The sequence below is a fragment of the Perca fluviatilis genome, chromosome 15, assembly GCF_010015445.1.
Source record: "Perca fluviatilis chromosome 15, GENO_Pfluv_1.0, whole genome shotgun sequence".
NCBI classification, from domain to species: Eukaryota; Metazoa; Chordata; class Actinopteri; order Perciformes; family Percidae; genus Perca; species Perca fluviatilis.
The window spans coordinates 35,331,325-35,403,413 of NC_053126.1; the positions used below are offsets into that span (position 1 = coordinate 35,331,325).

A 72,089-nucleotide genomic window follows, 5' to 3' on the forward strand; every position below is an offset into this window, starting at 1 on the left:
AGTTACATGACACTAACACAAAAGACATTTCATCCAAAGCTTCCAGTCCAATGTCCACACACACAACATACTCTACTTAAACTAAACATTTCATGCATAAAACTAAACATTTAATGTATAAACAAACATAAAACTAAACATTTCATACATAAGAGAAGACATTTTATACATGAGAAAACATTTCTGATACAAAAAGGAGGGCTGGGAATGAGATTGGCTAAATGTAAAAAATATATTCACTGCAACAAAACATGGACAAGTGCTCATAAAGACTCTCAGGTAAATGTTAAGCAGACGATGAATCTTGACTAAAGATCACACCTGCCAAAACAAAGACAATAAAATAAAGTATCTACAAGCGGCGATTCCAGGGTTCAACCCCTTTCTCGGCCAACAGAAGGTTGTAGTTCTAGTAGTTTATGTAATTGTGTAGTTTCTAGTCTTCATGACTACTCCAAGCTGTTTTAAATATAACAGGCACCGTTCACACCCATTAATACATTGTGGCCTAGGCTGCCATATGAGGAGCCATCTGCCCGTATAGACCATTTCGTGCTGGCCACCACGCAAAAAAACGACAAAAACGTCCCTGTGAACACGTATCAATAGATTAAAAATAACGTGACCATTACACAAACTGCCGTGAGACCGTGTTGTGTACAACATATATTGTTTATCTTTTCTATCTTTACTTGAATACATTTCTTATGTTTTATATTATCCTTGTTATATGTGTCCTTATTGCACCGGGGGTCAGAAAAAAACATATTTTCAATTGCTCTGTATGTCTGGTACATGCTGAAGAATTGACAATACAGTTGACTTGACTTGAAAAGAGAGCCAATCAAGTCTGGACAAACAGACAATGAGTCCTGTTTCTATGTGAGGAAAAAAAGACACAGATGATTAGCTTTTGTAAAAGTAATTTTTATTTTCCAAGTACAGTAGATAAAAACTACAAGAAAAATTACAATACACCCGATGCCAGATGCAACCAAGAAAGCTATTTCTTAATGTATATCATTCATTTCCCACCCGTTGCTTTTATTGTTCTGTTAAATTATGCATCTCTTGTCGCTTTCATGGCACAGAATAGTAGGTATGATCAGTTAATAGAGCTGGATCTCCTAAATCCATCTCTTTTGCTTGCTGTCTAAATTTTAACAATAACCTTTATAACCCTATTTTTAGCTAATGTATTATAAAAACATTGTGTTAGTTCTACATGAAGCTTCACCATGCGATTGTCCTGACCTTATGATATTCTTATTCTTTATTTTATAAAGGACAACATACATTAATGAACATTTCTGTAAGTGTGCCAGTGTTAGCCAGCCGGCTAATTTGCAGCTGTAGTCCTTTGGCCAGATGACCAGTGTTTTATTAAAAATATGCTCTGTTTGCAAAGCAAGAACACATTGAATACGCTAACTTGCAAATACCAGCGTTAAAAATAAGTGGACATGAACTGACAAAATGGTTTTAGAATCAGTTTATTTTCCCAGTGACTTCCACCTCACACAGTGTCAGGTACTCTTGTCCTCCAGGAATCATGATGTTTAAAAAACAGCCTTCCATTCCATTACACACAAAGGTTTGGGAGGTCCCAGCTGCCATAGACGAGATAACATGAACTTTGAATGTGACTTTTAGTCATGTATTGGTCACGTCACAGTTAATCACCAGTTGGAGCAGTGTATAGTTACGAAATGTGATAATGAAGATAGATAGATAGGCACACATGTTACATATGCATATTAAATACTAAAATGTGAATTCATTGGGTAAATATCAATAATTTCTCACCAACTTGGCCGCTGGTCTGTCCTAGACAGTGTTGGGGAAGTTACTTTTAAAAAGTAGTGTTAGCTTGTTACTTGTTACATCTTAAAAAACTAAACCATTACTTTACTTGTTTACCCCCTATGGAATACTTTTAAAAGCAGGCATCTCTGGGAGACTGAAGTTAATTATACAAAAACTATCTTTGACCATAAAGCCAATTTATGGTTTATCAGTGAAGTGTCTGAACTACACTGCAGACTGGATTCTCTACTCACAGAGTGACAGCTGATTCATAATGAATGAGTCCAGGGTGTTTTGAATGCACATCGGCAAGTCATCAGCGTTACACAGTGTTAGTGTATGTAATGTCTGTGTCATAGACTGTATAATACAGTCTATTGTCTGTATTGACTTGTACAGGTCGCGCAGCCACGATGGTCCGTGCATTGTCGTAGACACATGCACAGAGGTGGGTAGAGTAGCCAAAAATTGTACTCAAGTAAAAGTACTGTTACTTCATTATAATATGACTCAAGTAAAAGTAAAAAGTAGTCCAAATAATTACTTGAGTAAGAGTAAAAAAGTACTCAAGTACTGAGTAACTGTTGAGTAACGTCTGGTTTATTTTTTAACACAAGCATTCAATCAGACGGACAAAAATACTAAATAATCATCTTTAGGCAAATTATAGTTCATCCAATCAATAAAATAAAAAAAAAATTAAAAAAAAATCAATTACAAAATAGCTTAAATTAAAATAATCCAGGTAAATTCAAGTACTTAAAAAATAAAATCCATAAAATAATAATACATAAAAATAAATAAGCACAAGTAACACAAATTTCCAAACCTACTTTTTTTACCAGGCTCTGCAGGCAGAACTAGAACAAGGTAATGGAGCTGCTGTTTGGTACTTTTACTAAAGTAACCAAGCTTCCATTATGAGGCCAGAGGCCTGGACTACCAAGCAAGATTTGGGGTTAACAGCTAACTTCAGGTTCAACCCAGGGTTTTCTTTATCACGAAGGTGGATCACTTGATACCGGGTTCAATCGCCGTGGTAACTCATGCTGGACGCCTAACCTGGTCGGGAGCAGGTTATGTTGGAGATCAGAGATCAACCGGTGTAAAAGCACTGCCTACTGACCAATCAATACTCGATTGATAACGGCATCACCGTTCTTATAGAAGATCAGGCGGAGCTCGGTGTGGAGAGAGAGAGAGAGAGAGAGAGAGAGAGAGAGACAGAGAGAGAGACAGAGAGAGAGAGAGAGACAGAGAGAGAGAGAGAGAGAGAGAGAGAGAGAGAGAGAGAGAGAGAGAGAGAGAGAGAGAGAGAGAGAGAGAGACAGAGAGAGAGACAGAGAGACAGAGAGAGAGAGAGAGAGAGAGAGAGAGAGAGAGAGAGAGAAAGAAGAACAGAGAGAGAGAGAGAGAGACAGAGAGAGAGAGAGAGAGAGACGGAGGAAGAGTGCGCTCATAAAAGTTAAAACATTTAGAGACCGACAACGCCGTAAACATTCCCTGATGGGTAGGCTATATTTATGAAATATATAGATTTGAATGGGAGGGAATTACATATTGGCTATTTCTCTGCTTCTTGAGCCAATGCGCACAGCGGTTTGAATTATGTTTTTTATATTTTTTTATTTGCTCTCACGATCGCTTCCACTGGCAGGATAGCAACTGAAATAATAGGCTAATTACGGCAGTTTATGGAAAGGACAAGTGTAATTATGGTCAGATCTTGGTCCTGACTGATGGGGAAGGGATATTGATAAGCGTTGATTTACACATCAGCGTCGCCTATTTTTTGTTGCCAGCTGACGAGACTGCACAACTACGTTTGATTGGTGAACAGTCACGTACGTGGTAGAGCCTTTGGCGGAAGTCTCTCTCTCTCTCTCTCTCTCTCTCTTTCAAAATAAAACATTAAAATGCGAAGCGTACGCGGGAATACAAAGAAAAAATGACGCGTAGAATACCAAAGAGGTAAAAAGAAAAGTAACGAGCTCATTGTAGCCTAATGTAGCGGAGTAAGAGTACAGTTTCTTCTTCACAAATCTACTCAAGTAAAAGTAAAAAGTAGTGATTTAAAACTACTCCTAGAAGTATAACTTTTTCAAAAACTTCCTCAAGTAAATGTAACTCGTTACTACCCACCTCTGCACATGCAGCTTCTTTTCTGGAAATCCTTGCGTGTCCGTGCGACCGACACAAGTCCACAGCGGTCCGCTGCGTGTAGCCTAGTCTATGTATGAGCCCATCTCCACTGCATCCATCTGTGAGGTTGTCAGCTTTATGTCTGCCTGGAAAGCTCTGCTTGTAGGACGGAGGGTGGGGAGTTCTCCGATCTCCATTGCCTTGTATTGTGTGAAAGTGCCTCAATGTCAATTTTGTCTGGTAGCAAACAGAAAAATGCTTAAATGATGCTGTGTGGTGATATTCACTACCAACAAAGCTTTTATGGGGATTTCCTAGCAATTGCCCATGCAAGATTCCACTGGTGAATGATATATATCTATCTGTGAATCGCGTCCTTTAACCCTGTACTTTCTAAGAGGAGCCGATCCTATTTATAATATCTAAAAAGATTCATTTAAAATATGATAAAGCAGTCTCAGGGACAGGAATCAGAGACACATTTGTCTAATCACATAAATAGTGATCAGGTAAAAAAGCTTGCTCACAGAACTTTTTTTTTTAAAGTTTTGTATCTTTCACCGTGGCGATTACGCAATAAACGCTGATGTCACCCGCTTCGAATGTTATCATTGGATTGAATGGGCGTTATCAGTGGTTATCAGCCTCATAGAAATGGGTCAGTAGGGGCCTGCTGCGCCTACTGGTAGGCTCAGAAGGCTGTTATCATCCATTCGCATGGTTAATCACGGATAAATACACGAGAAGACTCCAGATCCAATCCCAGAACAATCCAGGTCGCCGCTAACCGGAAGTCTGCTGGATAACGGCATATGTATACACAGGTAAGACCATTAAAATGAGAGCCTTTAAACTGTGATTATTTAGTCAATAAGCGTCAATAAGCGAAAACAATACAGAAAAAAATGTTTTATGATGGCGTGATATTAGTGTTGACATGAGATAATTGTTGCAATTGCGTTAGCTAACGTTATTGTATTATTAGCCTACATGCGTTACGTTAGCATAAAACGTTACTAATTAGCATGTTTTGTTTTAGCAAATGTCCCCATTAGCTTGACAGTAAGTCGTTTTCCACACTGTTCACAGTGTAAATAGTAGTTTTCCACACTGTTCAGTGTTAATAGTAAGGCATATTGCATGTAGCTGCTCATTAACGTAATCATACGCCTATTGAGTGAAATATTCAAACCCAAAACGTATTTTTATGGTTGCACCAAGGATTGCACCTGTAGCATTGTGGATACATCAAATGGACTCCAGGTGTCCAGAGTTTCATTGTATATGCATATCCATGAATTTAAGCCTGCCATGTTTGTTATAAGATGACTGTCAGTCTATTAGTAATAGATAGACTGTGGTGTCTATGTTGCTTATTTGTAAGTGAGCATTGAGGGAGGCTACCCTTAAAAATTCATTGTTGTCCTGAACATTGAACTTCAAAAATAATACCCAAAAGCATAGGTCTGTCTGTCTCTATGTATGTTTGTATGTCTGTCTGTCTGTCTGTGTAACGTTAATACAAATCTGTCATGTGCAAGTTTCTCTCTGTTTGTGTTTCGGGTTGAAGATGGCCCAGAGAGGTAAGCCTTACAATTGCTAATCTAGGAGCATTAGGCGAGTGTGTATGAGAAAGATAGTATGATATTAAAATACATAATTAACAATGACACTTGTTTATTACTGATTTATTGCTGACCAACTTTTTCTTTATTATTAAACAAGAGAGAACACAAATTAATGAAGAACAAAGGGAAACTTTGAAAACATTTTTTGAGGATGGAATGACACGGGTTGGTTCCCCCCTCATATCAAGAGCTGCATCAGATACTGGTTTGGAAACCAGTGTCATAGAAGTAAGGTTTACTTTAATTCCACGCTTACAATCAACATATCAAATAAATACATAATTCTTCTGTACTACTGGTAAAAATCTAAAGTTTTTGTTAACATCCCTTCTCTTCTCTGCTTATCTTCATAGTTGTCAGATTTCTCTACCAACCCTTATAGCTGGCTCAGGTTTGCCTTGGACCAGCTCTTAGTTATGCTGTTATAGTTTTAGACTGCCGGGGCACTTCCTTCTTTTGACACACTGGGCTCCTCTCTCCTCTCTCTATCCATCTGTGTGCATCCATGTCCTAGAAATGCTTGTTACTAACCTAGCTCTGGGGAGCTTATTCCCTGGAGTCCTTATGTTTTCTTACCCAGCAGTTTTCCTTGGATTAGGATGGCAACTAAATCATGGTTGCAGCTGCTGCTGGGGTCCTGCTCAACGCCCTGCTATGCCCTGCAGTGCCCTGTTACGTCCTGCTATACCCTGCTACGTCCTGCTACACCCAGCACCCTGCAGTGCCCTGCTGCCGTCCCGCGACGCCCCGCAGTGCCCTGCTGCGTCCTGCTATGCCCTGCTCGCGTCCTGCTACACCTTGCAGTGCCTTTCAGTGCACTGCTACGCTTATAAACACACACACACACACACACACACACAGTAACTCTTGGGGGTAATTATTGTAATTGTATATAACATCATTCTGCTTTACTGCTGGTAAAAATCTAAAGTTTTGTTAACATCCCTTCTCTTCTCTGCTTATCTTCATAGTTGTCAGATTTCTCTACCAACCCTTATAGCTGGCTCAGGTTTGCCTTGGACCAGCTCTTAGTTATGCTGTTATAGTTTTAGACTGCCGGGGCACTTCCTTCCTTTGACACACTGAGCTCCTCTCTCTTTCCATCTGTGTGCATCCATGTCCTAGAAATGCTTGTTACTAACCTAGCTCTGGGGAGCTTATTCCCTGGAGTCCTTATGTTTTCTCACCCAGCAGTTTTCCTTGGATTAGGTGGGCAACTAAATCATGGTTGCAGCTGCTGCTGGGGTCCTGCTCAACGCCCTGCTATGCCCTGCAGTGCCCTGTTACGTCCTGCTATACCCCGCTACGTCCTGTTACACCCAGCTACAGCCTGCAGTGCCCTGCTACACACTGCTATGCCCTGAAGTGCCCTGCTACACACTGCAATGCCCCGAAAGTGCCCTGCTACGTCCTGCTATGCGCCTGAAGTGCCCTGTTACATCCTGCTACGCCCTGCAGTGCCCTGCCACGTCCGTTATGCCATGCTACGTCCTGCTACACCTTGCAGTGCCTTTCAGTGCCCCGCTACGCTATAAATGGACGGACACACACACACACACACACACACACACACACACACAGTAACTCTTGGGGGTAATTTATTGTAATTGTTGTTGGTAAATTATAGTGTGGTCTAGACCTACTCTATCTGTAAAGTGTTATGAGACAACTGTTATGATTTGATACTATAAATATAATTTAATTGGATTCAGTTTAATTCGTGTAATTCTCTTTTTTGTGTTTTCTCTCTTTCAGAACTGGATTGGTAACTACAAGAGGTCCTTTAAAGCTTGTTCTAAGCCAGGGCGGGCCAAAACAAAAACTTTACACAAGAGAGCTGTCACCGTACAATCTTTTTGTCGGGACATTCTCACAAAACAAAGGTGATGAACAATATTTAATTGATGCTTTTAATTGTTATACTAAATGGACTGTTGTTGTACATAGACGGCCCTGTTTACATCAGGGGTTCACAAGGGTCATTAAACAGATTTTCAAGAAAGTATTTGCCAAGTATTTCACAGACTCAGTGTAAGACTGCTGTGTCTATTGAAAAGAATCATCAGGTGATCTACTGCAAACGTATATATTGTTTTTGCAGCGTTGTTACAGGGTTTTATAAGCCAAGTGAACCAGTGTGTTGGACAGATTGACAGATTTTCTCTGTATGAATTTACTATATAAAGAGATGCTGACTCTATGGTGTTAAGTTTTCTGTTCATCTATTTTTGTTCTCAGGCACAATGAATGACATTAAGGGTAGGTGGTCCACATTGAGGGAAGATGTGAAGAAGCAGTATGTTCAGGAGGCAGCAGCACTGAAGGCACATGGGCAGTCACAGGACCTTAGCCCTGAGATGAGGGATCTTAAAATAAAGGGGCATCTGAAGAACCTGAAGTTAGAGGTTTGGAAAGAAGCTTTCTTTGCTAGGCATTAGTGGTATCATTATAGTATTAGATGTAAGGATGATTGATGGCAATTGTGATGTGAGCAGTACATTGTGACAGACAATTGGAGTGTTTATCTGTAGATTATTTTAGAATTTCAAATGAATTCATCCCAAATAAACATTCCATCTGATTTTTAAACATCCAGGGTATACTAAATCAGGTCCTCCGATGATTCACATACTCAAAACCATATCCATCCAAATGTATGTTATAAGCAATTATTAAACATGAAATGGCAAGCATAAAATAAATAAAATAAAAGAATAAACACTGTAAGACCACAATTAATCTGTAAAACAAAGTAGTTGGGTCAAGTGTTTACAAGGCTATTGGCATCAAATATTCTCACATTAAAAAGATTGTCGAAGGCTTATACCACCCCCTCTCAAACAAAAATTTTTACTGGTTGGGCTAGTCTATTCAGATCAAGGTGGTCAATTGAAACATTAGTAGTCACATACGGCTATGAGTCCATTAGAATTAAAATTAACGTTTGTCCATTTTGTTTATAATCAATTATTTACTATTTTTGTGGTTTGCTTGTTTCTCTAAATATTATAAAGGTGTCCAAGCTTGAGGCTCTGGGTGTGGAGATGGCCATTTTATCTTTTGACACTCAAAAGGGCCAGCTTAGAGGTCTTTGAAACGAGTAAAAGCAAAGCCACTGTGTTCCTTGACTCAACGGACACAGTGAACAATTTGCACTGCATTTCAAAGGTAATATTTGTTGTATGAAAGTCCACAGAAATGGACTCAGCCCCATAATAGTGCAAATATACATAAAACAGTTTTATGGAATTAATTGTTGTTTGCTTTTCACATCTGCAGCCAGCTCCTCAGCCAGCTCCTCAGCCGCGCACCCTACTAAAGAGCCCATCAGTGTGCTTTTTGAAAAGTTACAAGATCTTTTCAACCAAAGATATAGTAAGCATACGTTCAAACACTTTTTATTATCAAATTAATAAATTATGTATCTAATGTACCCATCAACCATAAGATTATGACACTTTAGCAAAACTAGCTTTCAACAGGAGGGAAGTCAGAATTATCCAACTGTGTAACATGTGCATGCATATGTGTGCACATGTCTTTCAGAGGAGGCCGGAGGGCTAGGAGGCGTCCCCTACCTATCCATTTTAAATAACGATGATGTAACAATCAAAGTTGCTGGGCTGCCCATTGGACTTGACCTCAAGAAGCCCTCCCTTCTACGGAAGAAACCAATTAGAGGCCATTTTGGCAGCTGCTGACCAAATTTCATTTGGAAATAAGTAAGTGATATTAACAGTGGCTGTTGTCTTTCTTCACTTGTGTTCCTGCAGACCATTTGGCTCTATGCAAAGTTGGGAAAATAAGTTAACTAAAGAATAACACAGGCCTTCATGTGAGTCTTTGTATAGTGCTGGGCCATTGCAGACATCCAGAACAGCTTTATTGCATTTCGTCTTTGACAGTTTGTAATGATTGTTACAATATTCCTCAGTTGGAGTTTTCATCATTATGGGGGTTCAAGTCCCAGTACGGACCAAAGTACAGATTGTGGATTGGTAGATCTAGAGATGCCAGTTCCTGGGCACTGCCAGCAAGGCACCGATACCTTCTCATTTTGCTCATTAAACTATTAACTATAAACTATTAAACTAATCTTCATTGATAGTGCTATGTGATTATTTGTTCTCCAGTAATGCGGGAAGACCAATTATTTGTTATGCTCATATTACACATGTTTTCCTTTTTCCTAAACATATCAATTAGATACAACACAATGCAACCCCACTGACATGGCGAGGGAATGTCCGGTACACATGGACGCAGAAGGTACGCTGAGTTGTTTTATTACCTCCTGGGCACTGCCAAGGTGATCTTTAGCAAGGCAACCGAACCCTCCCAACTGCTGGAGATCAATAAAAATATGAATTAAAAATGTAATTAAATTTAAATGAATATTTAACATTAAACTTAAGAAGCACATGTCACTACATATGTAACTTTTGTAATTCAACCTCATTACACAGCATATTTGACCACTGTCCACATGTCTGATGCAAATTATATGATGAAATTTTCACCTTTGTGTCATGGTTGAATGTCCTTAAATCAACAGACACAGCAGTTTGCATCCAAAAGAAGTCAGTGGAACAGATCTTTGAGGCTATGTGTGGAAATGGTATTTCTTGCAATCTTAATACATTTTGAAAAACAATTGCTACAAATCATTTACTTGTTTGAAAATTACAATATATAGATACAATATTTATCCAAGTGACATTAAACAGCTTCTATAAGCTTGGTATCCTGATCATTTCACACTTTAAATTGGCTGTTGAGATTTAGATTTAGATGTTTACTATAACCATTGACAGTATACATTTTAATTAAGAATCAAAATTTGCATCTAGAAAGATGTTATTGTGTTTTCTTTTATGTTCTTTAGGTGCACAGCAGATGGAAGGAGAGTCCTCAAGCCACTAATGTAGCCATTGTGATGACTGAAGATGAAGGTATCTGTCAAACTGTGGTTATATATATTTAACCAGGATGTCCAATTGATACTAATAATGCCTTTTTCAAGCAGCAAAGATAAAAGACAGTTTTTTCAAAAGGTTACAATACTGCAATATGTAATCACAATTATGTTATTACAGGTGAAAACTGGTTGAACCTAAAATGCATTTGAAAAAAGAAGTTGAAACAACTGAAAATAAAATATAAGAACAAAGGTTCTGACATGAAAATTGGGGATATTTCCATGTACAACTAAAAGGCCAGGGCCTCATTTATAAAACCTGTTATGCAAGAAAAGTTGGTGAAGCACGCGGGTGAAATTTGTCGCGTCAACATTCCTTGCAATAGTCGGGATTTATAAAGAATTTCCATGCGTAAAAAGTTGTTCCCAGTTTTCCGCTTACCCTGCTTTTGACCACATGTGATTGTGCGTATTAATGCTCCCAAAGTTTTGTAGACAGTGTTTTAGTGAACTCCGATGGTATGCCCGTTTTCCCAACCCTAACCCACAGTTATGGTTTTCCTGAACCCAACAATCCGTTCTTGCTAAAGCGGGCCCCAGAGCCGGTCACAGAGGCCAGGGGCTCCGGGTGAGGCGAGGGATCCTCCACACAGCTGCTCTCCCCTGCCTCTCCGGGAAATGTGCTGTGTGTGTTGTGGTGTCTGTGTGTGTGTCTCTGTGTGTGTCTATATGTGTCACTGCGTCTTAATGTGGTCGTGTCTGATTGTAGGTGTCTGTGTGTGGGAATGTTGTCTTTCTGCCCTACTATTCCGCAAAGGTTACCAAATTGTTACATTTCAAGCACTTTCACCTGTTTTGCGCCAATAATGATCAAAATCTTGTTTCTATTTTTTTACCTTTTAATAGTTGAATTTCCTTTCTCACAAAAAACGAAAATTATCATATGATCATAAATGTGATCTCACAGGGGTAAATGGCAAATATGAACCATAAATGATGTATATATCATTGGTAATTGAGCTAAATCTGTTAAGTATTAAGTTTGTGTAACAAAAATATGAACACCACACAAGGGTTAAAGCTTCCAAACAGGATTTAGTTTGGATGTTCTACCTGTTAGGAGCAACACTCGATCTCACAATCACTGAATCGGTTTTTCCCATTTTTCCGTTTAAGTGATTGGTGATCAAGGGCTCCTTTCAAGGCTGGAATATTCATTGATTGATTATCATGGACCTTATTAGGACAATTTTTGCAAACAAAATCTTTCAGAATAGAATCTATGCACAGTTTTATAAATGAGGCCCCAGGCCTGTTATCTATGGAGAAAAAACGACAGTTTTGTGTTTTCTGACCATGGTAACTATTGATAAACTGAGGTGCAGGTCACCTGATAAAATGTGTCACTAAATAATTACTTAAATTATCTCCCTGATTTAACATTTTTCAGAAATTATTTTTTCATTTCCCACCCCCTCAGCCCCCTCTGATTGTCAAACCAGCTCAATTTAAATGTCAACTGGGCTCACAGTCTTTTCTGACTTATTTTATTGTTATTTAACTTTGCTTGGTGTTTAACCGTTAAAAAATCTGGGAGATTTTCATTTGGCAAAAGTTGTAAATGAAATGGCTGCCTTAGAGACATTGTTTTATATATGTTAATGTTTTCAACTAACTGGTTTCACTTCCAAAATATTTCTGTATGTTTTTCTTCGGTAGATGGAGGCAATTTATTGCTGTGTCTGCCATCCATTTGTGACGGCAGAAGAAGAATGCTACAAAAAGTGGGTTCATTGGTCTCCAGTGCTCAGTGTGTCAATCATTGGTCCCACACTGCCTGTGGTTTTAAAGAGAAGCATGTGCCTTCATTGCCAGGGTCAACACACCATGCAAACACCCTGATTTCCTAGCAGTCTATATCTAGGTCCATTGCCACGAAACTTCCACGGATGTCCCTCATTTTCAGCTGATGTCCGTCCCCTTCCTGTTTCTTTGTGTTGGCAGTTTTTGTGTTCTCTGCAGGAGTAAATCAGACAGCTAGTTAGACTATCTGTCCAATCTGGGGTTTTCTGTTGTAATATTTATTCATCTATACGCATTACACAAGTTTGAGGTTTTGTGTTGATGGCCCCCACTGCATCCGTACAAACACACACACTCCGTTTAAAAAGAACCCTGGAGTGTTTGGTCGGAAAGTCCAGCTTGAGTGAATTGAAAAAATCAGTGAAAGCTCATTTGAACTCTGGTGCATGTCTGTACGGATTGTATATGTGTATACGGATTTGGCCGGCAGCCTTGAGTTTGACACGTGATTTAAAGCCTGTTAACATTTATTAGGTGCCTGTTCATCATTTTCATTAAAATAGACTCCTTGTGAATCTTGCCTCTACATGCCTTTGGATTACACTTATATATTTTAATTTACCCTAGTTAAGATTCTTTGTACTTTATTGTTGTTTATTGGTTCCATCAATGTGGTCCCTTTCAAACCGTACAATGTGGGGAACATTTAAAGTTATATTGTAATGAATTGAGTATACCTGTTGGAAATAAAAGGTATCCTATTTCTCAGTTTCATTATTGGCTTACCTATTCAATACCCAGGGTCACTGTATGATTTGATGTTTTACATAACTTAAACTTATTTTCCACAGTCCTACTACACCCAGACTGTTAGAATGTCCTTGTTTATTGTCACTAGTAGGTATTTTTTTGCAAAATTGATATTGAAAAGAGGGTTTATGTCAAAGGGATTAGTAAACTTATGAAAACGTGGGCATACAGTTGGAAGACTACACTTTATTTCCTAATTTAAAAATAAATTAAAAAATAATGGTTGGATTTTCAAATGTGCAGCATGACATTAAGTATCAAAAGAAAATATGAAAAGTACAACAATTGATACATCAACAAGATAGAAGAAGAAAAGCTACAAGCAAAGAAAGGAAAAAAAACATAAGATAAAAAGATACAGAAGCGTAAATACGGCTACACAACACAACCCAACAGCTAGCACAAGACAACCATTGTTTTCATTGGGTTTGCTATGGACGCTGCTTTAGCTGAGGCTGAAACCATTGACATATGGCTTGGAAACCAGCTAGCTTGCATCATGGCTTGCATGGCGTACTTCCACTCACAAGTATTCTTTACTGTCACGTGTTAAGCTTTTCTTTCTAACGTTTTAGAGAAAATATGAAAGTGTCCGTGACAACTCAACAATATGACGGGTTTATGTTAAGGATATCCGTTTTAATTATTATCCATTGATTCTGAGAAGTACATTTTATTACGCGTCAGTTTGGATAGCGGAAGGCTAGGGCGCGTTCGAATCATGGTTAGAGCTGTCCCGCGGATGGGCTCCATTCCATTTCAAATTGCCGCGGTTGGCCCGCCAATCCACATCAAATGCCACTAGACTATATCTCTATTAAGAAAAAACGTTTAATAGCCTGTGATTGTAAAAATTTTATTTATGTCATTTGATTGTATACTTCAAAGAATATGTCGCTGGGGATATGTTACTATTAAATCAGCGTTCTTGAAACATAAACAATTTCTACATAGGCCTACCATCTGGTTGGATTTTTACAGTACTAGGCTAAATAGGCTATGCTATAGATTTGCCAAACATAGCTGTAGCATTTAGTTGCTCACAGTGACGGGTGTTGGAAGGAGAAAAATGTTAAGAGAAAAACTAAATATTTGCCTTTGTAAAGCTCAAAATAAAATTTCAATGGAGGAATAAATAGCCTACAGAGAATACAACAGGGCCTAGGGCTACAGTATGTGTCCTCTTGGTTTTGAATAACACTAATAATACACGTTTGATTTACAACCCTAATAGCAGCATTAACATAATAGCCTATGCATGCCATGTGTGTCCCAAACAGAAATAACTCTGTGTGTGTGTGTGTGTGTTGTTTGTGTGTGTGTTAAATATGTTTACACAGTCAGAAACAAAAAACAAACAAAAGCTTCATTTTATATATTAAGCCTTGAAAGTGCTCTCTGAAACTACACCTGAGATGGCTTGTGTCTGTGAAATGAGAAAATTAAAACTTTGTTGTAGAGTTGAACCAAATACATTGTTGGAAAGGTCTTGTCCTGAGAGTAACATATGTTAGTATAAAGATTCTTCATGGCTCCTGCTTTGAATGACCACCCTTTGAAATGTCACTCTGGTGCATGTTTAAATGCTTGTAATTCAGTAACAAAGGGGTTAGAGACATGGGACCAAGTGTTATAAAAGCTTGGCCTCATCTATCAAGTCATTATAGTCAACAACTGGGGTGGGCCAATACTCTTAAAATGTAATTTAACCAACTCTTAACCAATTTAATACCATTCATATTTGAAATATGATTACATAGTGCTTTACCATACACCTAAACCCCTCAATCTACTTTCCATCTCAATATTTTCTACAAGCAACCTCCAATTCTAAGAAAACGGTAATGTTTTAAAACCACAACTCCCTGTAGCCACGTCATGGAGTTGATACAAATCAGCACTACAGCTGTAGTTCTTCTGGTTTGGTAAATTAGGGTTGTAAACTAGGGTTCTGGAAAGATATATCTACTGAATATATCAAATATCTAGTAAAGTCTAATCTAGTAATTACACGGTATCTAGATGTTCTATGTTAAGAAAAATGTATATGTTGGTTATTTCAGATATATAGCTAGAGCTTCAACATTGACTACCCACTTTTGAATGGCTTCGTTCGAAGTGTTTTTTCCCCATTCGAAAAATAGCTCATATAAAAGAGTTTTAAGCCCGTAACCAAGACAACCAGCTACTGTGATGAATAGTGAGTATAAACCATTTGATTCTGGTACAAAAAAAACATTTTGAAAACGGCAAGAAAAAGGCATATATATCTATGGAAAAGGCAAAGGTAGTCAGCTCGTATTTTTATATGGGTAAACGCTTCATGGTAACAGCGTAGATTGACAATCAGAGATCGCTGGTTGTTACGCTGCAGGGCATTGTGGGTAGTGTTGTTTTGTCAATTACTCAAAACCTTCTTGCCACCAAAGACTGAAAAACTTTTATTTAAGTGTCCCTTCTTTTTAGAAAAAAACATAACTGTACAGATATATTGTGGTATTAAGTGTTAAGTGTAAGGTCATTCAAAACACCAAAGCCGGCTATTATACATTGAGTACAACAACGCTTTTAAAAAGCTACTTAGGATGTTAAGCTTCTACAAAAAAGGTTTATTTATTGTCCAAAAACAGCTTGTTTAAATTTTTTTTTGTTCACATTGGTAGGACAGTTCAGAGCTTAAGAAAAACAAACATTGGACTTTTGCAGTTAGACTAATCTACCAATCAGCAACACAGCATCAATTAGATCCAGATCAGTTACAATGAAAACACACAGAACCCAAACTGTCAGTTTGTTGAATCTTTGGTTAGCGCTTGAATTAAGGAGACATTTTGAATGATAAATAGCAAAGCATACAAGCTTGCCTTCCTAAACCATTCCTATTAAAACCAGGAAGCAGCAAACCAGCCCTAGTCATGAGTGCGCGCTTACAGTGCTAGTTGCTGTCATTATCATCATCATCATCATCATCATCATCATCATCATCATATACCAGTGTCTATATGCTTGACATGGGGAGGTCCTGAGACAGGTAGGGGTTTCTGGGACGCACATAACTACAATGTTGCAGGAACAAATGCCTGGTACATGCCAGTGAAACATCACAGTGGCATGATGTAGCTTTCTTTCCAGCTGTTTGAGACGCTTGGATTAGAGCAGCTTTTGCACCAGGCTGCTCTTTGTGTCATTGATGGCAGAGCACAGAAAGGCATGCTGACTTGATGGAGGTGTTCAGTTACAGTTCTCATTTTTAAAGCATGTGCTTTCCTCAGCTGCTCCGTGGTCCTCATCATGTAAGGCATCAATTCCACATTCTTCAGACTCCTTGAAACATCATCTTCTTCAAGTAATCTAGTAGAAGACATATACAAGGAAACAGTGCTATCTCATGTTAGCAGGTGGTTGATGACAAATGGACTGCTGTGGTAGCTGTGGTTACTAAGCTGTTGTCAGATGGTTACTAGAGTGATTGCAGTGTAAGGTTACTAGGGTTTAGGTAACTAGGACTTACAGTTTCTATCAGAGCAGTAGTAGAGCTAAGAGGGATCGATGCTCTCCTGAAAATCAATTGTTGCAGGGAAGATGCCCATCTGCGGTGGCCACTTATTACTGTTGTATTCCCTTTGATTGCTTGTCTTCAGTCTCTTGTTGGAGTTGGCTACCTGAATTGCTTGACAGTCTAATGGCAATGCCCTGCCCATCTGAAACAAAGTTAGAAAAACACACATAATGCAAAGAAATGAATTCATTAGTTTGTATTATGGTCCCTTGAAAGTTAAATTCTAAATCTTAAAATCTACTTATTGTAATCTTACTTATCCTAGAGCTGGGCAATATATCAATATTATATTGTCTTAGATTTTGATATTCTGTAATATCATAAAATGGCATAAGTGTTCTTTTCCTGATTTTTAAGGCTATATTAAGCAGTAAAGCGGATGTCATTTCTCTCTGAACTTCTTACTCATGACTGTTGTAACTGTTCTATTATTTGCCTCTACCCACTTTATTCAAGCATATATATATCCACATTACGCTGATTATTTTATCATATATTATATTTTATCATTTATCTAAAATCTCATTGTGTAAATATATTCTGTGAAAGCACCAATAGTTAACACTACACTATCGTTGTGGTATCGAGATATCTGGGTATTTGGTCAAACATCTCATAGATTTTGATTTTCTCCATATTGCCCAGTCTCTAACTTCTTATCCACACAGCACTTTTTACCTGATATTTTCTTTTCAGATGGAGGAGGACTGCCCCCTCCCCTTGATTCAGTTCCTTGCTCCTTGCATTTGCTGGCCTCTTTGAGGTCACTCTGTCAACATCTTTAAGGGTAGACTGGAAGTCTAAATCAGATTCTTTCCATCTTCTCCTAATGCTGTGTTTTGTTTCAATGTTCAGCAGAGAGTGCCTCACTTCTACAATGGTCATCAAGTAAATATTATTAAATGTTATTTAGACACTTGATCAGAGAACAGCAACAGAGCCAGATACAGCCTACTTCACTCTGTTCCCATCCTCCATGTACAACTCACTCTAGTTCCAGATCTATATACATTACAAGAAGTACAGCACAAGAATTCAGTAGTTACCTACCAGGCCATCATTACTGTGGTACTAATCTGACCAAACACTGTAGAAGTTATAAGCGAAGGCCTCCTATGGTACTGCAGCATTATAGCAACTCTTCATTTATAACAGTAACCCTCAACAGGCCTTCAGAGTCAATGACCCAAAATTGTTGGGTCTTAAAATGAATCCAACATAGCTATGAGTTGAGCTGCTTATAGGGTGGGCCTATAGGTAAATAATAAAAAAGCTGAAGAGCTTCTCTAAAAATATGCTGTCATTAAGTCCTCACTCCATAGCTATGTAATTCACACCTTAGGCTTCCATGTTGAAGCTAACATCAGTAGGTTACTTAAAGATGGGTGTAATTACTATATAGTCTTACATCAACACATACTGGAAGTCTTACTTGAACTTGTAAAAACTTCGAATCAGATTGGTGGATGTAGTCCCTTTCCATCTACAGACAGTGTCTGGAGAATAGATAAAGACATTACGGACTGCTACTCGTTACTTCTTTACCCCTCACAGTTTACATGGATTGTATTTCATTACTGTACATGGAAAGGTTCAGTGCCTTTAAAAGTATTCGCTCTCTTGAACTTTCTAATCTTTTCCACATTTCAGGGCCTCCAAAAACATAAAGATATAAACTGTAATTTATTGTGAAGAATCAACAAATCAAGTGGGGACAATAATCATGAAGTGGAACGAATTCTATTGATACTTCAAACCTTTTAAACAAAATAAAAACTGAAATATTGGGCGGTAAAATTATTCAGCCCCCTTAAGTTAATACTTTTAGAAGCGCCATTCCTTTTGCTGCGATTACAGCTGTAAGTCAGCTTGGGGTATGTCTCTATCTGTCTTTGCACATAACGAGACTCCTGCGTAAACAGCTCCTCGAAAGCTCATGAGGTTGGATGGCAGGGCCGCTTGTGGAACAGCAGTTTTCAGTCTCTTTCCCAGAATTCCTCATTGATTCAGGTCTGACTTTGACTCTTGGCCATTCTAAACACCTGGATATGTTTGTCGGGGCTGGCACCCTCGAACGAGTAGGAGGACATGAGACAGTCGGCCTGCTGCGGAAGGACATCAGGGCCAGAGGGCTGGCGGTGCGTCAACGTGGACAATGTCCATGATGACCTGGCGTAGCCACAACGTATCTCTGTCCATGCTGAGGGCCTGTTAGAGACAGTGAATCCACCAAATTAGATAAAGAAACAGCTATTGTAAATGCGCAGCGTTTATCTGCACTAGTTATGTAATTCATACTGTGTGACTCAGCACACTGCACTGCATGGTAGTGATTTGGGTGTTCATTAGCTATAGGCATAGCTCGGGATGACCATTGAAGGAGTCTGTTGGTCACTTTCGGTCCACCCTTTCACAACTTTGCATGATTTGTATGATCTCTGACCTCTCATCCAGTGCCACCAGCAGTTCAAAGCTTTCGCAGCCGAGCATGTTCTGCATCTGGATGAAATGGTCCAACATTTGGTACAGACATTCATGGTTCCCAAAATCATGTATCCACCTACTGACTTCCTACTCTGACTTTTCATCTACACTAGCACTGGGTCAAAATCTGAAATATTGTCCACCAACTTACCTTTTATGACCAAATACTTACAAAACTACTACTTTGCACTTTTATTATTGTCACAGTAGGCACAGTACAAGGATGACTCATAGCTCAAAAATAGGGCCAGAATAAAACGTGAGATCTTGTGACCCTTGAAAGAAGAAGATGACAATTAGAATTGTGAAACAAATTATAAGGTGAAATGGTGTTACCACAAGGAGGGAGAAAGTAGAAAAAGGAACTCTAAAATGCTATGTAAAAATCTATGTAAAGTGAAAAGAGTAGCATTCTTATATTCTCTCTATAGAACACAAATATAAACCATTTCCTGATGATGATACTAGTTAAACATTGATTCATTCGTAGTGAGTGATATTTCAAGATATCTCAAGTTTTTAAAGGGGTGATAGAATGATTATATAGGGTATTTCACACTGTTTCTTATGGTCTCCTAATGGGGTATGTAACATTGGTTGGGCTGAAAATGGCCTGGTTGATATTTTACTGGCCCTTATGCATCCCTGTGTTTTGGCCCTATTTGTAACAAGAGCTTTTCTTCCAAATATGGTATGGTCATGAATATTTAGATGAGCTGCGCACTGATTAGTTGAGCGAATCCCCCATACACACACATTAGAGACGCGCGCTGATTGGTTGAGCGAATCCCCCATACACACACATTAGAGACGCGCGCTGATTGGTTGAGCAAATCCCCCATACACACACATTAGAGAAGCGACAGAATCTCATATTCCAAACACTGCAATGTTTCATTACCAAATTCACTTCTGAGACTTTTTTATGCGAGAAATCAACTATATAAAGCTCAAATATGGGCCGTTTTACGAAAATTGATGGTTAATTGCAAATTTGGTAAGACGTGTCGGACTTTAGGAGCTCCACACAGTCTGACGAGAAAGCGGCAGCCTGCTGGGCTCCATACCCAGCACAAAGTCACCCTTTGTGGATACTGCACTACGGGGCTCCATGGCCGGCTGCCGGCATAACTAGAATATATTTAGGGCCTGAGCGCCGACAGCGGCGAAGGCCCTATTGAAACTGAAGGAATTATTATTGTTTCTTTCTTTCTATTATTTTCCAGTTAAATGAATTGCCTTTTGAGGGGCTTAACATATTCAAAAACTCACCAAACTTGTCGGTCGCATCAAGTCTGATGAAAATGTACGTATTTTAAGGGTTTTGGGAATAGGCGCACAAAAATGGCTCGCTAGCGCCCCCTAGAAAGTTTTAGAAAATTGAGCCCCTGCAGTGCGTTTAACATAGACTCACGAAACTTGGTACACATATGTAACATGTCAAGATGTACAAAAAACTTCATTAGAGCCATACCCTAAACCCAACAGGAAGTCCGCCATTTTGATTTCAAAGTTCGAAATTAGTGTGATTTTGGCCATTTCCACATGTCGTACTTTAACGAACTCCTCCTAGAGATTTCATCCGATCAACTTCAAACTCGGTCTGTGCCATCTTAAGATGTTAAAGATGAAAAGTTGTTAAAAAAAAGAAAAACTTTTCGTCATAGGGACGTGGCCCGTGGCCGGGCGGCCATTTTGTGCGTTTTGCCGCGAAACAGGAAGTGGGTGTAACTTCGAGGTGTACGTTGTCCGATTACCTCGAAACTTTTCAGGATTCATAAGAGTCCAACCCTGAGGACAAATAAAGGCCGATATTTACTTAAAGTCATAGCACCCCCCTAGTGGCAACAGGAAGTAGGCCTAAAAGTCAAGGTGCTATACTTTAACGAACTTCTCCTAGAGGTTTCATCCGATGGACTTCAAACTTGGTCTGCACCATCCCAACACCTTAACGATGAAAACTTATTAAAAAAAACTTTTCGATCGGACGGTGGGCGTGGCGTGGCGGCCATTTTGAGTGTTTAGCGATGAACAAAGAAGTTGTTGTAACTTGAGTGTACGTTGTTGTATCTGCCCAAAATTTCTCACAATTGACAAGGGTCCAGTCCTGAGGACACCTACAGGCCAAAATTGACTTTTGGTCATAGCGCCCCCCACTGGCAACATGAAATCTGCCTTATATGACAAACATCATCCGATTTGCATGAAACTCATGTGTGGTCTACGTGTGATACTGAGCCGGCCCCTATAATATGACCACGCCCACTTACTCAGGCCACGCCCCCTTTCATAACATTTGAACCGTTTAAGGTAGAGTCTTGTTTGAGGTGTCATTGAACTCAGCAGAGAGTTCCTTCTTTATTGGTGATGGTTTGGCCCGCCCCCTATGTTCAAGCCACGCCCCTTTCATAACATTTGAACCGTTTAAGGTATACCCTTGTGTGACATATCATTGAACTCAGCAGAGACTTCCTTCTTCATTGGTGATGGTTTGGCCCGCCCCCTATGTTCAAGCCACGCCCCCTTTTATTACTAATGGCCCGATTGATGTAAACACTTGTGTGAGGTATCATTGAACTCAGCAGAGACTTCCTTCTTCATTGGTGATGGTTTGGCCCGCCCCCTATGTTTAAGCCACGCCCCCTTTCATACATGCTGACCCATTTAAGGTAGAGTCTTGTGTGAGGTATCATTCATCTCAGCAGAGGCTTCATTTTTAATTGATTGTTGGACCCGCCCTCTATGCTTTAGCCACGCCCCCTTTCACAGCTAATGAACCGTATGACGTAGAGTCTTGTGTGAGGTATCGTTGAACTCGGCGGGGAGTTCCCTTTTCATTGGTGACGGTTTTTGGCGTCTGAGTGCCGCGCAAATGCACGGTCGCAAGGAGCGGCGTCCGCCGGTAACCCCGACGCGCGCAGAGGCGCGAGGGCCCGTACATCGCTGCTCGCAGCTTTAATTACAGTTTGAATTTCGTTACGGCACTTATATCACAGCTATCCTAAATTCTTAAAAGCTTACAGTTGTGTCCGTTTTCAATGTAAGGCATTTTTATGAACGTCAGGCGTTTTGTTAAGAGGAGCAGCTAGCTAGCTATATGTCCCATTCAATACAATGGGAAAAGATTGCTGCTAGCTAGCTACACTTTCGGCATAACTATAGTAGCTATATTTACAGTTAGAATTTCGTCACAGCACTTATATCACAGCTATCCCAAGGTCTTATAAAGCTAACAATGGTGTCCGATTTCAATTTTATATTTTTTTGTGAATTTCAGAGGAATTCTAAGAGTAGGCTAGCTAGCTCTCATTGATAGAGCTAACTCCATCCAGCCGCAGGCTCTATCAATGAGATTCGTGGACAAGTGGCGTTTATTTCACCGATCGTTTGTTTAAATAACTAAACACATTATAAGATTAACTGGAACCTGTTGTAAGAGATTGCTGGCATAACAAGCTTGCTGACCGCGCTCTCACTCACACACACGGGGCATTTAGCAGGAAGAGGGGAACTGCAGGCCCTGGAGCTCTGTCAGAGCAGCGGCGTTTGGTAGTCCATTAACCCAGAAAACGGACTTTGCGCGGGTATAAAGTGCCGTGGGCTGCCAGCGTGACGGAGCTCAATCTACCTCACAGCAGGCTGGGGTCTGTGAAAGAAGGCAGGCCAGGCGGCGAGGCAGCAACACAGGCAGCACCGGCCGCTGAACTCCGACACACAGTCGGACAAAATTTGTAATTAGACATCAATTTTCATAAAACGGCCCATATTTGACCTCTACATAGTTGATTTCTCGCATAAAAAAGTCTCAGAAGTGAATTGAATGGTAAAATAGCAGATGAACAATGTATACAATTTCTGAGATCTGCCCGACCTAGAGTCAGAAGACTAACTGATCTCAGGTCCATTGTGTAGCCTATGCAAACGTTGGGGCGTGACAAAGAGAAAGACTAGAGCCAAATGAGGAGGAGCCGCCAAGTTGACGTCAACTAGGTGGCTCGTTGAGATTTGCCCTTTTTCAGAGGCAGTTTCAAATTGTGAGATTTGCAGAAGAAAGAGGTGTCAATGTGATTTAGAGGTTCTATGTATGTCCTAGTTACCCACTAAACTGTCATTATTCAACTATGACAAGGTAAAATCGGGTTTGCATTCTATCACCCCTTTAAAACTGAGTTTATAGGGATCTGGTCTTACGGTCGTCCCTCCAGCTTGCAGACGTGCTGCAGGAATGGTGTCCAGTCCAGCCTGCAGCCTCCCTCGTCCTGGAGCCAGCTCCTCAGCTCCTGCCTGTTGACCTCCAGGAAATCTGTGAGGAGCACCTTGTTGAAAACCTCACAGCCACTCATCACCTGGTACAATGTGGAACCCGAACCTATGTCCACCAGCAGCTCACCACTCACATCGCCTGGAAAGGTAAGAAAGAAGTACAGTACGACTCTGAGAAAGAGCTAATTGAGAGTTCTTTACCAAAATGCCTTGATGAATATGCAGATTTTATTTAGTTGTATGCAGGGGCGATTCTAGGATCTGACCTTTGGGGGTGCTCAGCCCCTAATGAAAAGTTGATAGCAGTTAAGCTAGGGGGGATCGGGGGCATGCCCCCATGAGATTTTTTTTTTTTTAAACCCTTGAATCATGACTTCTGGTGAGTTTTGGGGAAAGAAATAGGCAGATTGAGACATGCAATTATGACAAACTATCAACAGATTCAAGGCATCTGCTGTGAAAAAAGATGGAAACTACAAAGCATGTTTATTGCAGCACACATACCCAGGGGCGTCGGACTGGGGGGAAAAGGGGGACTGAGTGCCCAGGGCCCTCATGTGAGGAGGGCCCAAAAATATGCTAGAATTCATAGCTTTGGCTACAGGGAGGGGCCCATAGAAAATGCCTTTCTACAGGGCCCAGAATTTGGAGCTACGCCCCTGCACATACCTTGAATGATAAAATAAGCCTTAACATATTTTTAGACAGGATTATTCATGTTTTTATCTGCTGTTAATTTTCAACTTTTTCATTTAATCTAATAACGCCTCTGAACCAGATGGGGAAAACACAACATCTCTTTTTCTTAAGAGCCTAGTCCTCCATTAAATGCATATGTAAATATAATGTGAATGGAATGTTTTAAGTGTTTTTGCCCGTATAATATATGTCCACTTTCTCACCTGGTTCTTCCAGGTCCCTATCTTTGTCCACTCTCTCTCCATCCTTCTCTCTCTCTCTCATCCTCCTCTCTCCCTCTATCTCCCTCCCTCCATCATATCACTGACAATCATATACAAAACATTTTGTAATCCACTAGAAAATAATCTTCAAATAAAAGAGAAAACAAAACACAGTAGTCCTACTATATATATATATATATATATATATATATATATATATATATATGTCTTATAGGCTACCTAGCCATTTTCTCACCTTGTTCATCTTGCTCTCTCTGCCCTTCTCCCTCTCTATTCTCCTCACTCCTTTGTGCTGTCAACCAGAAGGCAAATGTAATCAACTAATCAACAGAGAATGTATCGTGTAGGCTACCAAAGGTTATAAATTCACCTATTTATAACATAAGTGAATATGGGGTTGCTGTTCAGTGCAGTGGGATAATGTTAAAGGCTTATCTTATACTTTCTCACCTGAACTTGGCTGTTTTCTTTAAACAAAGAAACGTATATCCATCTATGGGGAAACTGTGAGTCAGGGTTTGTTGTTCCAGGTTTTCAGTTCTGATATGAATGAGTCTGATGATCCGTCAGGTCGAATTATTTATTTTTCATTGGGATTGACAGTTAAAAATAAGAAAGTGTCTGGTATGGAGGTAGGGTGCTCAAGCTGTTACGGCAGGCTATTAATAGCACACTTTAAAAACTCATTATAGGCTACTCCTAAGCTACACATGCCTACAGTTAGCAATTTTGTCTAACTTTGCACAACAAAATTGGACTCTGTGGTGAATAAGCTAGGCTAATTCAGATATAATTGCCATAATTGTGATCAGGGATCACAGATTGGTTCCACAAATACTAGGCCTACACCTGTAGCCTACTTAACGTGTTCATTTGATTAGATTTAATTTTCACTCCATTAGCCATACCTTTTCAGTGGTTGAAAGTAGCCATACTCTGACGACCGAATTCCCCAAAGTTATCTGCGCAGACTAAACAGTAGGCTGACTGAGGCGCCCTCGTTCAGGGAATCACAGATAGGCTGTTGACTTTAGGCTACAACTGAGCTGAACCTGTCGTCATTTATCCTATTCCATCGCTAAAATCAGGTTTGCAAAAGTAATAAGGTTTGAGCCCGGGGCGGTGTTGAATGACCGGGCGAGACCCCCTCCGAGTGCCCCCCCCATATTCGAAATAGTACAAATCCTTCATCACACAAATGTGAAAACACACTAAACAGAATGTAATTATTACACTATAGCACTAAGAACAGAAAACCCAAACTAAAACTAAAACCTGACCTTTCTGGACTTCCTTGATGCAAAATCATCAATGATGTCATCATATGAAATCTGCTCCCCTATTGAGTGATTGATATTGATGACGGCGAGGCCAGTGAGGCGTTCCTGGGACATGGTGACCTCAGGTATGACTTGATCAACTTTAGTTTGGAAAAGCTCGGACTGGGACCAAAAATCACACCTGACATTTTGGCCCAGACCGGCCCACCACATAAGATCACAGACAGACAGACAGACAGACAGATTGATAGATAGATAGATATTTAGCTAGATGGATGGATGGATAGATAGATAGATAGATAGATAGATAGATAGATTTTCATTGATCCCAAAAAAATGGGAAATACCAGTGTTGCAGCAGCACAATATCAGACACACAGCACACACAGAATATAAATGAAATAATAGGATACAATATACATGAAATAATAATAGGATAGAATATAAGAACAAATAATTTAAAATATATACACGTTGGAAATAAAACTGTACAACTGTTTAACTAGTATTGATAAAGCTGTACCCGTCCTTGCGCTCCCCTGAATATGTATACCAACTCCTACTCCTAAAACTACTAACGCCATGTATAGAATCAGTGAGAGTTGACATATTAAATACTTCAACAAAGTGCCATTTACTAATAAACTAAAACTGTATACTCCTAATGAATCATAAAACAAGCTATATATATATATAGCTTGTTTTATGATTATCATTTCAAGAGGCCCTATGCTTTAATTTGAAGAGGTCTATCATGAGTTTTTGTCTGCCAATGCAGATAGAAAAGCTACAATTCTCGTTAAGAACGTTTGCATGATGTGCAACGTTTATATAGGCTACTAATGCAATCATACAGTAAAGCATGCCTACTTTTTTATTGTTGTAGTGTTATCATCAACAGTTAGTCCACCACTCAGTTTTATCAAGGGGTTAAGTGTTTTAAGGGGAGTTGTGCTTACCGCAGGTTGTAGCCTCCCTCCCTCATCTCTGTCCCTCTCCTCCTGAGTCTCCTCCCCACTGTGCATATGCCACTGCTGCCGACACCACTATCATCGGCCACGGGAGCTGATGAAGGTCCCTGCTACTGCCGAAAACATGTCTTTTCGCTTTTTTTCTTTTATTTGAGCCGCTTGGGTAACTTTGTTTCATTTTGGCGTTTAGACCATTGACATAAAAGAAAGGTTTAGACTCGTCTTGGTCTTGCTCCGTCTCTGTGTACTTCCCATTTCTCCTGTCACCGTGTGTTTATCTTTCGCGCTGCGGCGCACTGTTACGGACTAGTCCATTTCATTGTGAAAGTGGGGGGTGTTGACGGTCAGGGTCCGGGCCCTAAAGTATAATCCGTTTTTCGTTTTAAACCAAAAACAAAAAAACAAAAAAACGGGTCGATGTTTCGTTTTTGGTTTCAAACCAAAAATGGAAAAACAAAACTATGAGCTCCGTTTTCTCGTTTTTCCAATGTCCATACAAATTAAAAATTAACTGGAAAACTGCTCGTTTTTCAACTGTTGTTTTTTTGTTATTCATTTTTCCGTTTTAACCCAAGAGCGAGAATATGGGCTCATTTTTATAATTTGCATAATCATTGAAAATCTGATGGAACACAGGTCTCGTTTATAATGTTATTTTGGTCTTACGTGTTAAGTCAAAAGTTGACTAAACCCATGCGCTCTGGACAGGAAGTAACATTTACGTGTCAAAATAAAAGCATGAGAGCTGTAATAACTGCCAGAAGAACGAGGCACTTTATGAATACATTGTTTGCCTGTAGCTTGTCAGATTAGGCTAAAGTTAGCTATTTAGGGTTATATAAAGTATTTCATTATTTAATAATAATTTTAAAATCACATGAAATCTACATTCATCTATTATTAGCCTGTGTGGCAGTTATTGACTAGTTACTCTAATCTTACACCAGCCAGTAAAAAGGCATCTAACACTTGTGTTGTCTTCGTGTTAAATGTGTCATGTTTTCAAAGTTTCCTATAAGAAATATGGGTTTCTTTCAACCAAATTAACCAAAAAAATAAAATGCATTGTTCCCTTCCATGCTCTTCGCAAGTAAATTAATATTCACAAATGTCATACAATTTGGGGTGTTTTATTCAATTTTATAGCAGTTATGGTCTTCCTGGGCGAATTTTAACCTGGTAGTGCAATAGGGCACTATTGAGCTTTACAGAAGATAAACACATAGGACACATACATATTTACAAGTATGTGCATGCACGCACACACACACACACACACACACACCACACACACACACACACACACACACACACACACACACACACACACACACACACACACACACACACCTACTTACCAAGAGCCTGGGTCTGTCCAAGGTTTCTTCCTAAAAAGGGAGTTTTTCCTCACCACTGTCACTTTTACGCATTTATGCATGCTCTTGAGGGGAATCACTGGAATTGTTAGGTTATTATAAATTATACATGTGGTCTAGACCTACTCTATCTGTAAAGTGTCCTGAGATAACTCCTGTTATGATTTGATTCTATAAATTAAATGGAATTGAATATACCAGTCTGTTATAATCCAAAACAACTAATCGTATTTTATTTTTATTTATTTATTTTATTTATTTATTTATTCGGGACAATGCACATTAATGAACAATCTAACATTTCTGTAAAGACTGTAAATGAGCCAGGTTATAGCATAAATGCTAATTTTCACCTGTAGTCCCGAGGCAGGAAAACAACAACATGCAGATAATACATAGGTGAGAATATGACAATATACAATATCAAACAAGGAACACATTAGCACACATTCAGACAGATTACATTACATCAATAAAATTTGTCAAAGTGAGTATATCCTCATTTTACTTAGAAATTAGGTATAATTCATGTAAATGTGGTCTGTTGACCATGAATGCAAAAAAATAAGTGTAAAATTAATGATTACTTCATGCTTTATGAAATGGTCAATTTTGTTATGCCAATAACATTTATAATGACCCAATTTATAAGACAACACAAGGGCTAAACCACTTGACCACTTAAATGAAAAGGCTTCTTTTTATTGCAACTCTGCAGAATATTCATGTGACATGGTTGACCAATTTAACTGCCATTACAGTTTTTTACAATCACTTTGGCACTAGTTTCAGAACCTTGATGTCATTTTTCAAAACTCTGGACACAAAACTCACAACCAATGATCAAAATAGACATTTTTCAAAACACTAACACTTTTTTCAGTTGCTTGGATACAATACACATAAACCTAAGATCATTTGTTCATTTAACAAAGATCAGCTGTTCAATATGACACAACTTAACATCAAAGTACTACTATTTCAAAAAGCAATACACACATTACATTTCAGATGATTGTCTATTCATTTCATTACAATCATCTAACTATCAATTGATACAACTGCTCAAAATGATAAGTAACTGTTGCATTACTCTTAATGCATAGTTGTACGGAAACAGACAAACAATATTCCATGTTTAGATCATGAAAGTTTCAAGATAACGAGATTCATTGTCATCAATTAGCGTGGAGCATGTACCAATTAGACTACATGATTTGTGGATGTAATATTTCATCATCCCTCTTTACTGTAATGTACTACTGTTTATCAGAAACTGTTTCTATGGTCTCATGTACTACTACTGTAATGTACTACTGTTTATCAGACACCGTTTCTATGGTCTCATGTACTACTACTGTAATGTACTACTGTTTATCAGACACTGTTTCTATGGTCTCATGTACTACTACTGTAATGTACTACTGTTTATCAGACACCGTTTCTATGGTCTCATGTACTACTACTGTAATGTACTACTGTTTATCAGATACCGTTTCTATGGTCTCATGTACTACTACTGTAATGTACTACTGTTTATCAGACACCGTTTCTATGGTCTCATGTACTACTACTGTAATGTACTACTGTTTATCAGATACCGTTTCTATGGTCTCATGTAGTACTACTGTAATGTACTACTGTTTATCAGATACCGTTTCTATGGTCTCATGTACCAACTTTACCGTAATTGACAGTACTGCACTGTATGGATGCAGGCCCTTGGAATTGCAGGTCCAATTCTGCCAACTCGTTATTGATGATTGAGATATATAATTTATATATACTTTATATATAAAGTGCTGTAGGTGTATATATATAATTTATATATACTTTATATATAAAGTACTGTATGTGTGTATATATATATATATATATATATATATATATATATATATATATATATATATATATATACATACAGTGCCTTGCGAAAGTATTCGGCCCCCTTGAACTTTTCGACCTTTTGCCACATTTCAGGCCTCAAACATAAAGATATAAAACTGTAATTTTTTGTGAAGAATCAACAACAAGTGGGACACAATCATGAAGTGGAACGAAATGTATTGGATATTTCAAACCTTTTAAACAAATAAAAAACTGAAATATTGGGCGTGCAAAATTATTCAGCCCCCTTAAGTTAATACTTTGTAGCGCCACCTTTTGCTGTGATTACAGCTGTAAGTCGCTTGGGGTATGTCTCTATCAGTTTTGCACATCGAGAGACTGACATTTTTGCCCATTCCTCCTTGCAAAACAGCTCGAGCTCCGTGAGGTTGGATGGAGAGCGTTTGTGAACAGCAGTTTTCAGTTCTTTCCACAGATTCTCGATTGGATTCAGGTCTGGACTTTGACTTGGCCATTCTAACACCTGGATATGTTTATTTGTGAACCATTCCATTGTAGATTTTGCTTTAGGTTTTGGATCAATGTCTTGTTGGAAGACAAATCTCCGTCCCAGTCTCAGGTCTTTTGCAGACTCCATCAGGTTTTCTTCCAGAATGGTCCTGTATTTGGCTTCATCCATCTTCCCATCAATTTTAACCATTTTCCCTGTCCCTGCTGAAGAAAAGCAGGCCCAAACCATGATGCTGCCACCACCATGTTTGACAGTGGGGATGGTGTGTTCAGGGTGATGAGCTGTGTTGCTTTTACGCCAAACATAACGTTTTGCATTGTTGCCAAAAAGTTCGATTTTGGTTTCATCTGACCACAGCACCTTCTTCCACATGTTTGGTTTGTCTCCCAGGTGGCTTTTGGCAAACTTTAAACAACACTTTTTATGGATATCTTTAAGAAATGGCTTTCTTCTTGCCACTCTTCCATAAAGGCCAGATTTGTGCAGTATACGACTGATTGTTGTCCTATGGACAGAGTCTCCCACCTCAGCTGTAGATCTCTGCAGTTCATCCAGAGTGATCATGGGCCTCTTGGCTGCATCTCTGATCAGTCTTCTCATTGTATGAGCTGAAAGTTTAGAGGGACGGCCGGGTCTTCGTAGATTTGTAGTGGTCTGATACTCCTTCCATTTCAATATTATCGCTTGCACAGTGCTCCTTGGGATGTTTAAAGCTTGGGAAATCTTTTTGTATCCAAATCCGGCCTTTAAACTTCTCCACAACAGTATCTCGGACCTGCCTGGTGTGTTCCTTGTTCTTCATGATGCTCTCTGCGCTTACACGGACCTCTGAGACTATCACAGAGCAGGTGCATTTATACGGAGACTTGATTACACACAGCTGGATTCTATTTATCATCATTAGTCATTTAGGTCAACATTGGATCATTCAGAGATCCTCACTGAACTTCGGAGAGAGTTTGCTGCACTGAAAGTAAAGGGGCTGAATAATTTTGCACGCCCACTTTTTCAGTTTTTATTTATTAAAAAAGTTTGAAATATCCAATGAATTTCGTTCCACTTTATATATGGGACCCACTTGTTGTTGATTCTTCACAAAAAATTACAGTTTTATATCTTTATGTTTGAGGCCTGAAATGTGGCAAAAGGTCGAAACGTTCAAGGGGGCCGAATACTTTCGCAAGGCACTGTATATATATATATATATATATATACACATATACTGTTATATATACTGTTCAGTGGCCAGCAGATTAGACTGGGGTTGTACTGGGCAGCTTCCAGGTATGAAAGTGGAACTGTGTGAATGTGATCAGGTCGTAGTTGCAAATGAGAATTTGAGAATCAAAAAATGAGAATCAACTTACCTGGATACTGTAAGTAAGGGTAAATACAGTATATATATATATATATATATATATATATATATATATATATATATATATATATATATATATACTCGTACCACATTGGTCTGTAGTATTCTCTCTACTACTGCAGTACTTTTACAGGGATGTATTTATATGTAGTACCATAATGAAACATGTATCACCTATTTTGTACTACAATATTTAATGATTCTACGAACAAAGAGCGAGTGAAACTATGGGTAGCTTGTGTGTGGGTGATCGAAAGTAACCTTTCAATGGTATTTAACAATCAGTTCGTTTTATGAACCAATGATTGTGCAAGCGCAAGATGTCTTTAAAGATATGAATGCACAATGCAATGTTTTGAACATTGGACAGCTTGTGTTACAGTGATGATCGTTTTGAGTTTTGTGTCTAGAGTTTTGAAAAATGACATCATGGTTCTGAAATTAGTAGCAAAGTGATTGTAAAAAACTGTAATTAGCTAGGAAATAGGAAAGAAAAGACTGTAGTGTAAACGTCAAATGCAGTGTTCCTCAACTTGCTTGTACTGTAAAAACAAACAAAGGAGTGATTAGGCTACTGTATTCTACATCTTCATCAACTCTGTCTTGTGGATTTGGCCGCAGGTTCTCATCTACATCAAAATGGATGTTTTCATTAGCCAAACATCTTGGAAAAAACCTAAACAATGTGGTACAAGTGTATATATATATATATATATATATATATATATATATATATATATATATATATATATATAGACACAGCACTTTACAGTATATATAAAGTATATATCTCAATCATCAGTAACGAGTTCCAAGGGCTTGCATCCATACAGTGCAGTACTGTCAATATTGTAAATAGTCTGAAAAAGTGGTAGCCTATGTGAGACCATAGAAACAGTGTCTGATACAGTAAACAATAGTACATTACAGTAAAGAAGGATGATGAAATATTACATCCACAGATCATGTAGTCTAATTGGTTCACGCTCCAAGCTAACTGGTGACAGTGAATCTCGTTATCTTGAAACTTTCATGATCTTGTCTGTTTCCATACACTGTGCATTAAGAGTATGCAACAGTTACTTATCATTTTGAGCAGTTGTATCAATTGATAGTTAGATGATTGTAATGAAATGAATAGACAATCATCTGGAATGTCATGTGTGAATTGCTCTTTGAAATAGTAGTACTTTGATGTTAAGTTATGTCTTATTGAACAGCTGATCTTTGTTAAATGAACAAATGATCTTAGGTTTATGTGTATTGTATCCAAGCAACTGAAAAAAGTGTTAGTGTTTTGAAAAATGTCTATTTTGATCATTGGTTGTGAGTTTTGTGTCCAGAGTTTTGAAAAATGACATCAAGGTTCTGAAACTAGTGCCAAAGTGATTGTAAAAAACTGTAATGGCAGTTAAATTGGTCAACCATGTCACATGAATATTCTGCAGAGTTGCAATAAAAAGAAGCCTTTTCATTTAAGTGGTCAAGTGGTTTAGCCCTTGTGTTGTCTTATAAATTGGGTCATTATAAATGTTATTGGCATAACAAAATTTACCATTTCATAAAGCATGAAGTAATCATTAATTTTACACTTATTTTTTTGCATTCATGGTCAACAGACCTCATTTACATGAATTATACCTAATTTCTAAGTAAAATGAGGATATACGATTAGTTGTTTTGGATTATAACAGACTGGTATATTCAATTCCATTTAATTTATAGAATCAAATCATAACAGGAGTTATCTTAGGACACTTTACAGATAGAGTAGGTCTAGACCACATGTATAATTTATAATAACCCAACAATTTATAATAACCTAACAATTCCAGTGATTCCCCTCAAGAGCATGCATAAATGCGTAAAAGTGACAGTGGTGAGGAAAAACTCCCTTTTTAGGAAGAAACCTTGGACAGACCCAGGCTCTTGGTAAGTGTGTGTGTGTGTGTGTGTGTGTGTGTGTGTGTGTGTGTGTGTGTGTGTGCGTGCACATACTTGTAAATATGTATGTGTCCTATGTGTTTATCTTCTGTAAAGCTCAATAGTGCCCTATTGCACTACCAGGTTAAAATTCGCCCAGGAAGACCATAACTGCTATAAAATTGAATAAAACACCCCCAAATTGGGTGACATTTGTGAATATTAATTTACTTGCAAAGAGCATGGAAGGGAACAATGCATTTTATTTTTTGGTTAATTTGGTTGAAAGAAACCCATATTTCTTATAGGAAACTTTGAAAACATGACACATTTAACACGAAGACAACACAAGTGTTAGATGCCTTTTTACTGGCTGGTGTAAGATTAGAGTAACTAGTCAATAACTGCCACACAGGCTAATAATAGATGAATGTAGATTTCATGTGATTTTAAAATTATTATTAAATAATGAAATACTTCATATAACCCTAAATAGCTAACTTTAGCCTAATCTGACAAGCTACAGGCAAACAATGTATTCATAAAAAGCCTCGTTCTTCTGGCAGTTATTACAGCTCTCATGCTTTTATTTTGACACGTAAATGTTACTTCCTGTCCAGAGCGCATGGGTTTTAGTCAACTTTTGACTTAACACGTAAGACCAAAATAACATTATAAACGAGACCTGTGTTCCATCAGATTTTCAATGATTATGCAAATTATAAAAATGAGCCCATATTCTCGCTCTTGGGTTAAAACGGAAAAATGAATAACAAAAAAACGAGCAGTTTTCCAGTTAATTTTTAATTTGTATGGACATTGGAAAAACGAGAAAACGGAGCTCATAGTTTTGTTTTTCCATTTTTGGTTTGAAACCAAAAACGAAACATCGACCCGTTTTTTTGTTTTTTCGTTTTTGGTTTAAAACGAAAAACGGATTATACTTTAGGGCCCCGACCGGCCCGGACCGTTGACCTCTCTCAGCAAGCAGGGCGCCTGCAGCTGCTGGGGGCGCTGATCTGCCAATTCCCCACACAGTGAAATTATAGAAAACAGAAAACGCTTCGCGGCGCAGAGGATTATTTATATATATTTTTTAAGTTGAGTGGCTGCCCGGTTCGCCCGTGCCAAAAACCGCCACTAGTTTGAGTACTAAACGATTTCACATTATCACAATACCCAGTTGGCATTTTAACGTCTAGTCACTGTTGAATCAACGTCAGGTTCCAGTGTTGGATAACCATTGGATTTTGTTTTGATTTTGCAAATCTAATCAACGTTGAAATAGCAACATCATTCCAACGTCACGTTTCTCAACATAGGTGAATTTGCCAACGTTGAATCAACATTGATTTTAGTTTAGATTTTGCAAATCCAATCAACGTTGAAATTTCAACGTCACTATAAAGTCCTGCTTTTCAACATAGTTTATTTTGTTAAACTGTTTTCACTAAAGTATTGATGTGCTCAACAGTAACACCAAACACCTTGAAATAGATACATAAACACTAGGAAGAAGCCAATTGGTCAAAGCAAGACCAGGAAGAAGATTAATAAAGACATTTCACTGACGTAAGAAACATGATTTATTACATAGCTGCAAGTGTGCCAACATTTCACGCAAGATAATTTTACACGTGTCGAACTTTAACCTTTAGAAAAATGGCCCAAACATTGGGCAACATTGAACACTGCTGGTTAAATCTTCCCTTCTTGTTACTTCTTTCTGCCACTGCCACCCGTCCTCTCTGGTGCATATATCAAGTATTTGGCCATGTATTTGTCTACTTTTGTTGTAGTTTTATCATATGAGCTCAAGACAGCATCTGATGAGGGGAAAACAAAAAACAGATCAGTATTAGCAAACGCTAACCTCTCAAATTAAAATATTACAACTTTTGTGGCATTGCCAATGTTCCAAGTATATAAATTAGTATTTATCAACGTGCAAGGTCATTGATAATCATGTGCTTTGGGGCGAGCAACAAAAGGCAGTTGGTAGTAACCAGTGCTGCCGGTAGAGAAGTTAGTCTAGAGCCCAGAATGGAGTATTATATATAATATTAGAGCATGCTCTGTAGAGTCCTCCAACTAAAATGATTTTTCTTATGAATTATTATTCAGCTTACTTTATTCAATTATTTAAAACATTTTCCCAAAACTTATATGTTAAAGCAAACTCACCACAGATTATCTTGTAGAGATGAGTCTTCATGAAGGCAACCTTCCCACTTCTTCCTCTGAGGCTCATTATGGCCATCATTTTATTTGTCATAGTTCTGCCATGGTAAAACAGATTTATATTAGAATATTATATTGCAATCAAGTTCATTATGAAAATTTTGCAGAGAGTGAGTAAGTGGGTGTGTGGGGGGAGTGCATGACAGTATATGACAGGGAACATAATCACTATAAACTAATACAAAAAAGGAACATAAAGTTAGTTACGCAGCCAATGACTTCTTGACATGACAAGCAGGCACATGATGAGGACGAGGAGTTTGTAGTGGTCACCAAGGTGAACAAGCCAACTGTCATAATGAAACTTTGCCAGCACTTTACAAGATTAATTATTTAACCCTTTTGTTGTCTTTGTTTTTTTATAGCACTTGTTGTCCTCCGGGGTGCATTAGCTACTACTAGCATAACACACACACCCAGGGCCTGAAATTAACACCCGACCACCAGCATTTTCACTACTCGCAACAATCCCTGCAGTCCCACGTGCAGCCACTGACCAAGCGGGAGTGAGAACGGGTCAAATTCATTTCCTTGTTTCTGTTATGAAGACGAGACGTGTGTGTGACTCAAACATCTCACATTTACCAACAAAACGTACAGCGAAAGACCGTGCAAAACATTTCAGACCATCCTGCCAACATGTAGACATTTTCAATCAATGTACGCTCTAATGATTTTTCACTGTAAAGTCACTGTTTCAATCCTGTCGGCTCTCTGCAGCGGGCGGGTCTGCTGCTCCGTTCTCCCCGCGACTGACACACACACACACACACACACACACACACACACACACACACACACACACACACACACACACACACACACACACACACAATTAATTAACTAACAATGTCAAGATCAACAAGCCACTGCCAGTGACAGATATGTTCATATTTGATTCATTCAATAAATTATTATTTTTTGTCTTAAATCCACCAGCCATTTTCATATTATACCAACATTTGCAGCATCCTGAGCTTTTTTGGTTCCTAGGAAATCTCAGCCAGAGTAATTAATCAATAGTAATAATTATTATTCACCCCAAAAGTTTCCTTTTTATTTTTAAAAGAACTTTACAAAACAAATGTAAACTTTTTGCAACTTTCACTGTCTATGTGAATCCCTATGCAGTATTATCAAAGCCCCCCCTACTACAATGTCCATGAGTAGGCTACCATGAATAGGACAGGATCATAGAGACACAGCTACCATGAATAGGACAGGACAGGATCATAGAGACACAGCGAGTCCTGTTTTTCACCTTTATGAGACAAAAAACAACAACAACTGGCTGGTAAAAAGTCACTGTGGCAGGCTGGTGGTCAAAAAGGTTAACTTCAGGCCCTGCCCACACCTCAGAAGTGCAGTAAGTTACTTTCAGATTTAAATAGATGGTTGGGTTAGGTATGGGGACAACTCACCGTTGAAGGAGACTTTCAGGTCATGTTCTTCCAAATCTCTGGAAAAGAGAAGGAAGAAGAATGTGAAATCTCAACCTTATTTTTAAAGTTTGTGGATGGAAAGTGTGTCAATGTGCCACGTCGCACACACACACTCCCTAGCATACAACGGCGGTTTGCGCACACACACACACACACACACACACACACACACACACACACACACACACACACACACACACACACACACACACACACACACACACAGTTGGCGGTTAGCTAGCACACAACGGCGGTTCGTGGTTAAACTAGCTAGTCTGCCCATACACACAATATTAATTAACACAATATGTATTAATATATGGGCCAGAGTCAGACACACTCAAAATTTATTTAGGAATTTTCTAGTTATAAAATGTCACTTCAAAAACTTTGCTTACCGTTTGAGCTGTTACCCCCAAATTCAATCCGAACCGGTCCAGGTTAAGCTAGCCTGACGATGACGACACAGACCCACTTTGCGCATGCGCAAGCGGGTGTTGTCTGGAACCGTCAGAGCCAATAGAATTCAGTTCTAGTCACCCTCTTTGTCTGACGGACAAACGCCGTCCTCCAATCAAGCCCTTTTATTGAACGACATTCCAAAATGATCAATCGGACTGGAGTTGCTCTCAAAGTACGCTGGGAGATGTAGAAAGCGCTTTTATCACGACCAAAGAAGAAATTCTTTGTCACGACTCAACAAACGTTTAATTTCAGAGTTGGTCTTTCACCGTTGTATCATTATTTATGTATCAACACTTTTTCAACAGTTAATTGATCAGCATTGTTTAGATGTTGGAACAACGTTATTTTTCTACTGATATATTTCAACAAAATGTTTAAAAGTCATGGTCGTAAAAATAATGTTGATTTGACGTAAAACTCAAACATTGTTGATATTTCTATGTTGAATCCGAAGTGAGTTAACAACACCACTTCAACTATTTGGTGTTCAACGTTGTTTTGACGTTGAATTAATGTTTTTTCCTAAACTGACATTATTTCAACAATATTTAAACGTTTAATGTCAGTCGAATGCCAGCTGGGTAAGGACTTTATTTTCAGGGGTGCTGAGATGATTTTTAGGGGTGCTGAAGCACCCCTAAAAATAGCCTAGTGCCGCCTATGGTTGTATGCATTTAAAGTTAAATAAAAAATATTTTAAAAATCCTTCCTTATTTAATAAATAGAATAAAGGTATATTCACCAACTTTTGCTTGTTTTCAGAAAAAAGAGTGAGAATAAAGGAGAAGAAACAAAGTGTTTGACTCCAAAAATGCCCAACATCTGAAACATTTTCCTCTGACAGAAATCAAATGATTAGTGTTGAATTAAACATACACATATGTTTTTATTGCAACCAATGACCTGTTTGAATAAACACCAGCAACATAAGAGATTATCATCATAATCAGGCAATATGTTTAAGTCAATTTAAAGCTTTTTATTAAGCATAAACTGTTTTTGAAATTAAGTTTACATGACCCACCACCCTGTCTCCTTACCTTCAGTAAAAGCTCTATGCAGGCATGCCAGTGTCCAAGGGTCAAGGCTGTCCTTTCTTTCCAAATCAGCCTGTTGTGGAGAGTAGTTATTCTGCAGATACGTTGCAGGATCAAATCCCTGGTAGAAGGCTGCCATGGCCGCCACTCCATTCTCTCCTTCCTTTTCTTCCATCCTCCGGTTGTCTCTGGTACTCTACCTTACACCTCTGTTTATTGGTCAACCTTCAGGTGCACTGTCAACCACCTTACATACCTATGTATATCTAGGTGTGTCTGTGTCATTTTGTGTCTGTGCTTTTGTGCTTTGGAAAAAGCAGTCCATCTGGTATAGCAATACCAAAGATGCCTGTGTGTTTATCACTGATAGCTTTTATTTTCATTTTCATTTTTCATTTATTACCCCCTTAACACTCCTGTAAAATTAGCCAAAAATGCCTATCCAATCCAGTTAGAATAACTGTTAAGTGCTATTGGCTTTGAGTAATAAAAGTTTGAATATACTATTTTAAATATTTTTTTTATGTCCGTCTGCATTATCTTTTATAGAAAAATGCCTGTAGATGACTATTGCTGGGACCAATTAGTCTGAAAACACAATGGGGCTATAGCAAGACGTCTTACATAGTCCCATTTGAAATTCCATATCAATATCTCATAAAATTAATATTTTACACCCGTTTTTTGTATGGGTATATGTCTAGGCATATACGAAAATGGACATTTTGGTGACCATAAAAGGACCCTTGGTAATGATGGTCACAAACCTAGACTATAAAGACTGCTACCAGTGAACATTTGACATTACAGTCATCATTCAGGGCTCTAATGAAAGGTTACATTAAGAGCTATCCCATCTCATATCCAGAATCACTGTCAGTATTTCTGACACGGAGTAACAGAAGCATAAACACAATAAATTGCAGTTTTGTAACTTTGTGTGTAAAAAAAGTCAAAACAAGTGGTAAGGTGGAAAAGTAGTGTATAAAAGGTAACAAAATATTTACAGCTATTATCTAAATACACATATTTACAATTATGTATGTACAGGTTATCTGCTACATGCGACAAAGCACAAAGAACGTTTGAAGACACAAAAAGGACCTTTTGGTAAAAAATGTCAAATAAGTGCTATGGTAAAAAAGTAGTGCAAAAAAAGCATTACTATATAACACATCTAAATCGACATATATTTACAGGTTATTGGCAACATGCCAGACATTGTAAAAATCGCAAGTGACAAAGCACAAAGGACATTTGAAGACCCATAAAGGAACTGTTGGTAAAAATGTTCAACAAAGTAAAACAAGTGCTATGCTGAAAAAGTATTCTGGGTACTACTATATAACTTTTTACATAACCTGCATACACATATATATCTATAAATTGCAGGAACCCAGCAAACCAAATCCATACTTCACTGTTAACCGTCAAGCCACTAAATAAACCTGTATGGAAAATGAGCACCTCTGCTGATGTGTTAAATTTGTTAACGATCATATGACATGAGACAACACCATCTCTTCCACTCTCTCTGCGCTCATAAACAAAAAAGTCCCATGTATAACTGTTCCTGGAGTCTGCCAGAACAAAGAGTTTATAACCCCAGCGAACAGGCTTGTTTTTCATAAACTGTTTCAGACCAGTGCAGGCTTTTGAGGCAACCATTCACTAATCAATGGCGATTTCCTGGCCAGGGTGATAGTTTCTTCTGCAGGAGTCCCTCATCTCCTCGTAGAGCGGCTTTATCTTACCCAGATGGTCGTAGGCTCCCTTGCCTCTCCTTTCATCATTAGCAGCATCCCCCACGGAGCTGCTGAGGTGAAGGGACTGGGAGATCCTGAGGAACTTTTTACCAGTCATTACCCATCTCGGGAACGGAAAGCTATAAAGATGACCCCCACGCCAGTAATCAGTGAAAGAAAAGCATTTGCCTATACCCATGTAAACAATTAAAGACATGAATGCAAACATGTCCTGCAATGTCAGATCAATCCACGGGATAGAGGGTGTTGAATGGTGTGTTGAGCCACAGTTGTTGGTGTTTTGAAGTATTGTCTTCAAAACAGAGTTGGTAAAAAAAAAAGAGTTGAAACAACTGCAGAGCTGTGTACGTAGCAGTACGTATGAGCTGGGGTCCTGGGACATTTCTGGGTCTGAAGGTGGGCAGTGGTGGCCACTTGCTCACTGGTACAGATGTAGCTGGCTCCCAATCCATATCTACATCACATTTCCTATAATGTGAAAATAAAGAAATAACAGTAATTACAAATAATGTTGTGAATCCGAAGCCACCGAAAAATATTAACAAATGTGTAGATATTACCATAGATCTTTACATAAATACAATAACAGCTGCAAACTTGTAATGCAGTATTTACTCAAACGTTTTCTTCTGCAACACTTCTTGCAGTAAATGTGGTGCAACATAAATGTGTAACATTAGCTGTGGAGCTCTCAGCGAGCAGCGTAGAGAGCAGGGTTGCCTTTAGATGAGAGACAACTTTGTCTGGCTCATTTAGTGTAACGTTAGCATGATAGCTTGGTGAAATTAGCAAGCTACGGTTAGCTTAGCGAACTATCCATTCTCTAAATTAGTAAACATTGAAATCATCTAAACACTCTTCAACAGTCAAAGTGAAGCAGACGGTGAGCTCCAGGTCACAGCCTGTCTAAATATACAGTAATGTTATATACGTAAAATACTCACTTGTAGAGAGTAATGTCTCCTCCCTCTAGGAACATGTCCTCTGCCACGGAGTCGATGCAAGACATTTCCTCCTCTGACTTGTCGCTTTCACGTGGCCGAGTACATTCCTCCACTGCTTCTTGGAGGGTATATCCCATATCTTCTTGACTTGCTAATTTTCGCCATTCTCAACTTCTCGTTCGTTTTGGTTTAGGATGCGGAAAGTAGTGGGGCGTGTTTTTGTCATAGGTTTTTGCCGGTGTTTGCACTACACAGATAGCCAATTCCTTTGTTTAGGATTGTAACTACCCGCGAAAGCATCAGTTCCCCATATTAAAAAGTTCATTGGCTATACAAAACGTCAGTCATCGGCACAACCGGTTGCAATTGGCACAAAATAAAAGGGCGGGCACCTTCTTTCACCACAGGCACTCGTTGCCTATTCTAGGCTGTAGACGAGACCAGAAAGGTCCTATTGGTTCAATTGAGGTGTCAATCGAAAGGTCAGAGTGCAGGGGCCATTTTGATAGCAGATACCGGTGTTATGTGCCTTCTGGTTTTTCCACCTACTGGATTCCGAGCCTGTCCAGATGCCGTGTAAACCTATCAACCTACCCACGTCAACAGATTTGCTACATATTCATAAACATTTTACTGGCCTTTGCATGTTGCAACTCAAATAAAAACTATACTGAACTGAAAATCTGAGCCCTACATTACTATAACATTGTACAGCGGGAAAAATGTGTCTGAAAAGTAATTAGGATGATCCTTGTCGCGCTGGATTCGAACCTCCCTCAGCAAAAACAAAAATATAAGAGTCTGTTTCACCATCCACTACACTATCACATTTATCACACCAGCTTCCAGGACATGACTTTGTTTTTTCTTTTCCTTCAGTAGGCCATGAATCACTGTTTATCTGAGTACTCCGAAACAACAGGTTACCTTGATTTAGGCTTAAAAACATAACTATATCATGGACTCCAACCTTCTGCTACACCTCTGAGCTATACGTGTACAAGGATTTGTCATAAATTATAGCAGGCAGCACACGGATTCTGAAACAATGGGTCTAAAACAACTGGTTACCCTGGGCTGGAAACGTGATCTCGAAGCTCTCAAAAGCTACAATAACAAGTTCCTTGGATTTACGAAAAGAAGCAATATTTCTATTGACATGGCTCACATGCCTACATCTAAGTTTCCAAAGTTATACAACGCCATTATGACAGAAGACAAAATATTTAACCCAATAAAGGATTTGCTGCTTTTCATTTTATGACATTAAACCTTACCATGTTCGCCAAAATTACCACACACCGTATTCCAACCTAATTTATCTTGCAATCACGTAACACACGGAGCTTGTTCTGAATTGGTTCGAAACAACTTGCAACGGTTGAAAACAACGTTCACCTTTCATCTTACACCAATTTCAAAACTGATCTTCTGATATCCGGGTGCATAGGTGACATAGAGCCTATAGGCTACAACGAAAACAATTCAAAGGTTGGGCGGAAACTATTTTCAGATTTCTTAAACAGAACTTTGTATTGTAGGGGTTTCAAATACTTAGTTATCTTCCGTCGTAAACATAACATTGTAGGCTATTGGAAACGTAGAACCATGTCAATAGAAATATTGCTTCTTTTCATATCCAAGGTAGCCTATTTTAGCTGTTTGAGAGCCTTGAGATCATGTGTTTCCAGCCCAGGGTAACCAGTTGTTTTAGACCCATTGTTTCACAATCCGTGTGCCGCCTGGCAGAATTTATAACAAATCCTTGCACACAGATAGCGCAGATGGTTAGAGTGCACGGTATCGTTACGTTTTTAAGCCTAAATCAAGGTAACCAGTTGTTTCGGATTATTCAGAGAAACAGTGATTCGTGGCCTACTGAGAGAAACAAAGTCATGTTCTGAAACTTTTCGTGATTGAAGTGATAGTGTAGTGGACAGCACAATGGTTTGGCATGCTGTTATTTTTGCTGAGAAAGTTTTGAATCCAGCGTAACACGGATTATCCTAATTACTTTTAAAACACATTTTCCCGCTGTACAATGTTATAGTAGGCTAGGGTCGTAAACATAACGTTGTAGGCTATTGGAAACGTAGATGTAGGAATTTAAGCCATGTCAATTGAAATATCGCTTTGTTTCATAAATCCAAGGAACTTGTTATTGTTGCCTAGCTGTTTGAGAGCTTTGAGTTCACGTTTCCAGCCCAGGGTAACCAGTTGTTTTAGACCCATTGTTTCAGAATCCGTGTGCTGGCTTCTATAATTTATGATGAATCCTTGCACATGGGCAGCGCAGAGATGTAGCAGAAGGTTGGAATGCATGATATAGTTACATTTTTAAGCCTAAATCAAGGTAACCTGTTGTTTCGGAGTACTCAGATTAACAGTGATTCATGGCCTACTGATGGAAAAGAAAAAACAAAGTCATGTCCTCGGTTCGCAGCCGAGTGTGAAGCGGTTGGGATGAGGATCAGCACCTCTAAATCGGAGGCCATGGTTCTCAGCAGGAAACCGATGGAATGCCTTCTCCAGGTAGGGAATGAGTCCTTACCCCAAGTGAAGGAGTTCAAGTACCTTGGGGTTTTGTTCGCGAGTGAGGGGACAATGGAGCGGGAGATTGGTCGGAGATCGGCAGCTGGTGCGGTATTACATTCCATCTATCGCACCGTTGTGACGAAAAGAGAGCTGAGCCAGAAGGCAAAGCTCTCGATCTACCGGTCAGTTTTCGTTCCTACCCCCTATGGTCATGAAGGCTGGGTCATGACCGAGAAAGAACGAGATCCAGGGTACAAGCGGCCGAAATGGGTTTCCTCAGGAGGGTGGCTGGCGTCTCCCTTAGAGATAGGGTGAGAAGCTCAGTCATCCGTGAGGAGCTCGAGGTAGAGCCGCCTGTTCCGCTGCGTAAAAGGAGCCAGTTGAGGTGGTTCGGGCATCTGGTAAGGTTCCCCCTGGGGCCTCCCTAGGGGAGGTGTTCCAGGCGCTGCCAGCTGGGAGGAGGCCTCGGGGAAGACCCAGGACTAGGTGGAGGGATTATATCTCCAACCTGGCCTGGGAACGCCTCGGGATCCCCCAGTCGGAGCTGGTTAATGTTGCTCGGGAAAGGGAAGTTTGGGGTCCCCTGCTGGAGCTGCTCCCCCCGCGACCCGACACCGGATAAGCGGACGAAGATGGATGGATGGATGGATGTCCTGGAAGCTGGTGTGATAAATGTGATAGTGTAGTGGATGGTGAAGTGGACTACGTTTTTATTTTTGCTGAGGGAGGTTCGAATCCAGCGCGACAAGGATCATCCTAATTACTTTTCAGACACATTTTTCCCGCTGTACAATGTTATAGTAATTTAGGGCTCAGATTTTCAGTTCAGTTCAGTATAGTTTTTATTTGAGTTGCAACATGCAAAGGCCAGTAAAATGTTTATGAATATGTAGCGAATCTGTTGATGTGGGTAGGTTGATAGGTTTACACGGCATCTGGACAGGCTCGGAATCCAGTAGGTGGAAAAACATAACACCGGCAAAAAAATATATGCAAACAAGATTTACTCCAGGAAATACAGTAAAATATTAAATAACTGCCGCGAAATTTGAAATTTAAAAACAGCTGTCCGTGGATATATTTTAATGTCATAATATGTTTGGACTAAATAGTTTACAGGATTTGATCGTCTGGACCTTTGTCAATGTAACAAGACCGTTTTTGTCAGAATATTACGGATCTGTGGATTACAATGAGGCTTCAAAGGTGAGTTACCTCAATTTTGTAGTTGTTTGTTACTCAGACAGAGGCGATGATTGTACCTGCTGTTGTTATCGTGTCTTGGAATAGTTATCCATCCATCCATCTCCGTCCGCTTATCCGGTATCGTGTCCCGGGGGTAGCAGCTCCAGAAGGGGACCCCAAACTTCCCTTTCCCGAGCCACATTAACCAGCTCCGACTGGGGGATCCCGAGGCGTTCCCAGGCCAGGTTGGAGATATAATCCCTCCACCTATTCCTGGGTCTTCCCCGAGGCCTCCTCCCAGCTGGACGTGCCTGAAACACCTCCCTAGGGAGGCGCCCAGGGGGCATCCTTACCAGATGCCCGAACCACCTCAACTGGCTCCTTTCGACGCGAAGGAGCAGCGGCTCTACTCTGAGCTCCTCACGGATGACTGAGCTTCTCACCCTATCTCTAAGGGAGTCGCCAGACACCCTCCTGAGGAAACCCATTTCGGCCGCTTGTACCCTGGATCTTGTTCTTTCGGTCATGACCCAGCCTTCATGACCATAGGTGAGGGTAGGAACGAAAAATGACCGGTAGATTGAGAGCTTTGCCTTCTGGCTCAGCTCTCTTTTCGTCACAACGGTGCGATAAATTGAATGTAATACCGCACCCGCTGCGCCGATTCTCCGACCAATCTCTCGCTCCATTGTCCCCTCACTCGCGAACAAGACACCAAGGTACTTGAACTCCTTCACTTGGGCTAAGGACTCATTCCCTACCTGGAGAAGGCACTCCATCGGTTTCCTGTTGAGAACCATGGCCTCCGATTTAGAGGTGCTGATCCTCATCCCAACCGCTTCACACTCGGCTGCGAACCGATCCAGTGAGTGCTGAAGGTCACAGGCCGATGATGCCATCAGGACCACATCATCTGCAAAAAGCAGCGATGAGATCCCCAGCTCACCGAACTGCAACCACTCTCCACCCCGACTACGCCTCGATATCCTGTCCATAAATACTACAAACAGGATTGGTGACAAAGCGCAGCCCTGGCAGAGGCCAACCCTCACCTGAAACGAGTCCGACTTACTGCCGAGAACCCGGACACAGCTCTCGCTTTGGTTGTACAGAGATTGGATGGCCCTGAGAAGGGACCCCCTCACCCCATACTCCCACAGCACCTCCCACAGTATCTCCTGGGGGACCCGGTCATACGCCTTCTCCAGATCCACAAAACACATGTAGACTGGTTGGGTATACTCCCAGGCTCCCTCCAGGATCCTTGCAAGAGTAAAGATCTGGTCCGTTGTTCCACGACCAGGACGGAATCCGCATTGTTCCTCCTCAACCTGAGGTTCGACTATCGACCGAACCCTCCTTTCCAGCACCATGGAGTAGACTTTACCGGGGAGGCTGAGAAGTGTGATACCCCTGTAATTGGCACACACCCTCTGGTCCCCCTTTTTGAAAAGGGGAACCACCACCCCGGTCTGCCACTCCTTGGGCACCGTCCCAGACTTCCACGCAATGTTGAAGAGGCGTGTCAACCAAGACAACCCCTCCACACCCAGAGCCTTAAGCATTTCTGGACGGATCTCATCAATCCCTGGGGCTTTGCCACTGTGGAGTTGTTTAACTACCTCAGCAACTTCCACCAGGGAAATTGACGACAATCCCCCATCATCCTCCATGCCTGCCTCTACCATAGAGGGCATATTAGTCAGATTTAGGAGTTCCTCAACGTGCTCCTTCCACCGCCCTATTACCTCCTCAGTTGAGGTCAACAGCGTCCCATCCTTACTGTACACAGCTTGGATGGTTCCCCGCTTCCCCCTCCTGAGGTGGCGAACGGTTTTCCAGAAGCACCTTGGTGCCGACCGAAAGTCCTTCTCCATGTCTTCTCTGAACTTCTCCCACACCTGCTGCTTTGCCTCTTTCACGGCAGAGGCTGCAGTCCTTCGGGCCCCTCGGTACCTTGCAACTGCCTCCGGAGTCCTCTGGGATAACATATCCCGAAAAGACTCCTTCAGTCGGACAGCTTCCCTGACCACCGGTGTCCACCACGGTGTCCGTGGGTTACCACCCCTTGAGGCACCTAAGACCCTAAGACCACAGCTCCTAGCCGCGGCTTCAGCAATGGAAACTTTGAACATTGTCCACTCGGATTCAATGCCCCCAGCTTCCACAGGGATGCACGAAAAGCTCCGCCGGAGGTGTGAGTTGAAAGTCTGTCGGACAGGGGCCTCCTCCAGACGTTCCCAATTACTCCGACTACCCGTTTGGGCTTACCAGGTCTGTCCAGAGTCTTCCTTCCCCCCCTGACCCAACTCACCACCAGATGGTGATCAGTTGACAGCTCCGCCCCTCTCTTCACCCGAGTGTCCAAAACACACGGCCTCAGATCAGATGAAACGATTATAAAATCGATCATTGATCTTTGGCCTAGGGTGCTCTGGTATAAGTACACTTATGAGCATCCCTACGTTCGAACATGGTGTTCGTTATAGCACAGAAGTCCAACAACAAACAACCACTCTGGTTTAGATCAGGGAGGCCGTTCCTCCCAATCACGCCTCTCCATGTGTCTCCATCATTGCCCACGTGTGCGTTGAAGTCCCCCAGCAGAACTATGGAGTCCCCCACTGGAGCCCCATACAGGACTCCACTCAAGGTCTCCAAGAAGGCCGAATACTCCAAACTCTTGTTTTGTGCATATGCACAAACAACAGTCAGAGTTTTCCCCCCACAACCCGGGGCGTGGTAGGAGGCGACCCTCTCGTCCACCGGGGTAAACTCCAACATAGCGGCGCTCAGCCGGGGGCTTGTGAGTATCCCCACACCCGCCCGGCGCCTCACACCCTGGGCAACTCCGGAGAAGAAAAGAGTCCAACCCCTATCCAGGAGTATGGTTCCAGAACCGAGACTGTGCGTAGAGGTAAGCCCCACAAGATCTAACCGGTAGCGCTCCACCTCCCGCACAAGCTCCGGCTCCTTCCCCCACAGAGAGGTGACATTCCACGTCCCCAGAGCCAGCGTCTGCTGCCCGGGTCTGGTCCGTCGAGGCCCCTGACCTTCACTGCCACCCGTGTGGCAGCGCACCCGACCCCAGCGGTTCCTCCCACAGGTGGTGGGCCCATGGGATGGAGAGGGAGTTGCCACGTTGCTTCTTTGGGCTGTGCCCGACCGGGCTCCGTGGCAAACCCGGCCACCAGGCGCTCGCTGACGAGCCCCCCATCTGGGCCTGGCTCCAGGCGGGGGCCCCGGGCTTCCTCCGGGCAGGGTAACTTCACCTCTTCCTCATTGGCTCATAGGGTTTTTGAACCATTCTTTGTCTGGCTCCTCAACTGAGACCACATTGCCTTGGGAGACCCTACCAGGAGCACACAGCTCCAGACAACACAGCCCTCAGGTTCACAGGGACACACAAACCTCTCCACCACGATAAGGTGATGGTTCCCAGAGAGGTTGGAATAGTTAGCATCAGTGAAATCACAAGAGTTGTAGCTTTCCAAAGATGTGTGGCATGAGTAACTACTTAAACATAGGCATTGTATACATAGCATCACGTGTTAAAAAGACGCCGACGGGCTGTCGGAACGCTAAGGGCTTACACAGGAAAGTTGAAAGTAACATTAAGTTACAATATAAACGGGCCTGACTCAGTTTAAAAACTGGTTTCCAGCTGGTTCCTGTTCTGCAGAAACATAAAACATTGAACACAACTTACAGTACATAAGGACAGAGCCATTTGTACAGGACATCTGCATGGACTAGACAGATACAGACAGCTAAAAACACAATACAGTTTCGGCACATGAAGACAAAATCATTCGTACAGGACATTAGCATGGGCTAGACAGATACAGACAACTGAAAACAACAATATAGACATCGCAAACAAGACTTGGACAATACATTTTCAATTCAATTCAATTTTATCCATAGTATCAAATCATAACAAGAGTTATCTCGAGACACTTTAAAGATAGAGTAGGTCTAAACCACAATATAATTTACAAAGACCCAACAATTCTAGTAATTCCCCCAAGAGCAAGCATTCAACATTCAGTGGCGAGGAAAAACTCCTTTTTAGGAAGAAACCTCGGCAGACCCAGGATCTTGGTAGGCGGTGTCTGATGGTGACGGTTGGGGTTATCAAGAACAGTGGCAATAACAGTCACAATAAAGGTAAAGGAACAGTGACTGCAAATGGTAGTTGTAGTAGTTCATGTCATAGCAGGGCAATGCAGGGCGTTACAGGATGTAGCATGTCACAGCAGGTGGGCCGGGCTAGGTGAACGATGCAACTCCTCACTCCCTAACTATACGTTTTATCGAAGACGAGAGTTTTAAGTTTACTCTTAAATGTGGTGACAGTGTCTGCCTCCCGAACCCAGACTGGGATCTGGTTCCACAGGAGAGGAGCCTGATAGCTAGAGGCTCTGGCTCCCATTCTACTTTTAGAGACTTTAGGAACCGCAAGTAACTCTGCATTCTTGGAGTGAAGTGTTCTCGTGGGACAATAAGGTACTAAGAGGTCTTCTAGGTATGATGGTGCTTGACTATTTAGAGCTTTGTAGGTCAGGAGGAGGATTTTAAATTCAATCCTGGATTTTACAGGAAGCCAATGCAGAGAAGCTAATACAAGAGAAGTATGATCTCTTTTCTTAGTTCTTGTCAGAACACGCACTGCAGCATTCTGGATCAGCTGAAGAGTCTTAATGGTATTATTTGAGCATCCTGATAATAAGGAATTACAATAGTACAGCTTAGAAGTAACAAATGCATGGACTAGTTTTTCAGCATCGTTTTCAGACAGGATGTTCCTAATTTTGGCAATGTTTTGAAAGGTGAAAAAAGGCTGTTCTTAAGGTTTGTTTTAAGCTGGCATTAAAGGATACAATATATCCTGTTTAAAAATAACTCCTTAATTCCTGACAGTAGTGCTGGAGGCCAGGGTAATACCATTCAGAGTAGCTATATCTTTGGATAGTGAGGTTCGGAGGTGTTTAGGCCCAGCACAATAACTTTTTTTTTTGTAGGTCATCCATGATTTTATAAATTTGATGCATGCTTGAAGTTTGGCTAATTGACTGGTTTTGTCTGGGTTAATTGATAGGTATAATTGGGTGTCATCTGCGTAACAATGAAAGTTAATTGAGTATTTCCTAATAAAATTGCCTAGAGGAAGCATATATAAGGTGAATAGAATTTGTCCAAGCACTGAGCCTTGTGGAACGCCATGGCTAACTTTAGCATGCCTGGAGGAATCTTTGTTAACATTAACAAATTGAGATCAATCAGATAAATAGGACCTAAACCAGCTTAGTGCGAGTCCTTTAATTCCAACTAAGTGTTCCAGTCTCTGTAACAGGATGGTATGGTCAATAGTGTCAAATGCAGCACTGAGAACTAGTAAGACAAGTACGGAGACAAGTCCTTTGTCTGAAGCAGTTAGTCGTTAGTAATTTTCACCACTGCCGTCTCTGTGCTATGATGCTTTCTAAATCCTGACTGAAAGTCCTCAAACTATTGCTATGTAGAAAGTCGCATAACTGATTAGCAACTACCTTCTCAAGGATCTTGGAGAGAAAGGGGAGGTTAGATATAGGTCTATAGTTGGCTAAAACCTCGGATCGTGGGTGGTTTTTTTCAGAAAAGGTTTTATCACTGCTACTTTAAATGACTGCGGTACATAACCTGTTACTAAAGACATATTGATCATATCTAGCAATGAAGTGTTAACCATGGGTAACGCTTCTTTAAGTAGCCTAGTTGGGATGGGGTCTAAGAGACAGGTAGATGGCTTAGCTGAAGAGACCTTTACCATTAACTGTTGAAGGTCTATAATATAAAAGCAGTCTAAGTATATGTCAGGTCTTGTCGTTCTTTCTAGCAGTCCTGCATTTAAAGGTGAACCGTTAGAAGTTGAGGGCAAAGGTGATGAATTTTATCTCTAATTGTTATAATTTTTTCATTAAAGAAGCTCATGAAGTCGTCACTACTCAGCGCTATAGGAATAGATGGCTCAACAGAGCTGTGACTATCTGTCAGCCTGGCTACAGTGCTGAAAAGAAACCTTGGGTTGTTCTTATTTTCTTCTATTAGTGATGAGTAATAGTCTGATCTGGCACTCCTGAGGGCTTTTCTATAGGTTTTCAGTCTGTCTTGCCAATCTAAATGAGATTCATCCAGTTTGATGGAACGCCATTTACTTTCAATTTTTCGTGAGATTTGTTTTAATTTGTGAGTTTGTGAGTTATACCAAGGTGCTAGTTTCCTTTGCATCCTCATCTTCTTTTTGAGGGGAGCAACAGAGTTTAAAGTCATTCGTAAGCAGGTCGTAGCACCTGTAGTGGCAAATTTTATTTTAACCATTATTGATTAATGATTATAACCATTTGCTTAAAGATTGTTTTAAACCTCCACAAAAATGCTGTTCCTTCCTCTTGGACTCTTAAAGGCCAGAGAGGGACAGCAGCAGCCATGAACTATTAGCCTAGTGGTTTTTGTTTAAGAAACTCTAGCTTCTCATTTTGTTTAACTTTTTAGCTGACAAAGTAGAGAAGGCCACAAAACCATGTTTCCTTCTGCCTCCTGAGATAAAGGGTTGTTTAGGCTAATGAAAAGAACAGGAGCAGAGGGGAAGGTAAGGATGGGTTGACTTCTAATGATGTCCTATTTTCAACTCTGACCAGGCTAAAAGATAAAGTTAGAGGGGTGGCTTGAGAGAGGGTTTTGACTATATGATGATGTGATGTTTAGATTTTAGTTTAGTAATGCTCAGTCAGTTGTACTGCATGTACCTTTGAATCTGTATTCTCATATTTTGCAAAATATAATAAATGCTCAAAGACCAGACTTTGGTTTAAAATCTCAAACAGTCTTTATTCGTTTTCATTTTTATCATTGATATTTGTTTACTCTGATGCTTCATAGAAAACTTCCACCACACACCGTCTACAAATTTATCAATTTGGGAGGGACTAAAGTTAACATAAAGGTCCTCTGTTATATTAAAGCACGACATTGAGTTAAATGCTGTTGGAATATATTCTTAATTTAGCTATAGCACTGTCAGATAGGCATCTAGTGTAGAAGCTTTTATCTAATTTTGTATAGTCAGGTAGTAAAAATTAAAAAGTTATTAGAAAATGGTCTGAAAGTAAAGGATTCTGCAGAATCTATTGCAGAAATACTATTAAATCTATTGCAGAAATACTATTAAATCTTCAATTTCAATGCCATATGCTAGCAAGGTTGTGGGAATGTGACCATTTCACGAACTGCCGTGAGACCAGGTTGATTAAAAAGAGCAGCAGCAGGTTAAATGGCTGTGGTATCATAACAAGGTCGAGGGTGGTTAAAACAGTGAGTTTTATGCACGCTCTGACTAAAACCTATTGAATCTAGTAGTGAGTTGAAAGCATTGTTTGTAAGGCTATTGCTGTCAACGTCCACATGAATATTAAAATCACCCACAATAAGTACTTTGTCTGATTTAAGGACTACACATGATAAAAACTCTGAGAATTCAGATAAAAATTCAGAATACGGACCTGGAGCTCGGTAAACAACAACAAATATAATTGACTGTAATGATTTCCATGTTGGAGTTTGAATATTAAGAACAAGGCTTTCAAACGAGTTATAATTTAGTTTAGGTTTAGGATTAATTAACAGGCTTGGATCAAAGGCCTGAGCCTCTAGAAATTTGAGTATTAATATGACTGGGAGGAGTCGCTTCATTTAGACTAACATATTCTTCATGGCCCAGCCATGTTTCAGTAAGACAGAATAGATCAATTTGATTATCTTATATCAAATCGTTTACCAATACTGCTTTAGAAGACAGAGATCTAATATTTAATAGTCCACATCTACTTTTCCTATTCTCTTCTATAATTGCAGTCGTTGTAATTCCAATTAGGTTGTTAAGTATGGCTCTTCTTTTGTTTCCCTAACTGATCTGAGTCGTGGGAAAGACACCGTGGTTATTAGACTATGAGTGGGCGACTGCTCTAACGGAAGCACAGAGGAGCGCGTTGCACTGCACCTCTGATTACTAATATCAGACTTGGATTGTCATGGTTTATGACCGATAATAGACTCGGTCAGATTTTTTATATGAGAGTGGCTCCGTCCAAAGAGGAATGAATGCCGTCTCTCATAATCAGACCAGGCTTTCCCCAGAACGCCCTCCAGTTATCTATGTAGCCCACATCATTAGCTGGGCACCACCCTGACAACCAGCGGTGGAAGGATGACATGCGGCTGTTCATGTCATCGCTGATCAGGTTTGGCAGGGGTCCAGAGTGACTTAACGTTCATTTTAATCATCTCCGATTTCCTTAATCGGGTATCATAACTACGTGAAGTATGATCTTACTGTATTTACAGTTATTTTTAGCCAGCAGCTTTAGATAGGATTCTATATCGCCTGCAACTTCATGTCTTCTTTATGCAAAAGTCTTTTCCATCTTGAGTTTCACAACCTCTGTTGTCTCTCTTCTTTACATCCAAGAGCAGAGCTTATTGCATGACCTCCAGACCTTCCTCAGTTTCCAATTGCACCTGACTGCAGTACGCCGATGGGCTAAATGTGGGCAGAGCTAAACGTCTGACTCCACACGGGCGCCACGGACAGAGTGGCACACGTTGTAGAATGTAGAATAACGATTATAATATATATACAATACAGGCCAAAAGTTTGGACACAACTTCTCATTCAATGCGTTTCCTTTATTTTCATGACTATTTACATTGTAGATTCTCACTGAAGGCATCAAAACTATGAATGAACACATATGGAATTATGTACTTAACAAAAAAGTGTGAAATAACTGAAAACGTGTCTTATATTTTAGATTCCTTAAAGTAGCCACACTTTGCTCTGATTACTGCTTTGCACACTCTTCGACATTCTCTTGATGAGCTTCAAGAGGTAGTCACCTGAAATGGTTTTCCAACAGTCTTGAAGGAGTTCCCAGAGATGCTTAGTACTTGTTGGCCCTTTTGCCTTCACTCCGCGGTGCAGCTCACCCCAAACCATCTCGATTGGGTTCAGGTCCGGTGACTGCGGAGGCCAGGTCATCTGGCGCAGCACTCCATCACTCTCCTTCTTGGTCAAATAGCCCTTACACCACCTGGAGGTGTGTTTGGGGTCATTGTCCTGTTGAAAAATAAATGATGGTCCAACTAAACGCAAACCGGATGGGATGGCATGTCGCTGCAGGATGCTGTGGTAGCCATGCTGGTTCAGTATGCCTTCAATTTTGAATAAATCCCCATCAGTGTCACCAGCAAAGCATCCCCACACCATCACACCTCCTCCTCCATGCTTCACGGTGGGAACCAGGCATGTAGAATCCATCCGTTCACCTTGTGCGACGCAGAAAAGGTGAACGGATGGATCACATCAATGGATCACATCAAGATGTGAAAGTGGAGTTTCTACAACCCCATGGTCCAACAGCAAAGTATCAGCCTAAGCTTCTCACAAAGGATTTCTGTTTCTGCCCAGTTGAAGACATCATAGTGAAACTAATGGGAAATCACCAGTCCAATTAAGAACACGAGAGATCTACAGCAAAACTCCTGATGTGATGGACTTCATAGAGCGTGAGCATGTCCGACGCCTGCTGCTCAAGGCATAAGCGCAGGTTAGACAAAAATTAAATCTTAAGTAAGCTATTTGAACCTGATTCTAAGCTACAGATTATGTGTTGCAGTACTGTTGTCAAGGAATGTCAATGTAAGATCACACCCAGTATAAAGTAGGCAGTGCAGGGTAATCACACATCCAACACACCCAAACACACACACACACACACAAGCACACGCACACACACACACACACACACACACACACACACACACACACACACGCGCCACTTTAAAGTAAATGACTACTTACAAAGGGACTACAGGTGGAAATTAGCAATTGTTGCTATAACCTGGCCCAAGACATTCTCTTGTTTAACAAGTTTAATGTTTATTTGTGCATTGTCCCTGTTTCAAATAAATCAATTTCCATTCCAAAGGAGGAAAGGAAGAGGAGAAGAGGTGGATGAGAAAAAGGAGAGCAGGAAGTGGTGTAGGGGAGATAGATGAAAATAGAGGGGGAGGAGGACCCCTGGTTTCCGTTAGTTTTTTTGATAGTTCGAAACGGTGTAATTTATAATAGTTGGAAACTGTGTATGTGCAATATGTTTATTATAGTTTGCTTTCCAGTAAGTTCAATACTCTAATAACAAGGAATTGTTTTAGTAGTAGTGTTTAAAGGGGTGATAGTATGATTATATAGGGTATTTTACACTGCTCCTTAAGGTCTCCTAATGGGGTATGTAACATTGGTTGGGCTGAAAATTGCCCGAATGATATTTTATTAGGCCCTTAACTACCCTGTGAATATGGCTCTATTTGGAACAAGAGCTTTTCTTCCAAATATGGTATGCTCATGAATATTCAGAATGAGCTACGCGCTGATTGGTTTGAGCAAACTACATAGAAACACATGGGAGACTCTCATATTTCAGACACTGCAAAGTTATACATTGTTTATCGGGCTATTTCGTTGTTAAATTCACTTCTGATACTTTTTTAAGCGAGAAATCAACTATATAAAGCTCAAATATGGGCCGTTTTACGAAAATTGATGGCTAACTGCAAATTTGGTAAGACTGTGTCGGAGTTCAGCCGCCGGTGCTGCCTCTTCGCCCGGCCTGCCTTCCTTCACAGACCCCGGCCTGCTATGAGGTACTTGGAGCTCGGTCACGGCTGCAGCCCACAGCAGGGACTACCAACACCGCTGCCCTGACAGAGCTCCAGGGCCTTCAACTCCCCTCTTCCTGCTAGCTAAATGGCCCGTTGTGTGAGAGTGAGAGCGCCGTCAGCGAGCTTGTTACACCAGCAATCTGTTACCACATGTTACACACATGTCACGCCACTTATACAAAATCTAATTAAAGGTCTTATAAAGCTAACAACGGTGTCCGATTTCAAGTTAATGAATATTTGTGAAGACAAAGTGTTTTGTTAGCTGTGACTGTCCCTTCAATCCTAGCTATGTGTAGCTACAAACCACGGATAGTTAGCTTCCTTTTCGCCTTAATTCGATTATATTTAGAGTTTGAATTTCGTCACGCCACTTACACAACATCTAAATATATGTCTTATAAACCTAACAACGGTGTCCGATTTCAATTTAATGAATATTTGTGAAAACTAGGTGTTTCGTTAGCTGCGACTGTCCCTTCAATCTTAGCTATGTGTAGCTACAAACCACGGATAGTTAGCTAGCTTCCTTTTCGCCTTAATTCGATTATATTTACAGTTTGAATTTCGTCACGCCACTTACACAAAATCTAACTATATGTCTTATAAAGCTAACAACGGTGTGTCCGATTTCAAGTTAATGAATATTTGTGAAGACAAAGTGTTTCGTTAGCTGCGACTGTCCCTTCAATCCTAGCTATGTGTAGCTACAAACCACGGATAGTTAGCTTCCTTTTCGCCTTAATTTGATTATATTTACAGTTTGAATTTCGTCACGCCACTTACACAAAATCTAACTATATTTCTTATAAACCTAACAACGGTGTCCGATTTCAATTTAATGAATATTTGTGAAGACTAGGTGTTTCGTTAGCTGTGACTGTCCCTTCAATCCTAGCTACAAATCACGGATAGTTAGCTTCCTTTTCGCCTTAATTTGAGTATATTTACAGTTTGAATTTCGTCACGCCACTTACATAACATCTAACTATATGTCTTATAAACCTAACAACGGTGTCCGATTTCAATTTAATGAATATTTGTGAAAACTAGGTGTTTCGTTAGCTGCGACTGTCCCTTCAATCCTAGCTATGTGTAGCTACAAACCACGGATAGTTAGCTTCCTTTTCGCCTTAATTCGATTATATTTAGAGTTTGAATTTCGTCACGCCACTTACACAACATCTAAATATATGTCTTATAAACCTAACAACGGTGTCCGATTTCAATTTAATGAATATATGTGAAAACTAGGTGTTTCGTTAGCTGCGACTGTCCCTTCAATCTTAGCTATGTGTAGCTACAAACCACGGATAGTTAGCTAGCTTCCTTTTCGCCTTAATTCGATTATATTTACAGTTTGAATTTCGTCACGCCACTTACACAAAATCTAACTATATGTCTTATAAAGCTAACAACGGTGTCCGATTTCAAGTTAATGAATATTTGTGAAGACAAAGTGTTTTGTTAGCTGCGACTGTCCCTTCAATCCTAGCTATGTGTAGCTACAAACCACGGATAGTTAGCTTCCTTTTCGCCTTAATTCGATTATATTTACAGTTTGAATTTCGTCACGCCACTTACACTCATTGATAGAGCTACATCCAGCCGCAGGCTCTATCAATGAGACTCGCGGACAAGCGGCGTTTATTTCCCCAATAGTTTGTTTAAATAACTCAACACATTATAATTACACACATTAAAAGATTAACTGGAACCTGTGGTAACAGATTGCTGGCGTAACAAGCTCGCTGACCGTGCTCTCACTCACACACACCGGCATTTAGCTAGCAGGAAGAGGGGAGCTGCAAGCCCTGGAGCTCTGTCAGAGCACCAGCGTTTAGTAGTCCATTATCCAAAAACCGGTGACTTTGCGCGGGTTTGGAGTGCTGTGGGCTGCCAGTCGTGACGGAGCTCCAAGTACCTCAGAGCAGGCCGGGGTGTGTGAAGGAAGGCAGGTCGGGCGGCGAGGCAGCAACACAGGCAGCACCGGCAGCTGAATTCCGACACACAGTTGGACAAAATTTGCAATTAGCCATCCATTTTCGTAAAGTGGCCCATATTTGAGCCTTACATAGTTGATTTCTCGCATAAAAAAGTTTCAGAAGTGAATTTTGTAATGAAATAGCAGAGATATGCGCGACCTAGATTCTGAAGTCTACCTGATCTCAGGTCAGTTGTGTAGCCTATGTAAATGTTGGGGCGTGACCGTTCTCTTAATACACCCAAGGGCTGACAAAGGTTCCGATTTTTGGGAGGTTGACGTCAACTTCCAGCTTTGTTGGGATTCGCCCGTTTTCAGCGGCAGTTTCAAAAAATGAAATTTTCATAGTAAAGGGGTATCAGTGGAACTTTGAGCTTCTATGTATGTCCTATTTACCCACCGAACTGTCGTTATTCAACTATGACAGGGTAAAATCGGTTTTGCATTCTATCACCACTTTAAAGAGCACATTTGTTTAATAATCAGCAATGCACACATTTTTTGTCAACACCGTCAGTTTTTCGTCAACACCGTCAGATCTTTGTCAACAGCGTCGGATGTATGTTTTTGTTAATTTTTTGGGAAAACTATTCTTCCTTCAGTTTATGTTGTTTTTTTTAATAAAGGAACATCTGATCTATATCTTCTTATGTCTTATTTATTTAAGGAATTTGTTTTTACAATATTGAAATTAAAATCAAAGTTTGAAAATGCAAATATTTAGAAATCTGGGTTTTCAGAATAGTGTGAAATCACAAGTTTATATATTGTTTTTTTTTACATATCAGAGCAACTAAACACTATTACAACATACTTCAGAACTTTAGATTCTTGTTGGATTGGAAGAATTAAAATTGTATACTTTTTAGTGTGTCTGACGGAGTTGACACAAATCCAGTTCTGAAGGGAAACATGTTTATTTGTTAAAAATGTGTTTTTATATAGAGCCTGTTCCTTTACACGGTTAAATAGCTAAGACTGTTCTCTGCAGAAACATACAACTCTGATTGATTTAGTGTGTATTTAAAAAAAAAGTTTTTTAAAACGTGTTTTGTCCCGACTCTCAAGAATCAGTGATATGTGCCTCCCACTTTTTAAGGGACCAAAAGTAATGGGGCAATTGGCTGCTCAGCTGTTCCATGGCCAGGTGTGTGTTATTCCCTCATTATCCCATTTACAAGGAGCAGATAAAAAGTCCAGAGTTCATTTCAAGTGTGCTATTTGCATTTGGAATCTGTTGCTGTCAACTCTCAATATGAGATCCAAAGAGCTGTCACTCAGAGAAGCAAGCCATCATTAGGCTGAAAAAAAAACAAAATAAACCCATCAGAGAGATAGCAAAAACATTAGGTGTGGCTAAATCAACTGTTTGGAACATTCTTAAAAAGAAAGAACGCACCGGTGAGCTCAGCAACACCAAAAGACCCGGAAGACCACGGAAAACAACTGTGGTGGAAGAATTCTTTCCCTGGTGAAGAAAACAACCTTCACAACAGTTGGCCAGATCAAGAACACTCTCTAGGAGGTAAGTGTATGTGTGTCAAAGTCAACAATCAAGAGAAGACTTCACCAGAGTGAATACAGAGGGTTCACCAAAAGATGTAAACCATTGGTGAGCCTCAAAAACAGGAAGGCCAGATTAGTTTGCCAAACAACATCTAAAAAAGCCTTCACAGTTCTGGAACAACATCCTATGGACAGATGAGACCAAGATCAACTTGTACCAGAGTGATGGGAAGAGAAGAGTATGGAGAAGGAAAGGATAGTTATGGCCCATTACTTTTGGTCCCTTAAAAAGTGGGAGGCACATATACAAACTGTTGTAATTCCTACACCGTTCACCTGATTTGGATGTAAATACCCACAAATTAAAGCTGAAAGTCTGCAGTTAAAGCACATTTTGTTTCTTTCATTTCAAATCCATTGTGGTGGTGTATAGAGCCAAAAAGATTAGAATTGTGTTGATGTCCCAATATTTATGGACCTGACCGTATCCTCAGCAGCAGAGGTGACTCTTGGTCTTCCTTTCCTGGGGCGGTCCTCATGTGAGCCAGTTTCGTTGTAGCGCTTGATGGTTTTTGCGACTGCACTTGGGGACACATTCAAAGTTTTTGCAATTTTCCATACTGACTGACCTTCATTTGTTAAAGTAATGATGGCCACTCGTTTCTCTTTACTTAGCTGATTGGTTCTTGCCATAATATGAATTCGAACAGTTGTCCAATAGGGCTGTGTATCAACCTGACTTCTGCACAACACAACTGATGGTCCCAAACCCATTAATTAAGGGAAAAAATTCCACTAATTAACCCTGACAAGGCACACCTGTGAAGTGAATACCATTTCAGGTGACTACCTCATGAAGCTAATTGAGAGAACACGAAGGGTTTGCAGCGCTATCAAAAAAGCAAAGTGTGGCTACTTTAAGGAATCTAAAATATAAGACATGTTTTCAGTTATTTCACACTTTTAAGTACATAATTCCATATGTGTTCATTCATAGTTTTGATGCCTTCAGTGAGAATCTACAATGTAAATAGTCATGAAAATAAAGGAAACTCATTGAATGAGAAGGTGTGTCCAAACTTTTGGCCTGTACTCTATTTTATATATATATATATATATATATATATATAGCGAGAGAGATTAAAATAATTAATGATATTTGAATTATAAAAAAAGGCAAAGAAGAACGGGGTTGGGTTTAGGAAAAGAAGAACTGGTTGGGATTAGGAAAAGAAGAACAGGGTTGGGTTTAGGAAAAAGGGGAAACGAGCCCCGGTCTCTGGGGGACGCTAGACAACAAGAGACGTTTGGGTTTAGGAATAGAACAACGGGGAAAGCAAATGTGACTCACGGGACATTATCCCCACCTCTAAGCCTCTGTAAGTGGCTCTTAACCTGGGTTAACATGCTCTAGGCCCCTCATGCTCCTTCGCAAGCACCAGTTAGGGCCTATATGGCTGGGCGTTGACCTCCAGGGCCCTCAGCCTCAAATCTAAGCCCCAGTAAGTGGCTCTAAGCCTGGGTTAACATGCTCCACTACCCTCATGCTCGGTTGGGTTAAGTAAAAGAAACGTGACTCACAGGAAACAAGCCCCGGTCTCTGGGGGAGGCGAGACAACATCGGACGGTTGGGTTAAGGAAAACAACAACGGGGAAAGCAAACGTCACACGCAGGAAATTATCTCTGGTCTCTGCGGTGAAAGTCCTGTGTCTTGTACTTCTGACATTGAGGTAAGGTTAAAGCACTCCAAACAAGGAATCCATAAACTGAAGTCTAAAATTGCCCTAAGATCCACACTGTTTCGTCACATTAGTCCCTTTCCGACCAGAGGGATTTTTGCAGTTCTTAAAACATAACATTCCTAGAACCCTTTTTTTTTCTTGTGTTCAGACTGGACCAATTTGGGGATTATTAAGTTCCTCTGACTGCAGTTCCTGTAACTCTTTCAGCTCCTACTTGAGGACAGGGTCTTTCCCTTTTCCGCATCTTTTTAATATTGTATTAACTTCACTGTTTAGCATGCCTTCTACTTTTGTAAACAGGTCTTAAGTTTATCTTTCCACTCTAAAGTTTGCTGTGTTGTGTTTTACTTTGATATAAATTAAATTAATAGAAAAGTGGATTACTACAGTTATTCGTACATGCACACAAGAAGGTAGGCCTACCAGCTTGATTAAAACAGCCCGGTCTCATGGCAGCTCGTGAAATGGTGACGTTATTTAATCTATTGATTTGTGTAAAGGGACACGTTTTTCAGTTTTTTATCGTGTTGGTGAGCATGAATTTTAAAGTAATGTATTTGAACGGGAAGCATATTATGTGATAACAGCACGATTATGGTAGCGAGTAGTATTGAAAAGCCGAAAATCCACGTAAGGAGGTAGGTTGGGGTGGTGGATGGGTCAAACAACACAGGACCTTCACCCCAGAGACCGGGGATCGTGTCCTGCGTGTGGTAGTTCCTTTCTGCGGTCTTCTTCTCCTAACCACAACCTTTTCCCTGTCTTTCTTTTCCTAACCACAACGGTCCCGTTGTTGTAGCGCGTCCATTTGTTGTAACGCGTCCCGTTGTTGTAGCGTGTCCCGTTGTTGTAGTGCCTCCCGTCGTTGTCGCCGTTGTTGTCGCCGGCGTGCAGCGTTTAATTTCCCAGAGGTTGCGTCATGTTGTCACCATCTCCCCCAGAGCAGGCTGCAGCAGCCCAGCTGCAGCCCAGTCTCATGGCAATAAAGTTCCAATTTCATGGTAACCACCACGAAATAAAGTAGAAAATCGTTTCCCTGTACACAAATCAATAGATCAAAATAATGTGACCATTTCACGAACTACCGTGAGATCAGGTTGATTTAAAAAAAGCAGCAGCAGGTTAAATGGCTGTGGTATCATAACAAAACATTGTGGTGGTTAGATGGGTGTGCTATAATAACAAAAGCTCTTTTGTGTTCACACAGTCATCTAATCACACCTGTTGACATTTCTTTTTGTGTTATCATCACAAAAGTTCTACACTGGCATTCAGAACACTTTGTCTGAACTCCCTCACCCCTCCTACCAGTTCCTATGGCCACTTGGCCAGTGCGAATGCAAATGGAAAAAACGTTTTTTGGGGGAGAGTAGTTAGTAGAACTGTTTAGAAGTGGACTGTTCCTATAACTACGTTCCTGTAACTACTTGGTAGGAAAGAGGCTAATCTCCATAAGTTCATCAACAGATGCAGGGAGTCCATGGGGGAGAGTCAACCTCTGAGAGCTGCCATCAGTCAAGTGGATCTTAAGGATCACAGGAGTCCCCATCTTCACAGCCGTTTACTCTACACAAACACACACATAAAAAAAATAGACTTCAGACATTCATCTATAAATTTGAGGTTTCATATTCAGTGGTAAAAGACAACTTTTCACCTGTTTAATGCAGTATTTATGTACATTTAGAAAAGTTTAATATAAAATAGAAAAAGAAGAAAAGGAAAAAAAATATAACCAGCCATAATACAGAGGTATGAAAAATTACATTTCATATTTAAAAGACCTATAAGCTGGATTGGCTTGAGCTGTAAGCTTAGATTTTTTAAATCAGACACGCTACATCTGATGCAATAGAACCTGTAACTATTAATGTTGACAAAAAAATAAATTAAAAGTTTGGGTTAGAATTTAGACCTTATGAATTAAAATGTGAACTATCCCTTATACTGCTTATTATTTATAAAATGGCATTTCAGACATGTTTAGGATCTGCGGACACTGTGATATAAGAAATATAGTAGGTTAGAACAACTATTGCATTAGATAGATATGCAGGAAGAATATAAGAAGCTGCACAGTCCTGTAACCATATTTACTAACGTAGACATAAGCAAATAATCATACCCCTCCAACTCCGTTGCTAGCTCATCTTGTATTACTTTACCTGACATCTCCACATTCCCACCGCCTAGCCCTATAACATATAGCAAGCTCAACATTACTGCCAGTCATTTTTCTTATCATTAAAGCTCAGATCTACAATTCAGATATAAACAAAGTCCGCTGCACTATCAAAATTCACAACACGATGGAAATCTCACTTCCGAATTGATAGGTCTTTAAATACAAGAAATGACACTAAACAACAACTTGGTGTTTTAATGTTTCTGATACTGTTAAAGGCTTATTTACGTTTAAGGTTAAATGGCTCCATAGACCACCATTCATTATGTACTTACCTGTGAGCGCCCCCTAATGGAACCAGAGTGGAACTGTTCAGAAGCTGGAAGTATCCCGAGAGTGGAAGTTCTCCCCTTATTAGAAATTTTCTGATTGCCCAGATACATTTTCATGTCAGAATCCTCCCGCATATAACCGACTTATACACACACACCAGCGAACGTGCATTTAATACACACACACACACACACACACACACACACACACACCTTATTACTTGCACTGTCTGCAACTGAATAACCAACAGCTTTACAACACTTGTTACATTGAAGCACCGTTGTCAGGAGCGGGACTGTCGGGGAGGTCAGCGGAGAAACACAATTAGGCTTATACATGTTAAACTAAGTAATAAGCTAGTGGTGGTATCAGCTAGCTAACCTAAGTTATTAGCAAACTCATATATTTATATTTAGAACGTTATGCCCAAACAACTCTACAGACCTTTTTAATTGTTTTTTACTAGAGTATTTTGACAATTTGGTATTAGTAACTTTACTGCAGTAATCTAAATACTTCTTTCTCCTCTGCGGATGTTCTGCCTGTGCAAGAATGCAGGTCTGTTTAAACAGTCACACATCCCAAAACTGGTTCTGTCATGTGTTCACCGCAGCTCAGAAACATTGCAAAACTTAGATCTACATTCACACCTTCATTCTTTCTCTTCGGGCTGAATCCATCGTAATCAGAGAAAGTGTCCACACTCACTTCACCTACATTCTGAAGTGATTGAAAGTAGTGAAAAAATACTGAAATCGTTGATTCCATAGTTTCCCATTGCAACTAATGTTAAAGAGACACTACAGGTGAACAGGGGAAATATTAAAACTAACAAATGACATGAAATCTTAAAGTTTTCTCAACTTTTATGTTTAATTATACAAAATCGTCTTTATCCAGTTTTTCTGTTGCATTAGCGGGAGATTGAACACAACTTTTCTCACAAAATGCTATAGTATCATGTCACAGATGGATGCAAAAAAAAATAAGTTTAAACAAAGACTGAAATAAGTCTCTTCGGCAATAAAAAAGGAAGGCTGGCACTCAGAACTTCCTTTGATTCTAGGGGACTAAAAACCAGAGCTGCAGAGATGAATCGATTAGTTAAATTAACTATTACATTAATCTCCAACTATTTTGATAATCTATTAATCAGTTTGAGTCATTTTTTTATGAGAAAACAGTAAAACTTGTGTGATGTCAGCTTGTTAAATGTGAATATGTTCTAGTTTCTTCTCTCCTCTGGGACAGTAAACTATCTTTGAGTTGTGGACAAAACAAGACATTTGAGGACATCATCTTGCACTGATCCACATTTTTTTAAATTTTCTGACATTTTAGAGAACAAACAACAAATCCATTCATCCAGGAAATAATCCACAGATTAATTGACAGTGAAAATAATAGTTGTGCGTCGGGCTGAACAACATCCCTCAGCTGTGATAACATCTCAACATACCCCTCCTTTCGAGAGCTGTTTCCTAATCGTCTCGCCTGAGGGCAGAGCTGTGAGCTGTGAGCTGTGAGGCGTTTGTGGTCCGACTGGATGTCTGTTCCTCGGGGCTCCGTGTGGACTAACAGGACCGGATCGTCAGGTCCTCTAGGGAAGGAGGAGGAGCCGACAGGTCAGGCTCCATTCCTGCTCCTCCATCCATCAGGGGAGCTCCGACAGCATCAGACTCTTCACACAGAAAGTAACAAAACATGACCTGTTGTTTCTTTTACACAATACATGGAGTTACTGTATGAATGATATTTTATGTGTGTCATGCCACTAAGTGGCCCATCGCACACTGTTACATGACACCAACACAAAAGACATTTCATCCAAAGCTTCCAGTCCAATGTCCACACACACAACATACTCTTCTTCAACTAAACATTTCATACATAAAACTAAACATTTTGTCATTGTTGTATGTTTCTGTTTCCTGTTTTATTTTGGTAGTCTTCTTTTTTTCTGTCTTGTCATGTCTTGTTTTACTTCGTGTATGGTGTTTTCCCCGCCTTTTGTGATTATCTGCTCCACCCTGTCTTTCACCTGTTGCCCTGCCCTTGTGTCACCTGTCCCTTGTTAACCCTTGTTTACTTTTGTATTTAGTCTTTGTGTGTTCCTTGTCTTGTGTCAGATTGTTGTACTGTTGAGGGTCTTCAACGTCTTGTTTGGCCGCCAGAGGAAGTTTCGCCTTCGCCAACAGCCTGCAGAGAGGTTTCGCCTTCGCAGACAGCTTCCTAAGAGTCCTAAACGTCCTCCTCGGCTGCCTGAGGGGCTCTGCCTTCGGCGATCTGCTCGGCCTCCAGATGATCTCCGCCTTTGCCATCCTGCTCGACCTCCTGTTAGTCTTCACGGTCCTGTCCGCCCTCCCAAGTGACTCATCCTTCGCCGTCCTGTTCGGCCTCCTTGGGGGGCTTCACCGTCGATGTCATCACTGGTCTCCAGAGGGTTTTCACTGTTCTGCTCGGCCACCAGAGGGGTGCCACCTTCGCTGCTATTCGCAGCCCTGGAACCCGTCCTTAACTGGCTGCAGCACTTCAGTTCCCAAGCCCCATTGACTCTTTTCCTCCCTACCCCCTTCCGGGGTTGACTTATGTTTGACACAAAAAGGGGGGCCGGGAATGAGATTGGCTAAATGTAAAAAATATATGCACTGCAGCAAAACATGGACAAGTACTTATAAAGACTCTCTGGTAAACGATAAGGAGACGATGAATCTTGACTAAATGTCACAACTGCCAAAACAAGCAGCATTAAACAGATGCCCAATCACAAATGTCAAAGCAGCAAGTTGACCGATTTCTAGATTCACAAAGCTTCACAAAACCACTTCTGATGGTTTAATCCTGTATAGAAAAATTGGTGAAACCAAGGACACACCTGTTTTATCACTACAGGTGCAGCATTTCAATAAGTCCCGTTATAAGTCCCCCCTTCATTGGTTTTAACAAGACTTTGAGTGTACTGTACATTCAGGTCTTGCTGTCAAATGTCTCCATCTATTTTAGGCAGGATTGCTGTGGAAGAATATGAGTTATGGGAAGTTCTCTGCTAAGCCCCACTCTTTATCAAGTTCTCTGATTTATGCGGACATTCTTTTATAAACAATCTTGCTCATTTATAACAGAAATGTGTATGGCTCTATACCAATTTGTATTTTGTGTTGATAGAATCACAATCCACAAAGTTCTATTCATTTTACTGTTTATCACATTATGCAAAAAAACATTGTGGCAGAAGTTGTAGAACACATTGAGCTAGACATGTTTGAGAAATATCAAGTCAATTGGACTCACTGTGTAAGGGACGTGGCCTTTCAAAATGCTGGCCTAAGTTAGAGCGCCACCATCAGTCCAAATGGAATAATTTTATGGGAAGTATTAGCACATTACCATCATGTCTCTAGCTCCTTCCGGCCTGCAGTAACTTGAGAAAAGGCATAATTTTGCATATAATGCTAAATAGGCCACGCCCACATGCATCAATCAATACAACACTTCAGATCTAACTTAATATTAGACCACATGTACCAATTTTGTTGTAATTCTGTCCACCAAGTTTTGCAGTACGTATTTGCGGTATTTTTGGTGCCTCCTATTGGCTGACTTCCACCAATGAGCCTACTTCTCACTTGATTTATTACAATCAGTGAGCTACAGACAGCCCATCCAGACGGATTATTCATTATCGCCGGGTTTTTTAACAACGCACATCTCAAGACTGTTCTCCCCCATTTACATCAACATGTAAACTTTCCTACAAGAGAAAATAACACCCTGGACTTTGTTTACACCTCACACAAAGGTGCATACAAGTACATCAGCCCTTTTGGTCACAGTTTTATTTGAATACATTTCTTATGTTTTATACTTGTTATATGTGTCCTTATTGCACTGTGGGTCAGAGAGAAACATATTTTCAATTGCTCTGTATGTCTGGCACATGCTGCAGAATTACCAATGAAGTTGACTTGACATGAAAAGAGAGCCAATCAAATCTGGACAAATGAGTTTGTCCAGATTTGATTGGCTGAAACGTTTGTACAACCTAAAACAGGTGTAGGACAGGCGTTTCCTATGCCGATTCCTACGCAAAGCTTGGCATTTATCAATTTGAACGTGAGCGTAGGCTGCGATAAAATCTCACGTCTGGTCTGAATTCATGTACGCAAGTTTTCGAGTCAGTGTGGACTTGCGGTGCAGCATATAATCAGTTTAACCGGAGAAGGAGAAGTCATCAGTTGATCACTTATCAGCAATGGCAGATCTGGCTCTTTTAGAAGACCTCTGCACCGGTACAACAGTGCACATGTATGCGCACGGGCCACAGTGGAGCGCCCCATCGGATTGATTAAGGGCAGATGGCCCTTAATCATGCATCAGCGGGGGGGACCCTACTATAAACGGCAGAAAAAGTCTGCAACATTGTTTTAGCCTGTGGGGTTCTGCACAACATCACGCAGGAAAACAGGGTGCCATAAATGTAGTGGTGGAGCCAGATGACCCGATACCCAGAGAGCAGTGTCCAGCACAGCCCCAACTGGGGGCCATACCAAGGAGACAGGATATTATTCCTCACTTTTAAAAGGTAGCCTATAGTGTATGTTTGGCAATGATAGTCAATACAGGAAACATGACGATGCACAACATTTTTATTTATTCTTCAGGTTTTCGTTATAAGTGTCATTAATGGCCACAAGTGAACGACTTATTTCTGCCATTGACCAAGTTATTTTGGCTTGTTTTTCCAGCCCCTCTGCTGTCAGGAGACAGGGTTGGGGTGGTGGTCCAGCCCCTCTGCTGTCAAGAGACAGGGTCAAGGTGGTGGTCCAGCACGGGGGGCGGAGGACACGATTAAAAACCCGATTTACTACGGCAACACTGTTGATCAGTGATCTCTTTCCATTCCGCATTCTTTCTACAGCCTTTAATAACAGTTTTGAACCTGAGATATCAGGATTTCAGTCTCCACCTCTGAAAAGTGCCGCTTCTCAGGCAGATTACGTCTCGCCGTGTCGTAAATTGTAGGGGCGAGGCCTCAAAACCGAGAATATATTGGGGCGTGATATTTAAATTACGATCATTTCCAGCCACTGCATTTATCAATGTACGACCATTCTTACGCTCTGCTTGGTGTGATACGAACGCTTCATGAATCACACATGAAGCATGTCGTAAGATGATCTCTGCGCTCATATCTGCGCTAGTTTCTACATTAGGTTGATAAATGAGGACCAGTGAGTGCTGTCTTGTGGGAGGAAGAAAAAAAAGACACAGATGATTAGCTTTTGTAAAAGTAATTTTTATTTTGCAAATACAGTAGATAAAAACAACAAGAAAAAATGCCAGATGCAGACAAGACACGTATTTGTTAATGTATATCATTATCGAGGTTAGGCATTGTCAGTGTATTGTGGAATTTGTGCGATATGTAGGCTATTGGGGTTGGGCAATATGTTAGCTGTGCAATATCGTACTGTGCAAGGGCTGTCCCACACTTATTGCTGAGAATACAGTCGACGGGGTTGTTTAATGGGAAGTGCTGATGAAAGGAGTAGTTAATGTGCTTATTATATGTATATGGAAGCATGTTTGTGTTGCCTGAGAGTATATGCTGAGAGATACTTGTATTTGTGTTGTCTTTTCTGTATTTTGTGTTGTTTTTTTCTGTATTTGGTGTTGTCTTTTTTGTCTTATGTGTTGTCTTTGTATCGCTGCAGAATGGACAGAGTCCAAAACAAATTTCCCTTCGGGGACAATAAAGTATATCTTATCTTTTCCTATTTCTTACCCGTTGCTTTCATTTCCCCAAAGTTCTGTTTAAATTATGCATCTCTTGTCGCTTTCATGGCACAGAATAGTATGATCAGTTAACAGAGCTGGCTCTTCTAAAGCCATCTCTTTTGATTGCTGTCTAAATTTGAACAATAACCTTTATAACCCTATTTTTATGTTAGCTAATGTATTATACAAACATCTGTGTTAGTTCTACATAAAGCTAACACGAGTTATCTCGAGACACTTTACAGATAGAGTAGGTCTAGACCACACTCTATAATTTACAAAGCCCCAACAATTCCAGTAATGCCCTCAAGAGCAAGCAGTGCGACAGTGGCGAGGAAAAACTCCCTCTTCTCGGACAGACCCAGGCTCTTGGTAGGCGGTGTCTGACGGGCCGGTTGGGGATGTGATGAACAGTGGCAGTAATAGTCACATTAATAATGGAACAGTGACTTCAAATGGTAGTCGTAGTAGCTCATGTCATATCAGTGCGCTGCAGGGCGTTACAGGATGTAGCGTGGCCCAGCAGAGCATGGATGGACGTAGCAGGAAGCAGCAGGGTTCAGCAGGATGCAGCATGACATTGCAGGACACCGCAGAGCTTAGCAGGGAGTGCAGCAGGACCACGGCAACAGCTGCAACCAAGATCTTGGTTCCAACGTTCTCCAAGGAAATACGCTGGGTGAAAAAACATAAGGACTCCGGGGAGTAAACTCCCTAGAAGCTAGGATTAATAACAAACATTTCTGGGACGGGATGCAAACAAATGGTAATAGAAAGGGAGAGGAGAGAGCAGCTCAGTGTGTCAAAGGAAGGAAGTCCCCCGGCAGTCTAGAACTATAACAGCGTAACTAAGAGAGACAGGTCATAAGGAGAGGTGGCCTGTTCGGGCTTGAAACTCTCCCCTGCCGGATCGGGCTGTGCTGGCCTGCCTCCCTCTACTTTTGTTATATTATTAATCTAATGACTATGAAGAGAAGCATGTGGGCCTAGTTAGGCGGACGACCATATGACAATACCAAGTGTTTTACTAAAAATGTGCTCTGTTTGCAAAGCCAGAACACATCAAATAGGCTAACTTGCATATACCAGCGTTAAAAATAAGCGGACATGAACTGACAAAATGGTTTTAGAATCAGTTAGAATAGTTTCCCAGTGACTTCCACCTCACACAGTGTCAGGTACTCGTCTTCCAGGACTCATGATGTTTACAAAACGGCCTTCCATTCCATTACACACAAAGGTTTGGGAGGTCCCAGCTGCCATATATAAGATAACAGCACATCTGATGAAAAATAAAATAAAACAGAACTATGAGTACAACTGGGTTACCAGACGTAGACTATACATACATCTTACCACTTGTATTTAAAATGTGATCATGCCATCGCAGGGAAAACTGTCTTTCTATTAGGTAATTTCCTGTAATTTCCACATACTATGTTAAATGTTTGAATATAGGACAGTGTTGTTATACCTGGGGTTACCGTTGCCATTGTCATTGAGGGAATCTTCAATACGGATCTCAACACCATTGATTCTTTGGGGGCAACAATCTCCTCTGTTGGTGATGGTGACAGTGTTGATCTCATATGTCTTCAGGAGGTCCAGTCTCCACCATGGTTTTAAATCATTGTTAGTGTGGCTACAGGAGCCCTCTACACATTCGCTAGCATGATTTCCATCAATGGCCCTTTCAGGGATGCAATTCCCATGCACAGAGGACTGAATCGCATTTCCGCCTCTGGCAATATTAGGATCTGGACAGAGTTACAAAATGTGTCATTAAACATTAAACACACATTATAAATTTTTCTACACTCTCCATTGCCTTGTTGCGTAAGTAGCGCCTATCATCCCAATTTTGTCTGGTAGCAAACAGAAAAATAGCCTTACCCCATGTTTATCCTTGAGTTCCAATGGCCCAAGGACACCTAAATGCTATATTTCGTTTACTTTGTTGAGAATTGCTCTCTAAACAAGGGTTAATACAGCACCTTAGTTCTTGTTTGTACAGCATTTTGGTCAGCTTAAACTGTGTCTAGAACTGTGTTCTAGAAATAAACTTTACTTACTTTACAAGAAACAGGGTTTAGAGAGCAATTCTCAACAAAGTAAACTGAAGTACATAATCCTTGTGTTGTCCTTCGGGTCACTGGGACCCAAAGGACAACACAAGGGTTAAATGATGCTGTGTGGTGATATTCACCACCAACAAAGATTTTTGGGGATTTCCTAGCAATCGCCCATGCAAGATTCCACTGGTGAATGATATATATCTATCTGTGAATCGTGTCCTTTAACCCTGTACTTTCTAAGAGGAGCCTATCCTATTTATAATATCTAAAAAGATTCATTTAAAATATGATAAAGCAGTCTCAGGGACAGGAATCAGAGACACATTTGTCTAATCACATAAATAGTGATCAGGTAAAAAAGCTTGCTCACAGAATTTTTTTTTTTTTGAAGTTTTGTATCTTTCACCGAGGCGATTACGCAAACGCTGATGTCATTTGCAAATACAGCGGTAGCTTTATATTTATGTGGAGTGTTAATTATAAACAAGTCAAGAAGAGGGATTTTTCGGGATGTTTAGGATTGGGCCTTGTCGGCGACTCAATCATTTG

At 40.4% G+C, this 72,089-nt stretch overlaps 1 protein-coding gene, 2 long non-coding RNA genes and 1 pseudogene across 3 annotated transcripts; 2 read left to right on the forward strand and 2 right to left on the reverse strand.

The window, feature by feature from the left end:
* The first annotated feature begins 5,518 nt into the window (after nt 1–5,518).
* LOC120575317 lies at nt 5,519–9,826 on the forward strand (annotated as a pseudogene).
* Nucleotides 9,827–9,829: 3 nt separating this feature from the next.
* LOC120574814 lies at nt 9,830–10,490 on the forward strand. The gene is made up of 3 exons (XR_005641907.1): nt 9,830–9,845; nt 10,132–10,194; nt 10,462–10,490. It is a non-coding gene; the product is annotated as an uncharacterized LOC120574814 (long non-coding RNA).
* Nucleotides 10,491–18,672: 8,182 nt separating this feature from the next.
* On the reverse strand, nt 18,673–39,020 carry LOC120575319 (phenylethanolamine N-methyltransferase-like). Its single transcript, XM_039826035.1, has 3 exons — nt 38,812–39,020; nt 23,342–23,552; nt 18,673–18,874 (listed from the first exon to the last, which is right to left on the reverse strand). Exons 1-3 carry the CDS (start codon nt 38,981–38,983, stop codon nt 18,673–18,675), a joined length of 585 nt encoding a protein of 194 aa, XP_039681969.1. The 5' UTR covers nt 38,984–39,020.
* Nucleotides 35,781–38,046, reverse strand: LOC120574812. The gene is made up of 3 exons (XR_005641905.1): nt 37,705–38,046; nt 37,286–37,323; nt 35,781–35,902 (listed from the first exon to the last, which is right to left on the reverse strand). It is a non-coding gene; the product is annotated as an uncharacterized LOC120574812 (long non-coding RNA).
* Nucleotides 39,021–72,089: the final 33,069 nt, after the last annotated feature.

Bases quoted from the DNA above. Each gene is read 5' to 3' on its own strand.
- LOC120575319 (XM_039826035.1), bottom strand. From the start codon at position 38,983: ATGGAAGAAAAGGAAGGAGAGAATGGAGTGGCGGCCATGGCAGCCTTC. The intron at 23,553-38,811 runs GTAAGGAGACAG...TTACCTTTCCAG, and splicing joins GCATAGAGCTTTTACTGAAG to GCGATGTGAGTGGTGAGCTG. The intron at 18,875-23,341 runs GTAAGACCAGAT...TGTCTCTAACAG, and splicing joins TGCAAGCTGGAGGGACGACC to GCCCTCAGCATGGACAGAGA.